Consider the following 72089-nt stretch of genomic DNA (forward strand, 5'->3'; position numbering starts at 1 on the left):
TGTTCTCAGGCAGAGAGATTCCATGAACCATATCACTGTCCCCTAATGAGACAAGGGTGATCTCAGCTGGCACCCACACTTCACTTGCAGGCTTCCTGGCAGGGTTCCATGGTTTCTAATCATCTGGGGGATGGGAATCATTAACCCGGGAACTAGATTAAGGCCCTTTTGAGAACTCCTTCTGTTTACCCTTGTCCCCTCTCACTCTTCTGCTGGAGAACCTGCCCACCCTTAGGGGAGTCTCCCACATTCCCCTCATGGACCCTGGTGCTGACCCAGCGGTCAGCCTCCACAAAAAGCTTCCTGGGGTCAGTAAGCCTACTGTCAATCACGTGCTGGCGCTGGTCTGGAAAACAACTATTAGACAAGTGCTCCCGTGCAATTAAATTATAAAGCTGTTGATAGTCAGTTACCTTGCTGCCATCCATTGCCCTGAAGAATAAAGCAACATACTCAACCCATGTCTGTGACTCAGTTTTCATGAAGGCTCTGAACTTCTGTCTGTACGTATCTTTAGGTTATACCATACCTCCCGACCAGAGCCGTCTTCCTAGTGGAACACTTCATCTTGTCCTCTTTAGGCAAAGCTAACAAAGGGTTTCTCCCCTCTGCGGTGAAGTGGCTCCACTACCCTGCTGCCTAATCTCTCTCAGGGATCCTGTGGGACAAAATGTTGAATCATCAAATTGTCAGGATTGGAACGATGCTCAAAAACGATGCTAAAATCTACTTGCTATTATAGCACAGATCAGTGAAGCAATCAGGCTAGGGAAGGAATGGGTGGGGACAGCAGGGAAGGAGACCGAAAACGACAAGAAGAAAAAGAAACAGAGAGACTGTGAGTACCTTAGTTATAACCTCTCTATACTGTATTCCCCATTGCTATACTTAGGATAACTACCTGTAAAGAAAGAAAATAAGGACTGTTCAGTTGAGCCCACAAGGAGTATCTTGTCCCTTGTAGATCAAGTCAGTATGGAATCCGTAGACACTCTTGACAGAGCATAAATATTAATAACACAATAAGAAACAAGAAAACAAAAAGAAATAAGAGACTTTAAACGTATAAGAATCTATTGGTAAAGTAAGAATCACTCCAGTTAGATATTTCTATGGTTTTTTACCCTACCCAGATGGGATTGCGCCACACTTCAGAGAGGTTTCCAGAGGCTGAGGAAAATCGCTCTTCCACAATCCCCTGTTATTAGGGCAAAATAATTGAAATAGTTTCATTAAATAAATGCCTAATGGTTCCAAATGATAACACATATGAGCTAAAACCCCTCTTTCATCTCAGGGAGGCATATGTAACAGAGACTTTCAGTTAACCTACCGCATTATCTTCACCTTGCTTTGGAAATGTTTTGTCTCTCCCATAGAAACATACTTGTCGTCCATAAGTCCAGCCAAAAAACTGGACAAGGATGAACACAAAGGACGTACACACAGAATGTTAACGTGAAACTCACATATCGTAAGTATCTTAGTCTTGAATCAGCAAATGACTGTTTCGCTTTGAGTTAACTCTCCTTAAGTAATTATACAGCCTGTCACTCCTCTCCGCACGAATTTGCAGAAGGCAAATTCGGCAATGGAGGGAGTAATGAGTATGAGAAATTTAGGTGCTTGCCCCGCATGAGCCCCTCCCTGGCCAGGGAGACTTGCCAGAAGGACAAGTGTTTAAGCAAACAGTCAATATTCTATAAGCAAGCTCCAGTATCCCTACCACCCGCATGAGACCACAAAGGTGTGTCTCATCAACAGGGAGGGACACCACATGCTAGGATGTATCTGGGCAGGAGATGGCTACCAACAAGAGCGTTCACTACCCAGAAGGAGTCGTTCTGACTCTCTGGTTGCATCAGCAAAAGCAATCGATCCGTCTAGGAAATAGCGGTGCAACCGAACCCGTACCGACCCCAAGAATCAGCCAAATGATGCGTCTCCATCAGCTCCCGCACTGCAACTCAGAATAATCGATGGTGCCATGGGGAAGTGGATGTGCTTTTATTTGTTTCCGCTCTCCCACTGATAGCAACCTGCCACCACCGAGGCTCATGGGAATAGCAGTTTTCCGAGCCTCGACAAATAGTCACTGGCTATGAGCGATCGAAGCAGGTGGTATGACAGGGTTCAAGTTGGGGAACATGACACAACAATGCTACCTATATGCTTTAAACCATTGACTAATATCACCCCCTTAAATATTTTAAAATTTCCTTGTGTATATGCACACTTCCCTCTGTGGGCACTGAAGATATGCTGTCACCATTTGAGCTGGACTATGCACTCTTAACCTTTATGCCTAACTCCTTCAACCCTCTCTTATGCTCTAACAGCATTTTCTTTTCCTCCATTGATAGTTTCTGCCTTTCCAATTCTAACCTGAGCTTCTCAAACTCCAACTCATGCATGCTGCTCCTTTCTCTATCTTCCAGCTCCTCTGGAGACAACCCATTTGAAGAGACACTGCTGCCTGCCCCAGAGGGCACCCTTCCCCCGGCAGGTCCTGGCCCAACAGCCCATCATGCTGCATGTTTAAATCCTCAGACTCCTCCCCAGGCTCTACTGAGTGCCCACTTGCATTCCTAGCTTCTGATCAGGCCCCCAGCACCTATTGAAGCTCATCCTGCCAGGTGAGGCCTCTCATTGGGACGTTAAACTTTTTGTAGATCTTTTTCAACTGTGGCACAGTGTTGGAATCCACCCTATCCTCCTCAAATTCGAAATCCATTGAAGCAACTGAAGCTGCCTTAGACATGATGAAATTGGAAGTTCAACACTTGGTAAAAAATACCCCAAAAGGCAAAAACAACCAAAGAAGAAAACAAGTATGCAGTCACGTAGTGGTCTGCACACTGGAGTAGTGTACACCAATAAATGTGGATCAATTGAAAAGCAAGCCCTATCCTCACCTCTAGCCACTAATGTTAGACATTAGGGTCTCTAGTTTGCAATGGTATACACCCTGTTCAAGTAGGGACCCTTCTTTCTAGTCAGGATGAGTAAAGTACACACCTAAGTTTGCCTCTGCTCACCATCTGGTAGCTTGGCACAGAGCAGTCAGGCTAAACTACATAGGCAATGTGTAAAGCACTTGTATATACCCCATAGTAACACAGTGAAACCACCACAAATGGATGCCTAACCAGTTTAAGAAAATAAAGTATATTAATTTAAACAAAACAAGACCAAAACCTCAAAAATCCAACATACACAATTCAAAATATCACTTGTAAATGATTTCTTGCAAAAATATAGCTCTCAGAAGGCAATAGCTCCAACTGGGTCTATCTCAAAGTCATGACAGGTACAAATCCAAGGTACGGCGCCGACCACGAAGTTTGTGGGCCGGCCACAGAGTAACACGGACCCCCAGAGAAACAGTATATTTTGTGATGATCCAAATAACAATGTAAAAACTGCCTTCCCTAAAAGGTGTTAATAAATTTTGAGTTCAGAGAACCTAAACTCCAAATTTCTAGCTGTTCCCAATAGAAAGTTACTCTTGGAAAAATGTCACAAGGCAGCTCCCATGTTAGCCTATAGGAGAGCAAGTCCTTGCAATAGTGAAGAATGAAATTGGCAGTATTTCACTATCAGGACATGTAAAACACATCAGTGCATGTTCTACCTTTCACACACACTGCACCCTGCCCGTGGGGTATCTTGGGCCTACCTTAGGGGTGCCTTACATGTAGAAAAAGGGAAGGTTGGGCCTGGCAAGTGGGTGCCATTGTTAGGTGGACATGGTAGTTAAAACTGCGCACGCACACGCTGCAGTGGCAGATCTGAGACACACTGGAAAGGCTACTTGTGTGGGTGGCATAAGAAGTGCTGCAGACCCACAAGTAGCATTTGATTTAAAGGACCTGGGCACACACAGTGCACTTTACTAGGGGCTTACCAGTAAATCAAAGATGCCAATCATGGAGAACCGATCAGGTTGACCGACCTCCTGTGTGAGCTACAGGGACACAACAAGCTTCCAGAGGCCTCCCTGCAACTGCCCAGCTGACCAGGACCAACTGTTTCTGTCGGTGACTGTCTGAGCCGTGCTGCCGGCCTCTGGTGGAGTAAGCCTGATCCCAAGGAGGTGCCCCTGAGGTCCTGCACCCTTGGCTGGTATCAGTGTGAACTCTCCTCAAGAAAAGTTGAAAATCATGAAGATTGAGCTCCTTACGACAGCAAAGTGACCTCCTCGCACCGATAAATTACCATCCTCGGTGACCACCAACATGAAGCTCCAGGGGGACCTGCTCTTCATGGCAACAGTGATTGTCCACAATGACTTTTAATGCTAGACCTGCAGTTTGCGCAGACAACGACCATCTGCGAAGATCATTCTTGGTTAAGCTCTAGCAACGAATGGATCTTCATGCTACAGTAACGACCTACCTTGACTCGCGCCCGTCTCCTCACCCCAAAAGCCTCCTCCTCTGGCCCCCTCCAATGTGAATGGAACTCTTCACGTGATAGTTGAGAAGGTAACTCTTCAGCTATACTAACCTGGTCCCTGGATCCGTCCCCCACCAAGGTCAGCCTGATCTTGTGATTTTCCTCTGGACTAGCGCAACCAGATAACCGAAAGTGGCATTTTGTGCTTCTTACTAATAGTCCATCTGGCACTCTTATTTCAATATTATTGCTTGAGTTTTCCTCTTCACTTTTTTTGCGTGCTGCTCCAACCTAGTGTTTTGTCTGGAAACACTGTTCTGGTACTTTGGTTAATAAATAAACACTATGGTTTGAAACTACTTCAAGTTGGAGAAATCTTTATTGAAAAAGAACAAAATGGAGTAAGACCTCCAAGGTCTATGTATTACAGTGCACACCACCTTTGAAAGCGGTAACACCGCTTTCCCCTAACCGAAGTACCAGAACAGTGTTTCCAGACAAAACACTAGGTAAGCCCAGCAGCAAACAATGCTCTGTCAACTTCCACAACACCAGTAGAACCCCAAAAATCAGGAGGAGGCAAAGAAAAAACAAAAGAAACAGAGACAGAAAGAGAACTGAGGTCGGCGAGAAAGAAAACAACCTTGTCATAAACATATCTGATAAACAGTTAACTCAGGCTCGACTGAATTTACTTAACAAAGGTTTGACATTTGTGCCGGTCTACAAATCCAATGCCCAAGAGACGGAAATATCTATCTTCAAATTTTTACGTATATTACGATCGAGGAATTTCTTTAACAATCTTCCACCTTCAGATAAACCTGAGAGTGACATAAAGGAGTTCAAAACAAAAAGCACCTTCTGTGCCCCTACGTCTCACAAAACAATAGACGCATATGAAAGAGTTATCAATACTGAGATGAAAAAAATCAATTACCAAGGTGGCACCAAAAGTAACTTTTCTAAAAATGAATGGAATACCTTATGATCTTTGATGGAATCAAATGACATCACAATTCAGAAAGCGGATAAAGGGGGAGCAATTGTGGTGATGAACACTGATTACTATATGGAACACGTACGTTTACATCTACAGGACACCAACACGTATCATAAGTTAGACCATGATCCCACAGAAGCCTTTGCAGTGGTACTGAAAATTATCCTTGACAAAGCTTTGGATATGAAATGGATTACGCCCAAAACCTACCAGTTCCTCAACATCAAATACCCACGGAGACCCAAATTTTACATGCTCCCAAAAATCCACAAAAACGCCACAAAACCGCCCTTCAGGCCTATCGTGTCAGCATGTGGCTCACTGTCTGAACCGTTAGGACAATATTTGGATTGGTTCATGCAACCATTAGTGCAGAATTGGAGCACCCACATTAAGGACACTTCCTCATTTCTGAATATGCTTGAAACTATTGTTATCCCAGTGAATGAAGAATTATGGTTATGCTCTATTGATGTAACAGCATTGTACACTTCTATCCCTCACAATGAGGGCATAGAAGCAATGGAATGGAGCTTATTGGAGAATAACATCAATGGTACAGATAAAATATTTTTGCTCGAATTGTTACAGTTTGCACTTTTCCATAGTTACTTACAATGGGAAGATTAGTTTTATGAGCAGTGCAGCGGAACTTCGATGGGTTTTGCGGGGGCAACGTCCTACGCAAACAACTTTATGGCAAAATTTGAGTATGACCACATCATTAACAATCCTGAACGGCTAACTGGACTCCTGGTATTCAAAAGATATATAGACAATATCTTTATCATTTGGAGAGGCAAGCAAGAAAAACTGGTTGAAAACATTCATATTTTGAACTCACAGCATGAACGGATAAAATTCACCCACATTATGGATAAACAAGAGCTGGCATTCCTAGATGTAAAGATTACCATTGACAATGCAAAAATATGCTCAAGGTGCATATTAAAGAGACAGATAGAAACAGCGGTCTTCACTATAACAGCTTTCATCATCACTCTCTGAAAAATCACTTGCCCCTATCTCAATTTATCAGACAAAAAGGAATCACTTCTGATCCCAATGATCTTCCTACTACATTCAACAATCAGATTCAGAAATATTTAAAACGTGGTTATCCCAAGGTCCTACTGGAAGAATCCAAGAATAGAGTCATGACAATGAGTAGAGAATCGCTGTTGAAGAAAAAAGAAAAAAACACTTCACAAAAGACAGTATGTGTGTTAAAATACTCCATGCAAACAAAACAAATAACTAACATCATGAGAAAACATTAGCCCTTAATTACTCAAGAACCTGAACTGCAACCGTTATTCGCTGATAAAATAACATTTGCTTACAGCAGATCTAAAAATCTGAAAGAACTATTAAAAAAGCAACAGTTAAAAAGCACAGTCACAAAACATAAAGGAATGCGAAAATGTGAAAACACATTGCAATCATGTAATGGTAGGTCAAATTTTCACTCATCCTATGACAGGGAAAAATATTCCACTACAACACACCAGCACTTGTGATACCAAAGGTGTTATTTATGGATTAAAGTGTCCATGTGGTAAATTATATGTGGGACAGACTGAGCGAAAGATTAAAGTAAGAATAATGGAACACAAGAGCAATATTCGTCAAAAAAACCAAAAATCAATAATAGCAACACACTGGACAGAAGCGGGCCATAACATCTCACAGTTAAGATTCACTATACTAGAAGTAATCAAACCACAACTGGACAGTGACTCGCATAAACAGAGATTAAGAGCTGAATATTTTTGGATCCGCAAAATGGACAGTTTGCAACCACAGGGTTTAAATGATAGGATTAAATTATCATGTTTCCTATAATTAATGTTTAGGATAGTGGACTTTGGTTTCCTGTGTTCAACTGTGGCCCCTTTAACCAATTCCAAGATGGCCGACCAAAACTGTAATTCATAATATCTATATGTGACCAGAAGTATTGTTGATTTGTTAATTTGTTTATTTTTTGGTTTGTACAAACTTCAGAACGTTTAATTGTGAATTAACAGCATTTAAGCTTCAACTGATTCATGCCAACTCGAAAACATTATTTTGCCAGTGAGGATGTGTTCAATAGAATCCAGCGTGATTTTATCTAGATTTTATCTAGATAAATGGTTTTGAATGAAGAAATACACTTGTGAGGGACAATATGAGCATTTAATACATTCAATGCTGTCCGAATTTTATTTTTCACCGCGATCACGTGATCACAATCTAAGACAATCAGAGCGCGTATTTAAGTTCCAGGGCTCTAGGGCCAGTTAGCCGAGCATCTATTGGTTAACGAACGCGACACGTTGGAATTTTGCATTTTCGTAAGTAAAATGTCCTCGCGTTAACTTGATATTTAGCGTTATGTGCCAAAAACCCAGCGTGCTGCAATCATGCCTCTTTACATGAGCAAAATGTTAGCTTTTTTTGAATTAAGCCTCAGAGTTTAGACATTAGAGTTGGTATTCACAAGTGTCGGAGTGATTCGTACTGGACAGTCATTTGTAACCTCAGCAGCTTAACATAATGTCATGCAAAAATGAATGAGCTTTTATATTTAAGTTTTTCGCTCAACCATGAGTTTCATAGTACTGGTCATGTTTGATTCATGTTTTAATAATTTGGCAGAGATCTCAGTTGGTCATGAATGTGAGATATCACGTATACAGTTATATTAGTTTTGTATCAGCAGTAGTATTGGGTTGAGTATGTTAATAATTTTAAATGCAACTGCCCTTGTGTTATATTATCAGGCCGGACGGCTCATAATACTTCCTTGTTTGTTTTCATTTAGACCCCTGAGGAAGGGTCCATTATGACCCGAAATGCATTGGGTGGATATAAAGTGTGAATTATGATGATGTGAGAATCAGAAAACGAATGTTTCGAAGAATGAAAAGAGATAAAATCAATAAATTAACGCTATGGTTTGAAACTACTTCACGTTGGATACATCTTTATTGAAAAAGAACAAAATGGAGTAAGACCTTCAAGGTCTATGTATTACAGTGCACACCACCTTTGAAAGCGGTAACACCGCTTTCCCCTAACCAAAATTGTGTGCTTCTTGGCACAATTTTCACTAAATATTTTAAAATGAATATCTCAGATTCCACTGATAGGGTTCTTGCTGTTTTGGTGTCATTTTATTTATTAAAATGTACTCTATTTTTCCAAATTAAAATAAGTTTGTTGCCTTCAGATTTTATATTGAGGCTAGTCCCACTGTGATTTGTTGGTTATTGTAGGGTGACACTGACAGATGCACTGTGATTGGTAAAACTTAGAAGTGGGTGCGCTGCAATTGATTGTGCTGTGAGTCATGCTATGGTTTGCTGATTACGCCATTTGGTGTTGCACTAGGATTGGTTAGTTATAGGTGAGCGCTGTTTTAGATTGGTAGATGTGATTGAATAGAGTGAGTTCAGCACAGGAAAATGGGAATTGTTCTAGAAACATACCTTTTGGAAGAGTCCTAATACCAACATTCTAACAGTCTGTTCATGATGTGTCACGTGGAGGGTGTTATGAAAGGGAAGGGGTGGTGGATTCTCATTTGACTGTTAGTTCTAGACGTGAAATACTTTCGAAATGTCCATTAAATTGTTTTTTTTTAATTTTTATTTTATTTTTTTATTGAGAATATTCTGGTACAAAAAAGATCAAATACATAAATAGCTCATATCGATCACAACTCGAGTAAATAAAATCTTCATGCATTCATACAATGTAAGAGAAAAAAAAAAGAATTCATTATATAATAAACCAATCTACGGTACACTATTTGTGCCTATATATATACAATGATTAAAGTAATTAAAATCTGTTTTTAGATTATATTTGTAGGTCCCTCCAGTTCTTTAATGGGGCCCAGATCTTAAAGCCCATCTCACGCATTCCCCAGCCCTTACCCTCATACAAGGAGGATTCGATGTTATATATCCCCAGAAGCCTAGTCAACCATACCTGCAGGACGGAGCAGATGTGTCCTTCCAGCCCGAAGATATAAGGATACGTAGGACTGAAGTACATATAAACACAAAAGCTTCAATATCTTTCTGAAGCTTCAGCTTACTGTCGAAACCTAGTGCCATTAGTATAGGGGATATTTTAATCTTCAGAGCTAGTATTTCTTCCAGAAATATCTAAATTTCCCTAAAAACTGGGTTTAATGTTTCACAATCATAAAACATATGTAGTAGATTGGCTGGTCCTTGCATACACCTTGGGCAATTGTTGTCATCCCTTTTGCCCCATTTAAACAGTTTATCTGGCGTATAATAAAGATTAAATAACGTTTTATAGTGTTGGGCCCTTAGATTCCAGGATCGGAGTACTTTTTTATCTAGGTGCAGCGCTTTATCCAGATTCACATCTCGGTTGCCCAGTTTCTGGGGCCAGGAAACCTCGCTTTTCTCAATATCATCCTGTATACCACTCATTAAAATCCTATAGATCTCTCTGACCCTTCTGCCTCCCTTTAATAGGTAGTCCAATAGGCTGCTTCTGTTCCCAAGAAATATCCGAGGTCTCGTGGCCTTTAGTGTCTGAGATACCTGTGTATATTTAAACCTCTGATTATCTGATATGCCAAAATATCTGTTGCATTATCTCAAAGCTGAGTACTACACTATCCTCCATAATGTCTCCTACAGTTCTAATGCCCAACTGCTCCCAGTGTCTCCACATACCATCACTACTAATTTGTGAAAAGGTCCCAGATTGCCAAAGTGGTGTATAGTGATTAATTTTAGGAACTACCCATAGCTTTTGCACCATTTTTCAAACCTCCCAAGCACTGCGTATGACCTTATATCTGGTCTTCTTGAAATAGCGCCGCTCTGTTTTCTTAAGTAATACCCCAAAGGCCTCCCTGCCCAGCAATAGTTCATATATAGAGGGGGGGGTTGATTCCTTATGTCGGACCCTCCAGTAGATGAGTCATATAATACTGCCATCTGGGAAAGCAAGCAAGCCCAATGGTAATATCTAAGATTAGGGATTCCCAGCCCACCCTGTTCCTGGGGTAGAGACATAAATTTCATAGCCCGCCTAGTCTTGCCGTATTGCCATAGGAAATTCATAAAAATTGTTTCCATTGATTTTATCACAGCTTCCTCAATACAGAACGGTATAGCTCGGAGGATATATAAAATCTTTGGAAACATCGTCATTTTTAAAACACTTGATCTACCCAGGAGGGACAGATGTAATACCTCAATTATTTTGAGATCAGCTGCAATTGTTTTTAGCAGTGGTGTAAAGTTGTCTCCTATAATTGATTCAGTGGCTGTATTAATTATAACTCCAAGATAGACCGCAGACTCGACATATCTGATATCGGTTTAACAATATTGTTGGTGCAAATTATCTGGGTTTTACCACATTCAAGCGGTATCCTGAAAATCCACCATACGCTCTAGTAATCTCGACAATTGCTCGCATTGCTGCGGCGGACTCAGGGGTAATCACTGCTAAATCATCCACATAGGCCAAAAGTTTGGTGTCAAACCCATTAATAGTCACCGGCTTGATGTCCCTACATCCCAATAGCTGCCGCACCAGTGGATCTATGTACAGTGCAAACAGTATGGGGAAGCAGGGACACCCCTGATGTGTCCCCCTTGTGATAGCTATCTTTTCCGAACTCTCAACCATTAGCTGCACCCTAGCCGTTGGATACCTATACATAGCTTTAAGGGCATTCAGAATTTTTGGGCCAAACCCCCTCCGGGCCAACACTCCCCACAGATATTCCTACCTTACGCGGTCGAATGACTTTTCCGCGTCGAGGAGGATCATGGCCATCCACCCTCCGTGGCAGCATGGGAATCAAACAAAGTGATGGCACGTCTTATGTGGTCAGTTGCTCCGTGGCCTGGAATGAATCCATGCTGCCAAGGGGAGACCAGACCGCCAATGACCCTCCCCATCCTCTTGGCTAGGATCTTGGCATAGACCTTAGTGTCCGCGTTTATAAGAGATATCGGTCTGTATGACCCAGGATTTTCTTTGGGTTTGCCTTTTTTGTGGAATACAACTATATTAGTCTCTTTCCATGTATCGGGGATTTGAGCTGTACATATTATTCCATTAAATAAGTCTAGAAGTATTGGGGCTAGTTCATTTGAGAGATTCTTATAGACTTCCAGTGGTATGCTATCTGGTCCTGCTGCCTTACAATTTGCTAGCTCTTGCAATGCCTCATAGATCTCATTCATGGACACGTCATGCTCCAAGAACTCCTTATCAACATCATCGAGTTCGGGACCTACTTCCTCGCATTCTCCAGTTGACTCGTCTAACACCCCCTCTTCCTGATACAGTACCTGATAAAAGTTTTTAAATACTTTCAGGATATCTGTTGGTTCCCCATAGTCGCAGCCGTTCTCCTGTATATTCACTATTATGTTTTTATTGGCTCTTTGCCTAATACACAATGCCAAAGCTCTTCCTGCTTGCTCTCCCGTTTCGTACATATTACACCATTGGGCACGATATTCACTGGCAGCCTTCTTTGCCATTTATTTATTAATCTCTGCCTTAATAGAGCTAACTTTCTGTTGACTCCCTCTAACATCCCTTCCGTGCAAGATATTGCTCCCATGTTCCTCCTCTGCAGCTACCAATAGACCCAACATCCTATCGTTCTCTGGTGTTTCTTGTTTCCTGAGCCGGGCAGCATAGCTCACTGTTTCGCCTCTAGGGGCAGCCTTAAAGGCATCCCATACATTATTTCTCGATGTACTATAGCGATTTACGTTAAAGAATGCCACAGTCCATTTACTCATATGATCTAAGTACCCATTGTCCACTAACAATTTTCTATTGAAGGTCCATCTAGGTTGCTTTATCGCCGTTGTGCCCTTATTATAATTCAGTATAAGAGGACTATGATCTGAGATTACTTTAGGTAGTTTCCTTATACTGACTTTCCTCAGCTCTGATAGAGATATTAAAAAATAGTCCAATTTTGCATACCTTTTATAAGGACATGAAAAATAAGTGAACCCTGGGTTATTAGGTATTTTATTTCCCCAGATGTCACCTAATCCATGTGAACCGATCAAGGAGCTCAAAGCTTTAAAATCCAGAGGTTTCCGACCTGTGTACAGAGCTTTGTTGGTAAGATCAGCGGAGATATTTAGATCCCCACAAATAACAGTGGGAGTGGGCCAGTTGGTTAGTTCATTCTCTAATGTATTGAATACCTCAGGGTCATCTTGGTTGGAACCATAGATCCCACAAATAGTGACACCACAGGAAAGCTCTGCAAGCGCCCATCTTCCTAGTGAGTCAGCCTTGCTCCGCTTTATACCTCCTAGTGAATTTTTGCCCAGGATTGCCACCCCTCTGGTTGTCGAAGTCTGAGAGGAGCAGGCCAGAATCTCAAACCCTTTAATATTCAACCACTGCCTTTTCCCCCAAGGCAAGTGTGTCTCCTGTAGACATAGAATGTCTAACCGTGTTGACCTTACAAACTGTGCCAATCTTTGCCCTTTTTTCCAATTGTTTAATCCCCCAACGTTAAGGGAACATATATTAAGATTTGCCATTATTCATTATATATTTTCTGGTTTGATTGCACCTTACCACCACCAAGTATGCACGCTTAAAAAATCTCGCACTGAGTAAAACACAAAACATAGTACCATATATTCTCCTTTTCTTCTGATTTTCTCCCCCATGCACTCTCCCTCACCCCCGCCCCACTCCCCCCCTCCCAACAACCTCTGAGAAATGTACATTAAATTGAATGTATTGACAAAACCAAAGGTGGAATGGTGCACCTGTAAACAAATAGATCAATGAGTCTTTGGGTCCATTAGATAAATTCCTGCTTTATTCAAATCCAATATTCAAAGTTGTAAAATCCAAAGGTTTAAAAACATCCAGCCAAAGCGTTTCGTTCAAGCTCCCTTTAACTTCATCAGGGCTTATATTTATATGTCGTTGATTAACAGTTTACATTTTTATTTAATCCATATATTTTTCATATTTTTCCACTTTACATTGTAACGGTCTGCCGTATTGATTACAAGTTCAGTATGGGAATATTTGTTCCCCATGTCCAATACCTGAATCAGTATTGTGTAGTGAAAAAGCTGCGTCGAGTCGTTCAAACTCAAAGGAATGAAGAATCAGATTAGATATTCTGTTAGTAAATGGTTGAGTGCACAATGTAAATCAAGACAGCAAGAATGGCGTGAAGGCATGACTGAAGATGTGAATGTGTGTCCTGTGATTGTAAGAGAGGACGAAAAGGAGACAGCAGACGAGAAAGATAGTCAGGTTAAAGAACAGAGAGAGAGAGGGACAGAGGGTCAAGCAATGATAAAGTAGTTGGGTTCTTAGGTGTTTTATTACATTCAAGACCACCACCATATCAGGTTATGCTCCCTCCTGTGGGGTCAGCCCCACATGAGCTTTGGTCAGGAGAATCAAGATCTGAGGTGACTGAGGGTGCAAGTGTATCCATTGCCCAGTGTGCACCAGAAGTAGAAATCTCTTCTGTTGTATCAGTTGCATCTACCACTGCAACTGTCACACCTGCTGTCACCACTGTTGCAGTCATAGAAACACAGTGGCAACCCAGAGAGACAGTGGACACAGAAATAAAGGTATTGTAATTAGAAACAAAACTCGAGATATTTCGAAGTATTGAACACCTATGATGAAGTTGAGTTGAGATATTTGAGCAAAGACGCTGCTAGGCTTGCTTAAGAAGAACATGAAATATTGGAAAGTTTGGTTGAAGATTATGAGATTAACTTCACTCAGAAGCAAATTTTTGCAGAAGATTTTGAAATGGTGATGAATAGTGAAGAGATGAAAGAAATGAGAACCTTGAGCTCTAGAGTGAATATTAAGGAGTTAATAAATAACACCAAATATTGGAGAGAAATAAAGAAATGTAAGGATAGATGAGCAAACAAAGAAGGAGCTAAGGTGAAAAAGGTAGCAAATGAAGCAGAGAGCTAAACCAGTGTGATTGAATCTGAGACTAGATTGACCACTGAGTTCCCCTAGACGTCAATGGAGGAACATGTGTGCATGTGCCTTGAAGTCGAACAAATCACTTCACCAAGCTTAGAGCTGGTGCAGGGTAATGGTATGAGGAAATAGAAAGGAATGAAACTGTGTCAAAGGTACCTTGGGAAGATTTGAATACTTTATTTTAGATTGTTCTTCCCATGGATTTACAGATGGAGTGAGGAGGGGTTGTGAATTGGCTCACGCAAGAGCGCACAAAAACAACCCAAAATGGTTCATCTCTGATGTCAGCATTTAAACCTGAAAGTCTCCCAGAAGGAGGTGACTTGATCCACAATTATGAGAGCACCACAAGTACCCAAGGAATCAGTACCTGTTTATTAAGAAAGTTAATGAAGAATTACAGACAAAACAGCGGAATAGAGGACACAGCTCAGGAAGGCCTTAGTGGTTTTGTTTCAGCGCTTGTCTTTGGGCTGCTCCCGGAGCTTAGTTCTCAAATACGACAGAATTTGACCTGTTGGCAGACAAAATCTGTGGACGAGATCCTGAAGTCTGCAAAGTATTGTAGAGATACTCAAGAGCCCAAGCAATGAAAGATTTAAGAAAGTTATGTATGGTGGCACAGACAATGCGCTCAGAATGTGGGCAAAGAGGTTCATTACAGACCTAGGTTTGGATTCTCTTTCAGGTATGCTTATGGGTATCCAAGGAATAGGTGTGTGAACAGGAAATGTTGTTATTCATGGAGGTTGAGGTTTTGTTGACAATTCAAAAGCAAATGTGAACATTAGCGCCTTGAAAAAGGAAACACAATGCCATATTTGTGTAGACAGCATCCTAAAAGAGTCCAAAATGATGCTCAGATGAATTCCAAATGTCAGAACATGAATGTCATGTCTCAGAAGGAGGTTAGGCAGCTAGCAACCCCAGCCATACTAGACCTTGTGCAGAAACAGAACTTGAATGCAAGACTTGCAAAATCAGAAGCCACACAATATGAAAATGCTACAAGCCTCAATGTTGCAGCAAAACATGCAAAGAAAAGGGGTTAATTTACAACAAAAATCCAGAATTCAGCCATATTCTTTAATAACCAAGAACAGTTCCTTCCAGTTTTTAGTAGTTTCTGAAAGTTCTTCTGGACTTGGCCCTAATCAATCACATTGACACTGAGATGGGAGGAGGATTGCTTGTTTGGTGCAGTCCTAGAGGTAGGCCAGAGTTACCCATATATAGAAGATGGTGTGAATAGCAATCCAGTATCATTTTTGATTGTTATAGGTGCTACCCGCTCCACAGTTCATCAGATGGAGTTTGGACTATCATTCTTGTTAAAAGAAATCTATTTTGTACGCATTTCGAATAGACAAATAATCAATCAATTTTCAGCACATGTCCCTGCAAAAGATTGGCCTATTGAACATACCCATGAGTTCATAATATGTGGCACTAATCCTGTTAATTTAGTGGAAAGGGACTTTTGTGCAATATGAATGCTTAATTTTCTGTACACAAGATGGATTGGCAATTGAGACATATGATGAAGATGCTGAATTTAAAATGAAGTCACAAAAGTCAGAAGTCCGTTTGTACCCTCTTTAGACTAGGGGCAATTTATCATCTGAATTAAAAGGTGTGGTATAGAAGGAAGTTTGTGATTTTGCAGGCCAAGGTATTGGACAAATAAAAAGATTTAGAGACAGTAAAAATAAAAGTTAAACTAAATGTAGTTTATCCTAAACACCCCAATATAATCTCATTCCAGAGGCAGTGGCCGGAATGACACCTGTCATAGAGAAGATACTAGAGGGAGCATTCTAAAAGAAGTGCAAGGGAGTCTCTGTAACTCACCTGTTATGGTACTTCAAAAGCCAAGCAAAGATGTATAAGGGAGCAGGACCTTAGAAAAATTGACCAGATTGGAACTGCATTGGAACTTCCAAGAAGATGTCAAGAGGTGGAGGAAACTCCCTCTGACGATCAAGGGAAAGGCCGCTAAGTATAAGATGGTCACACTCCCGCAGTTGCTGCACATCCTGCAAAAGACTTATTGTAAAATCCTAGAGACAGTGTGCACAACCCTCAGTAGCGAATTTCACTTACTACTGTGGAATGGGGCCCATCCGTGAATAGCGTGAACACCGCAGCGAAATCCATATAATGGAGGTCTAGCCCTGCTGGATATCAGTGCCTAATACAGAGCAACCCATCTCATTGTAATCAATGAATGGAACCATGCTCCAGGAGACCATCCCACCTACAGGTTGGAAAGGCCACAATTTAGACAACATACCCAATTACACTTTCTGTACCGTGGCACAGGTTGCACTCAACTCCCATCAGCCACCCAATGAGTGCTGGAGGCATGGAAAAGTGTTGAGAAGCAGATGAAATGGGACATGAAGCAACAAGGGAGACCCTGTTATGGGAAGGAACTAGATTGACTGAAATCAGAAAATTAAAAGACTTTAAGCAGTGGGATTTAATAGGGATCTCAAAAATAGGGGATGTAATACAGTCAGGCACATTGGCCCCATTCCCCTCGCTTCAAGCCACAAATCAGTTGCACGACACTCAAGCTTACACCTATCTCAGATTACAACAGGCCGGTCAGGCGGCGGGACTAGACACAGAGATGCTGCCAGAATATGTACTGTTAGAAGGCAGACTCTTATAGGAAGAGATCCAGACTTAAGCCATCTCGTTGACCTACAAAACATTGATTAATAATATGCCTGGTAAGCTAGGTCCTCTCCGAACTAAATGGGAACTTACTACAGGCCCACTAGAGGACATTGACTGTGAAGCCGCCCTTATGCGCCCACGTGAAGTAGCGATTAAACTACGATTATGGCTTATTCAATATAAAATACTCCATAGGACATACTTTGACAGAGCACGACTTCACTCCATAGGGAAGGCTGATACTCCAGATTGCCTCAGGTACCAAACACAGTGCGGTACATTCATAGGCACCCTCTGGGAGTGCTGTAGGATTCAAACTTATTGGAACAAGATAATGCAGGAACTAAACAACATACTAGAGGCCCAACTTGAATTTGATGCAATGTTCTTTATACTGGAAATCCCCACAGATGTGGAACTGACTAGACATAAACTCATGTTGGCTAATTTGGGATTGGTGGCAGCCAACAGAGATATAGCTAGGTATTGGGGTGATCACCGACTCCCTATACTAAAGGAATGGAGAGCAAGTTTGGATCTCTATATGGTCGCGGAGAAAGTGACATATAAGGCGTGGGGTTGCCCCCGGAAGGTCCGAAAGATATGGGCGCCATGGATAAATTATTATGGTCTGGAACCGGGCGAGGAAGAGGAGGGATTGCTATTGCCACTGGAAGGATCGGGGAATGAGTCTTGATGATTGTGAGACTAGACCCATCACTCATAAGGGGGGTTAAGTTGGATTTGACCATCAATGTATGTACATGTATTAAGTTGCACTCTAACTGTATGCCCTCTTTCAGAGGAATTGTCACTATACTTTTTGTTCTATGCCAATTGCGATTGCCCAGCTACAGGTCCATATCATGTATTCATGATTACCTTAGTTGTAAATTCAAACTATTAAAAATAAATAAAAATATATATTTTTTAAAAAGAACACATTCTGCCACCACTACCCATGATAAATTTGGTCTACTGAGGATTTGACAAAATATTATTCTCATCCACCTATCTACTCAGATTTGGCCACCCATTCACTCATCTATTTATTCTTGCATCCTTCCACCACAAACCCATGCATCCATCTACTCAAAAACGTCTTTCCACCCACTAATGCATTCACCCATTTCCTCCATTTCTTCTTGCATTCATAATTCATACACTCTCATGTAATAATTCACCTACTCCAGAGTACTCATTCATTCACTATACTTGCATCCATCTACTTATGGGCCCACATCAATCCATCTAACCTCCCATTGATTATTGTAAGTACCTATAGCCATTCATTCATTCATCTATAAGTACATCCACTCAGCCAACAAATAATATACTGAATATCAGGTTTTAAATATCTTGCTGAAAAAATTTCAGGTGCAAAAACAACAGTTGATGGACAGAATGCAGAACAATGTCATACATTCACCCCAGTACAGAGATTTGGGCCTAAATCCATCGTTGTTTTGCTCACCATGCCATTCCAGTTTGAACCCAGCCATATGCAAATCAGTCTTGACCCTGTGCCCAATGGGAACAGTCCAGCCTGAACTGCCAGGCCAGGTCCTCCCTGGACTGGAAACAAGCATCCTAGGACCGGTTTTGGGGTTTCACCCCTCATCAGCCAGGATAACTTGACTCCAGTGGCATGTAGATCACGGGACTCACGTCTGAGCATACCCGTCCCACTCGGGGTGACAAATGCAAAAACAGCAGTTGATGGACAGAATGCAGAACAATGTCATACATTCACCCCAGTACAGAGATCTGGGCCTAAATCCATTGTTTTTTTGCTCACCATGTCAGTCCAGTTTCAACCCAGCCATATGCAAATCAGTCTTGACCCTGGGCCCCATGGGAACAGTCCAGCTCGAACTGCCAAGCCAGGTCCTCCCTGGACTGGAAACAAGCATCCTAGGACCGGTTTCGGGCTTTCAGCCCTCATCAGCCAGGATAGCTTGATTCCAGTGGCATGGAGAGCAGGGACAGAATATTGACTGCTAAAATCTCATGATGAGAAGTATTTATAGGTAACTATAGATTTACTGTACATAACTCCACATATAGATACATACCCTTAAAATTACCTAAATACACAAATATATATATTTACCTCATGATGTATTGGTATTCAGTAGTATAGCTAGGATATGTTGATATGTTTGGCTTGGGCCTTTAACGATGGAGCGGGCCTTTAATAGCCGGTATAGCCCTCTACAGCTGGCTATAAGGCTATATTACAGGTCCCAACTACAAGGGAGCAAAGGAGCAACCTTCTCCTTTCAATCCTTTCTCCTACAACTGCCCGACTTCCCACCAACATTCCAGCTTACATTACAGTACCCACTGGTGACATAGACTATAAGTGCCCACTAGGGACAATCTAATTCTACATCACAACACATCCCCATCACAATAAAATAATTTTTAAATAGAGATGAACAAATCATTAGATACCTAAAAAATTATAAGAGATAAAAAAATAAAACGCAACTAAAATACAAATAACAAAATAGTACAATTTAATAATATCTTGTGCACCATGTAGATTACGCTATTTGCATACATAATCTTGAAACCAGACTGCTTTATTAATTCTTCTACCGGATCTGTCCACTCTACTACCATCCTTGCACACCGCAGTCTTGCCTTCACCAGGGATGTCAGTGTCTGAACCAGGAATAACCTTCTGCAATGTGGGAGCCAATTCTGCTTGGAAACCTGTGGAGCTTCCATCCACAGAAAGTTTTGCGTTCCCGTCATCATTCCTATGTTCTTCAACCATCCATTCATTACTCCTGTTGGAACCTTGGACGTTTAGAGTTTTCTACTCCTTTTCTCCCTTTATCCAAAGAAATGCGACTTAAATGCCACACTCTACCATCACTCAACATAACGGAGTTGCACAATGCTTTACACCTGTAATGGTTGAGAAAAATGTCCATCCACTTTTCTGTGTAAACCTGGTTTCTTAACTCTGACCCAATCTCCGTTGGTATACTAACTTGTCTGCATTGGTACTTCTCATCAAAATAATCCTTACTCTTCCTCCTCGCCTTAACTAAATTCTGCCTTACTGAATCAGGTGTTCACTCTCTCCTTCTAAACTTCAACTTCCAACCCACATTATCCTTCATGAATGGTATTTTGCTAGCTTGGTAGTACAGTATTTTTGTGCTCAATATTCTGACATACAAACTCTGTGCAACTATCATTATCCAGTACAGGGGAGGCTTTGGCGTGGGCGAACGAGGTCCAAGATGCCAATTTTCTGAGGGGCTGAAGTAACTGTCTGCACTAAGGTCATACAGACAGCAGAGACCTTGTCCATTTGGCTCCAGTGATTCACATGAAAGTGATTTGACTCTTTTTTTACATTATTTTTGACATGCAGCAGGCTCTCACACTCTTCTGCAAGGAGCTAATCTGTGAGTGATTCAGGTGAGTTGGGGGAGGTGCAGAGGTGTCATTTTTCAGAGACCAGTCACAACTCTGATGTAATCAGCTAGGGATTGACCTCTGAACATAAAACTGGCTCCCTGCTACCTCATTTTATTCTCAAGCAGCAGAGAGGGCGGCAAAGTTATTTTCACCTAAGACCAGCAAAGACCGACCCTGCTCCGGTCTGCTTCTGCGCTACCTGTGTGACTGTATGTTCAGTGTCCATGTGCTCAACTTTGTCTTTGTGCTGTATTGTGGGTGTGTGTATGGAGCTGTGAATGAGCAAAATTCACAACAATATACTTGCCTTACAATAAAAGAAAACAAAGATCACAGACCTCAAATTTGTCAGATCTATTGACTTTGCTAATGCTTGTTTGTTTAGGCAGCAATGGCAAACTGGCTGTCGCTGGTGAGTGAAACGGGAGACGGAATGTAACAATAAGCTGTGGGCCTCGCAGGAAGTGTGTGCAACATGAGCACAACAACCAGCATAGCGACTAACAACACAAGATTATTTAGCCCTAGAACATCCATCTTTTGTTTTGTTCACACATTCTCTGCTCTCTTCAACTTGAGTAGAGGTGCGGTGTTAAAGTCTTGGCGATCACTATCTGCTCCCCGATGTGTTCCCAAATGGGAATCATATTTTTAAAGCCGCACCTGTCCCTTTAAAGAGAAGGTTGCCAATCCGAGGACACAAATGCAAGAATTTTGATCTGCTGCCCCTTAGAAGCCAACATTCCTATTTAAGCAGGCATTCCGTGGCGGCAAATTGTGACCTGCCTAATTAATGTTCGGTACACATGTCGTTTTGTGAACCCTGTGTATGTACCATCCGCAGGGAGACCTTTTAGAACTTCAGTAGCATTGCAAATCTCATGGCTATTGACATACCGGTGAGTATGGAAATTGCATATTAACATTTGTGAATGACTCTTACATTGGACCCCTTAGTACAGAGCCCGCTGCAAACTGCTGGAATACTTTGTAGTGAATTGGTGCCACTGACATTTTTAGGACCCAACTGGCCAATAGGTCGATCTGACATTTTCCTAGTAGGCTGCAGGCTAAAGAGCTACTTTCAGAGCTGAAAAGGGGTGTGAGGACTTAAAGGCCCCATTCTAGACGAGGCCTCCTGCTGGTTTCAGCAATTTCGCTATGTCTAATTATGATTTCCATAACGACCCTAGAAATTGTCTTTACTTTCCCCACCAGCCAACTGTTTTAGCTTTCAGTTGGATGAGCCATAGCTCGTAGAAATGATAGGCCCCATTCACACAGGTAAACTGAAATGAAAGTCTAACTTTACCACTTTCATTATTCACAAAGGGCATTTACGAGTAGTTAGACTTTTGTCTCAGTTTTGGTCTCATGGAAAATTAAGACTAAAACTTAAGTTTAACTGAGACAAAAGTCTAACTTTACCACTCGTAAATGCCATTTGTGAATACCGAAAGTCGTAAATTTAGACTTTCGCCTCAGTTTACCTTTGTGAATCGGGCCCCTTCAGTGTAAAGTGGCTGCCATAGTTTGTATCAACTCAGATGCAGGGTCTCTGACTTTCTTCCCCTTTATCTCACTCCTGCAGGTTCATTCTTTCTCCCCTTTATGATGTTTCTTCCATCTTTGTCTTTCTCCGCCTTTCTGCTTTTAAAAAAATTCTTCTATCTCAGCGTAACTGTCGGCTGTAGAACAATAAGGATCAAATTAAGCACTGTTATCAAAATACTCATTGTGCCCTTATTTTGAATTCTTTCCACTGTGACGTTTCTTTCTTGCTGGGTTTCTGTTTAGCCAATTTCTTGCAATACGTTTCTCTATCTCCTTTTATTCCCTGGACCGCCCCTTGTATTCAGGGAATTTAGCCAACTGTTACCTCCCATCTCAACTCAGTCTTTGACCATGGTGTGAAAAAGTCTTATTATTCACTTATTTGACAGGCGCAGTCTCTTAGGCGGGTGCTTGGGGGTGGGTTTGCTCTCACCGCATACCTGGTCGCCCCTCTGCTGATCGGGGGTATGGGGGCTGGTGTCCCGGGGCAGGGACCATGCCTGGGTTGGCCTCGTTGACTCCTGGACTCTCTGGCACGGCGAGTTCATTGGATTGTCGATCATCGGCTCTGGGGGGGCTGTCCGGACGCTCTCCAGTCTCCTCAGTGTGGTTCTCGATGATAGGCAGGGGGACCAGTGGGTCTACTTGCTTGAACCAGAAGATGTTGCGGGTCACTCTTTCTCCGGCTTTCTCAATGGTCACCATCATCCCTTGCCGGACGACCACAGTCCAGTGTCCTTGTTCGTAGCTTGTATGGAATTTGCCTCCTGTCCCTCAGGATGACAGTGTCCCCTGGCTGGAGTGGGTGGACTGCTACTCTCCGGGCCCGACTGGCCTAGTTGTTTTTGCGATTTTCTCTTCTTCTGAGTGCCCCTTCCTCTTCAAAAGGAGGGGGGAACACCCAGTGGCAACGGGGATGCCATCCCGGCGTGTGCCGGAGAACATGAGCGCCCATGGAGCTTGGTGCGTTGAACAGTGTGGCGTGCTCCGGTGTTCTCATAGGAACTTCTGGAGTTCTTGCTCGGGGTCATTCTGTTCCGCCACCTCGATGCAAATGGACTTGTTTATCGTCCGCATGAACCGATCAATCTCCCCGTTGGCTTGTGGCCTTTAGGGAGGCTGATGCGCCGATGTTGGGTTCCGTGGTGGTACATGAATTTGTGAAATTTGTGCCCTTGGAACGGGGGTCCGTTGTCACTGCGGAGTTCTTTTGGACATCCGAACATTCCAAATATTTTCTCCAAAACTGGGCTCACATGCAGAAAGGCTGTTGAGGTTACTACTTCTACTATCGGGTATTTGGAGTAACTGTCAATGAGGGCTAACGTGACTCGCCCATCAGGAAAACTCCTGAAGTTCACACTCACTTTCTCCCAGGGGCTCTGCCTATGTTCTTTCGTGTGGACTGGTGCTGGTCTCACGGGTCCGCTTGTGATTTGGCATGACGGGCACTTGGGGACCAGTTCCTCGATCCGGGCATCCATCTCTAGAAACCAGACCTTCTCTCTCATGCGGGCTTTCATCCGTTCCGTTCCCTGGTGTCCACCATGGGCCAGTTGTGTTGCCCTCACTTGCCGGGACGCTGGGATGACAATCCGAGTCCCTCTGAGGAGGAGTCCCCCTTGGGTGAGTCTCAGTTTGTTTCTTACTTGCCCCATGTGCACCAGGCTTTCCTTTTCTGGGCTAGACCACGTGTTTGCTGATTGAAGGAATTGTCCCCACAGCCCTCCTTCGATGGTGTTTTGGACTTTGATCATCACCGGGTCTTCTTTGGCCGCAGTGGTTATTTCTTCCAGTGTCTGCGCCCGGGGGCACGTCAGGGCTGCCAGCATGTCCAGGTGTGTCTCTGTGTCATCACTGTTCTGTTCTTTCTTCTCCTCTTTGGTCATGTCTGGGTGCCTTGATAGGAAGTCGTCCGGGTTCTTGGCGCCAGGCCGGTAGATCACATCCATGTCATAGTGCTGGAGCCCTATGGCCCACCTCTCGATGCGTGGGGGAGGGTGGGGCGCCGACCCTTTGAAGTGCGGCACTAGATGTTGATGGTCTGTGACAACGGTAAATGGGTGTCCGCAGACGTATAAGTAGAAGTGTCTGCATCCCCATCGGATCGCCAGAGCTTCGCTTTCAATGTGTGAGTATTGCTTCTCTGTTGGTGTGAGCACTTTGCTAGCATAGGCTAGGGCAGCCCATCTCCCTGGTTCTAGTTCTTGTGTGAGGACCGCTCCTAGGCCGACTGGGCTGGCGTCTACACGTATCTCAGTTCTCTTTGCAGGGTCAAAGTACACCAGCGTGGTGTGGTCAAGGAGCGCTTTTTTGACTGCTTGAAATGCTGTCTCTTCAGCCTGACCTCATCTCCACATGGCGTCAGCTCAGGTGAGGCTCCTGAGGGGCTCCGCAAGGCTGGCCAGGTCGGGGATAAAGCGGCCATAGTATGTGGCCATTCTCAAGAAGCTGCGGACCTCTGCGACTGTGATCGGTGTGGCTGCAGTCTTGATCGCTTGGGATTTCCGTGGGTCGACTTGTATGACCTCTTCGTAAATGTGTATCCAAAGAACTCAATTGTCTGTTGGAACAGTAGGCACTTCTCCTTGTGTAGTGTGACCCCTTGTTCTGTCAGTCGCTTCAGCGTCGCTCTCACGTGTTGGTAGTGCTCTTCGACCATCTTTGAGTGGATGAGGATGTCGTCACTCACGTTTAAGACACCAGGGAGTCCGACCAGGATTTCTTTCACTGCGTTTTTGGAAGATCTCTGCGGCTGATGATATGCTGAAATTCAGTCTTTTATACTTGCTGAGGCCTAGGTGGGTGCTGAAGATGGTTATGTACCGGCTGTCTTTGTCAAGTGTCAGTTGGTGGTATCCAGCATTTAGATCTAGTATTGAGAACAATCTGGAGCCATTTAGATCAGCCACAATGTCATCCTTGGTTGTTGTTATGTGACGTTTGCGCCGAATGGCCTTGTTCGGGAGGCACATATCTATGCAAAGCCTGATATTTCCTGGCTGACGGGGTTTTCCAGCTATTACCATGGGCGACACCCATGGTGTGGGCCCTGACACCTTTTCGATAACTCCCTGGTCTTTGAGCTTTTGTAGCTCCTCTTCTACCAGCGGGCCGAGGTGAAATGGGATCCTCCTGTGTCTCAGGGTTGTCGGTGGGGCGGAGGTGTCTATATGTAGCTTGATTGGAGCCCTCTTTATCTTGCCTAGCCCTTTGAATAGGTCTTTGAACTGACTCAGCAGTTCTGCCGTCTGGTCCATCTGTACCTTCTTGGCGAACATTATCAGCCCCAGTTCTTCGGTTGCGTGGCTGCTGAGTAGCGTGTCCACCTCCTGGTTGATCACGTGGATGTCGATTGTGATCTCAACACTCCCTGACTGCACTGGCACGGTCATCTTGCCTTTAAGTGGTATTGGCTTCTCACTGCCATATGCAAATATTTTGACTTTTGACGGCCTGAGTGCTGGTTGGGGCCTTAGCTTGTTGTACTGCTGGATTCCCATTACTGTTACAGAGGCGCCGGTGTCGATAACAGGCGCAATAACATAGGCATTCTCGGAGTGCCCAAGAGATCAGAGGGTTCGGCGCCAGATTTGTTTGTGGAAGATATTGTCCTTCAACATCTCAAGCCGAAGGGTCTCAGTAACTTTTTTTACAATTGAGAGGGCTTACAGAGTGCCGGGAGGGAGACCAAGACCCGGGGCGCCCACCTGCCTGATGATTGCCAGAGTGCTTCATTTCCGAGACCGTGATGCCATCCTACAGGCGGCGCGGGCGGGGGCCCCCCTGAGATACAAAAACACAACGCTTTCCCTCTTCCCAGACTTCACCCAGACAGTGCAGAAACTAAGGCAAAGTTTCCTCCCAGTGAAGAAGAAACTCAGGGACAAGGGACTGCGGTATGCAATGATGTATCCGGCTCGGCTGCGAGTGGAAATCGAGGGAAAGGCCTGGTTTTTCGATTATCCGGACTGGATTGATAGCAGGCCCCCGGTTGGGGCGGAGGAGCACAAACACGGTGATGAGGAGGAACGACTTGAACAGAAATGCTGGCGCCCACAGAACTGTTTGCACGGTTGGAGAGACTCGGATGTCGGGGCGGCTCTGCAGCTGTTTCTTCCTGGATCTGGTTGACTGCACTACAGCTGCGAACTAATTCAGGGCACAAGATGTTACTTTGGGGTTGGGGGGGGGGCGGGGCAATGGTTACCTCCTCGTTACTTCCTTTAGTTAACTGACTAGGGGGGTATTGTGCGACAGGCACACTGTGAGTTGGGGATGGGCGTTTGACATATGCAGTGGTGCAGGGAGGGGGGGTGGAATGTGGGTTGGATGAAGAGGTTCGGTTTGGAGATCCTATCGTATGTAGTAATGTTTAGATTGATGGGTTTTTCTTTAATATTTTTATTTTATGCATCGGGTGGCAAATTTTACAGTTAGACAATACCCATATTGGTCAAATGCCATATGTTAACCAGGGATCGGGATAAAGGTGCTGAGCTGGAATGTGAATGGCCTGGGGGACAGGATCAAGAGAGGAATGGTTAATCAATTGGTGAGAAGCCACTCTCCAGATGTAGTATTATTGCAAGAGACACATCTCATCGGCAACCGCTGCATGGCTCTCTAAAAAGGGGGATGCAAATTGGTGGCTCATGCTGGGTTTACCACGGGGTCCAGGGGAGTTGGAATTTTGATGAAGAACTCCTTTCCCTTAACAATCCAGGCTAAGTGGTCTGACCAGAGGGGCCGGTATATTGGTATCTCTGGACAATGGGGGGGTGGACGGTTACCTTCTTGTCAATATATGTCCCGCCTGGCCTCCAATCTGACACTTTCCGCGACCTGGGTACTGTCTTTCTCACCTTGCCTCTTGGTGTTAGGGGGTGACTTTAATGTAGTGCTTGACGGGGAGATTGACAAGACACCCGGCAAGAATACTTAGACCAGCTCATAGGTGGCTCTCAGACTTCCTTGAAACGGTGGGGCTTGTAGATAGCTGGCGGATACGTAATCTGACACAGACACACTTCACACATGTGTCCGCCGCGCACCACAGCATGTCCAGACTAGATTACGTGTTGATACCGGTGGCCCTGGCAGCTGCAGTCAGAGAGGCACTATACCTTGGAAGGGGTATTTCCGACCATTCTCCTATGTGGTTGCGGGTGGAGCTTGGGCAGCCTGTGGTAGGCAGAGTTGCTCCTATTAGTGCGTGGCACTTAAAAGACCCCCACTGAGAGGAGGAGCTACGCGTCGAGCAACATGTCCGCCTAGGACCTCAGCTCCGCGTAGCTAGCCTCCCAGCTCTACAATCCTGTATTTGATTCTGGTATCGGAGCCTGCCACCCAATGGATGAGGTGACGCTGCGGCTCCGGCTGTGCTTTGGGACCCCCTGAGTTGAAGGGGGCCAGAGATACGCCGAGAAGAAGTTGCAGCCTGGGGAGCAGCTGAAGCCGGGGATTCGCGTGAGAAGTGAGACAACATCGGGGCCGGTAACCGTAAGCCACCGGTCCAGCCCGATGGAGGAAAACGGCGGAGCGGTGCGGCCGGGACCCGGTGGGTGCGGCCAAGCACGTGTGGTGTAGATTTACTGTTGAGATTGGAGGTGCCCGGGATGCTCGCCCCCCGTCCCCCCGCCCGTGAGGCTGGCTGGAAGATAGTCGTGATCTGGATTCGGCGAGACGAGAGGTGGGGGCCGCTTGATCGTGGAGGGAGGCGGACTGAGTTCTCCCTTCGTCGAGCCCCCCCCGCATTGAACATTGCCTGAAATCTCTGAAAATTGGGGGCTCAGTGGAGCCAATTATGAACGGCGGGGGTGTGGGCTGTTCAGCATCGCTCTGAGGGGAGCATTGGGAGATCCAGTGGAGATTGGGGATCCCCCCTCCCCCCTTGCTTGACAGACTGGCTGGATGGACTGGGCAGAAGGGGGTGAAGTGAAGTTAACAGGATCTGCCGCGGAGTCGGCTGCGCTGATACTGCTATCTGGGAAGTCCCGGGTGGCCCAGTGGGCCCGGCCGGGATATCGGCCTGCACAATACCCTTCTGCAGGCCCGTGGATCCTCGTCCCGCCTGGGGGATCTTAAGGGGAATTCCCTGGGGTGACGGCCCCCGGGCTGACATAACACCTGTTCACTGTTGCCGCCCTAGACCTTGTGTCACTGCAATTGTCTAGTGTCTGGAGACTGGCCAAGGGTGCCCGAGCCACTCTGCGCAATCGGGGGGCTTTGTGTACACCCAGGTACATGGAGGCCGTGACCTGATCGGCCTGGATTTAAGCAGTGCCTCCAACACCCCGCTCCTGGGCCACAAACAGTCGCATCTCGCAGGAAAATCATTCTGAACTTAACGGTCCCAGACAGTGATCTGGTACAGCAGAGGGGGCTTGGTCCACTTGAGGGGCTTGACTTGGTTGGAAGCCTACATGTCCATACGGAGGCCGGGGGCGGGGGGGGGGATGCTGGGGAGTGATCAACATGGCGGCCAAGGGAGATGCAGACAAGAATCTGCCCAGATCCTCCAGAGGAACTAAGCAGGTCCAGTCCAATAAACTGAACCAATACACCATGCCAAGAGGTTCACCTGTGGAGGCAAAAAGGGCCCAATCGACGAGTGGTGATTCTTTGGGAACGCCAACGGAACTGACCATTGAAGGTGTCCAGGCATTGTTAGGGCAGAAAATGGAATCATTGGACAGCAACCTGGACACGGTAGCGATAGAAGTCAATCTTATCCGCGCAGACCTCACGAAAGCGAGCGAGAAGGTCAAATCATTAGACATGAAGACGGCCAGCCTGAGGTACGTCATCCTAAGGCCTTCCGTGCCCTGACCGACAAGAAGCTTGATGATTTTGAGGGGAGGGCCAGACGGATCAACATTAGCATCCTTGGGGTCCCGGAGAAAGCAGAGAACCCAGCCTGACCTGTTTGTTGAGGACATCATCCTCAACCACCTTAAACCCAAGGGACTGGGAAACTTTTTCACATTTGAATGGGCGCACAGGGTGCCCGGGGATCAGCCTAGACACGGAGCTCCGCCCCGCCAAATGATTGCGAGGGTCCTGAATTTCAGGGACCGGGATGTAATATTGCAGGCGGCCCGCTCGGAGGAGGCCCCTCCGGTACGAAAATGCCTACCTCTTCTTCTTTCCAGACTTCACGCAACTTGTGCAGAAACAGCGCCAAAGCTTCCTACAGGTGAAAAAGAAATTGAGAGACAAGGGCATTCGATACGGAATGATGTTCCCGGCGAGATTGAGAGTGGAGGCCGAAGGGAGGACTTGGTTCTTCGACAACCCAGAGGTTGCAGCAGACTGGATAGACAGCTTCCATCCGGTTGAGACAGAGAGACGCAGACAAGAGGGAGAAGGAAAACAACAGGAATGGGAGTGAAGGTGGAGGGCGTGATCGTGGAACTGTGACTATGTAAAACTGGGGGGTCTGGGCCCGTTGCAGTGCTTTGCTCGTAGGCGCAGAGCTGTTGAGAGTGGGCGGGCGAATCCGAAACAGTGGACCAATGTTTAAAGTTGAGCTGGGGGGGGGAAGCGTAGGTCATCGATTCTCCTCCTCATTACTACCTTTAGTTCAGAGGTTTTCAAACCTTTGGATGCCGAGACCCCCCTGTCAACATTTTGAGGCGTAAGGACCCCCTCCTGACAAAAAGTTCTAAACCTGTAGGCAGGTCTACTAGAATTATGAGGCAGGTGAGGACCAAATTACTCGACAGGCTTGACTAAATTGTGTGGGAAGAAAATGTAACTGATGTTATGTGATGCCACGTATTTTGGGATAGCATTGCTTCATTATTTTGACATTTTTTACACACAGTAACACTGAGGAAAGATTTCACCCCATCAGTACCCATTTATAACCAAAATACAGTAATTAACATCAGAAAGATTTCTAGTCAACTTTTGAGAAGGGTCTTCCACTCCGCAGGAATACGTGCTGACACATTAGAAGCTCACCTGGCCCTGGCCAGGAGAAGCAGGAGTCCCTTAAAAACCTGGTGATTTTGTGCAGAGTTAAGCAGTTTACCCAAGCAGTTTTCCTCACACCCCCTCCCTTCCATCCCTCTCTTCTCACCTAACCCCGGATCCCTCACTCACTTTGCAGGCCATTTTCTTTCACCCCTTTTTACAACTTCTGAACTCTCCCCATTCAACCTCTCACTTCACCTTTAATCACCTCTTGCCATTCTGTCTTTTCACTGCCCTCATCTCCTACACAAAGGGGTGCTGTCTGTGTCTGGACTCCACTGTGGGACGCATGAACACTGTACCTCTCCAAGGTGATGCACCCTCTGTTGGCTTCTTTGCCTGTGCGTCTAAGTCTGTAATATGGTGCAGGCTCATGAACAAAGGCATCACTTCTTTGGTATGAGACCACACCACTGTGGAAATTAAGAAGCACCTCTGCATATTATGTGGGTCCAAAACATACACCTATGGATTGTGTATTACACAGGTGGACGTACAAGCTTCTGCAATATTTTCATTAATAAAGAAGTGTCCCATGAGCATGAAAAACTGACGCAAATACTTACCTGTGCTCCCAGGGCACTTTGGTCATCCAACTTCTTAGCACAAGCCCTCTCTGAGGTGTCCAACATTGAAACCAAGAACGGTGAGAAACTATGGCAGAGGGCAGATGTGTCAAAGCCAGCCTGATTGCCAACTTGATACATTGTTGCATTCTGTCTAACACCTCTCTTTCATTGAGAGAGCATTGTATTTTCATCAGTCTACCAGACATACGGGAATATTAAAAAAATAAAAACACAATTCTTTGAACTGGATGTTGGTTATTATAAGTACAGTTAAACTGGGCTTTAGGAGGGAGGACCTCGAGAACAGTAAAGACAAAAGTAGAGCAATATTGCGTATTTGATTTCAATACTGAAAAAGAAGGGGTGATAAAATAAATTACATTTTTATAAATGAATCAAGAAAAGGATACAATGATAACAAATAATCCTAGGTTTAATCACTTGATTTGAGCTTCAGAAGAGTAGGTCTTATTGACACCTTTCTCTCACACTGAAACAAACATTGGCATAGTCAACCTGCCTTGTTTTGCCAATCTTCTCCGCTCACCGTGATTGGCTTTACCAATGCTTTTAAAACTGTGCCTGCGAGGGGCGTGGCCAAGATGGCGAGCTAGGCGGACGTGGCTTGCCTCGGCTCCCCGGCCCGAATCCCGAAATCGCCCTTTACTAATAGCGGCGGCCACCCACTTGGGCGAGAACTGCCCAGCAGCACGGAGAGGTGACCGCAGCCGGAGTGAGAGACTCCCGGCGGCGGAGTACAGCGGGAGAACGGAGAGACGGCCCCGGCCCGGAGCGGGAGACGGCCGCCATTGCTGAGGGCCTAGGGAGAGACCAGCGTCGTCGGCAGCGGAAGGCAGCCTCGAGGTCTGCCGCAAAAGCAAGGAGTGAGGGGGCGGCTGGCCCGACTGAGGACCGGAGAGGAGGAGAGGCCCGCGGAACGGCGGAGCACGGCGGCTGGCGGGCTCCCGGTGAGCGGACCGCTACTTACAGGCCCCGGCCCTGGGCCTGGTCGGCCCTGAAGCAGCCCGACAGGCGGGACGCCGGAGACGCAGAGGGAGAGCCGGCCGGCCAGCCCCTTGCAGAAGTGAGCGGCGGGAGCGGACCTTGGAGAGGACCCGGCGGCTGCACGGAGTGAGGGCGGCGGCCGGGTGAGGAGAGCGGCTGACCGGCCCTCTGGCTGGCAGGTGCACAAATTGAGGCCCCGGCTTCGGGCCTAGTTGAACCGGAGGGGCAGAGAGGCTGAGGAGGCACAGCGGGGCACAGCGACGCCCAAGCGGACCCTGGGAAAAGAGGGGCGACCCCCACAATCTACGGGGCCCCTACACGAGGGCTGACCTTCGGCCACCAGGGAGGTGAGACTGCGCACCACAGGGGAGTGACAGAGGGAGCAGTCAGTGGCAGAGCGCTTTGTAGCAGGCCCGGGGGCAGGCCAGGAGCTTCGCGGCGGGCGTGGGGACTGCCCGCTATACAAGGGGCCCCAGAGACCGCGGCAGGACACGGCACGGAGTGCCAGGGGGCGAACTGGGGCCTGCACGTCTGGACTAGCGAGAGAGGAGTAACGTGGTGAGCGGAGGCCGGAACTAAGTAAGCCAGCGAGGCGGATTGACCCCCACAGGTGCTGCAGAACGGGGACCCCCCGCCCACGCTGTGCACTGGGGAGTTCAGGACTATAGGAAGGCCCTAACTGGAACGGGAGCTGGGTTCCTCACCTTAGGAGACGGGGAGCAGGAGTCGCCGGCAAGAAGTGGAGTGACCAGCTGGTGGGCCGGACGGGACGGGGCTCGCTCCCTCACGGAAGGGAGGAGGGCCGCAAGCGGACGAGGCACAGTATTGAGGTGCAGATTGAGAGAGGCGGCCGGAGGCTGCGGCTGGTGTGGACGGTCCGGGCAGCCGTCGGGAGGCCGGCGTAGACCTCCCCTGAGGCGGAGTGCAACGAGTACTGGGCCCTGGTGGCGGCATGGCCAACACAAATCGCAGGACAAATCGAACAATTCCAGATATGCTTCACAAGCCTACTACTAAAGGGGGGAAGACTCTCACACCCCCCTCCACGCCGACTGATACTGGGTCGCAATCTCTGGAAGAGCATGAAGCCCCCATCACCCGCACGTTTCTGGAGTCACTCTTCAACACTCTCATGGAGGATTTCCAGGCTCTTAAGCAGGACATTGCAGGAGAGCAGCGAGAACTTCGACGTGATCAGGATGGCCTGGGGGAAAGGGTGGCAGCGGTGGAAGAGACTAACCACGCTCGCAGCGAGGAGCTTGCACAACTGCAGCAGGAGGTCCTCCGCTTCCAAGAACAACAAGTGGGCCTGCCGGCGCATGCGGAAGACTTAGAAAACCGCTCCCGGAGAAATAATATACGGGTCAGGCACGTCCCACAGAATGCGGAAGGGAATAGCGTCACAGGCTATCTGCAAGACCTCTTCCGGGAGGTTCTGGGGGAGGCGGCGGACTTCCCTGTTCGTATAGACCGGGCCCAAAGGGTGGGCCTGCCGAGACGGGCTCCGGCCCCTCCACCGGACATCCTAGCTTACCTCCCTGACTTCCCGTTGAAGGAGAGAATCCTCCAGGAGGCCCGACGGAAGCAACCAATACAATTCTGAGGGGTGCAAGTGGCGCTATACCAGGACCTATCGGCTATCACGCTGCAGAAGAGGCGCAAATTTAAAGTTGTGACGGCCTTTCTACGCGAGAAGGAAGTCCCGTACTCCTGGGGGCACCCGTTTAGGATCATCTTTAAATGGCAGGGGAAGCTGCACCAACTTTGCTCCCTCAGGGACACCTGCGCCCTCTTGGGCATCGACCTGCCGAACCCCTCGGACTCGGAGGAGGGGTCGCCCCATGACTCCCAAAGTGGGGCGGCACATCGCAATCGAGATGACTGGCAGAGAGTGCGCCGACGGCGCAATCGGGGGACACGTCTGAGGCCAGACCCCACGACTATTGCCCAGGAACAAGCAACTGCGGTCCAGGAAGTGGAGAGGGACACCGCCATTCCGCCTTGAGCAGTAAGCTGGGGGCAGTGCATCACACATCGCCTTGATGGGAGGAGGGTCGGGGGGCCGGAGTGGGGCCGCCACTGCCACGTCCCTGCAGAGACCTTCCACGGACTGGTATGATTACCGGGACAATGGTTGCTCTTCATTAGTTTCAAGTTTTGATTCTGTTGGGGAGGGGGGGGGGGGAAGGGTGGTTCCAGGCGGGTTGGGCTGAGTGGGTCATGATGGTTGGGGTTAGGGTTGGTCTCTATTTTGGGGGGTTGGGAAGGGGAGGGGTGGGGGGGGCACCTTCTTGTCCGTCGAATCTGAAGACTTCATAGCACCTATACCTCCCGAGCCTCAGATGCGCATTGTGCGAGTAACAGCTGGCTCCCGGCACCCGGTAGTATGCCTACACTAACTATCCTGTCCCTGAATGTCAGGGGTCTCAATAGCCCCAATAGGCGCAGGGCAATCCTCTCTCTGTTAGAGCGCTCAGAGGCGGACATCTGCCTCCTTCAGGAGACACACTTGCTATCCAGGGACCGGATTGGTGTCGTTACAACACAGGCTATTACAATGCCTGCTGTTACAACGCGGTTTTTACATCGCATACCACTACAACGCATAGTGCTTTTAAGCGCTGGATAGTGATTTATTTAATTTACTATTCCAACTCCAGTCCCCGTGGATAGTAGGGAAGGTGTTAGATAGTAAATTAAATATATTCCCTATCCTAGAGCGCCCCCCAGCGCAATGCGTTGTAATGGTTTGCGTTGTAATGGTTGCGTTGTAATGGTAGTGCGTTGTAATAAATGCGTTGTAAGTGATGTTTCCCCCAGGGACCATCACAGGCTTAAGTCCCGCGCCTTCCCGGTGCAACACTTCTCCTCCGCGTCCAAGAAAGTGGCTGGGGTGGCTATACTGGTTGCACGATCCTTCAAGGGGCGAGTGCTGCAGAGGGAGGCGGAGGTCAAAGGCAGACTGCTGCTCCTTAGCTTTCAGGTAGCGGGTCAGACACTGCTCATAGGGTCCATTTATGCCCCTAATGAAGGACAGGAAGGGTTTCTCCACTCTGCACTTGAAACTGCCACAGCCAACACATGCCAACACCTGCGATTGGGGGAAGACCTGAATCTGGTGTTTCACAATGTCGCTGATCGCTCCAACCAGAGAGTGGGACAGGTAGGGGCGCTATCAGCGGAGGGCCATGCACAGCTAGCGGATCTAGGTCTCACAGACCTGTGGAGACACATGCACCCACATGACACAGCATATACACACTACTCGGCGGCCCATAAGTCCTACGCGCGGCTGGACTACCTACTTTGCTCTGCTCAGCTGGTGTCCCGCGTGCGCGATGTAGAGAAACACCCAGCCTCACTCTCCGATCACTCGCCGGTATCGGTGTCCTTCCTTGCGCCCGACACCCCCATCCCGCAGCGTCACTGGCGCCTACGCGACGGTCTGCTGCGGAGCCCTTCTGCGGTGGAGAAGATCAAAGCAGCAATTAGTCAATTCCTTGTCCATAATGTCAATGGTGACACCTCCAAAGCTACACAGTGGGCCACGCTAAAAGCAGTCCTTAGGGGCGAGTTTATTTCTCTAGCGACGGCCAATAATAGGGAGCGCGCGCAGAAAAGGGCTGAACTCACACAGCGCGTACGGGAACTCGAGCAGCTACACCAACGCACCGGAGCGGCTAGGGCGTGGCGCCAATTGTGCGTAGAACGGAAGATGCTCGCGGCCCTCGACCAAGACGTCGCCGAATTCGCGGCTATACGTCTAAAGCATGCCTACTATACCGGAGGGGATCGTTGCGGGAGGCTGTTGGCCAGTAAGCTGCGAGAACAACGGCAGCAGAGGCATGTCCACGCCATCCAGAATGCACGGGGTGATTTGCTGATCGAGGACACTGCCATTGCGACATCGTTCGGGTCCTTCTACGCTGAACTGTACGAAGCGGACGGGCAGTATGCGGAAGGTAGCGGTGAATACTTGGACGGGGCACTTCTCCCGTCATTGACCCATTGGTCTCGAGGAAGTCATCTCCGCGATCTCCCGTCTCAAACTTGGGAAATCTCCGGGCCCGGATGGTTTCACGGCGGCCTTTTACAAGACCTTCTGCCATCAGGTGGCCCCCCTGCTGAGGGACCTTTTCAACACCTTTGACCAGGCCGGAGCGATTCACCCAGACCTGCTAGAGGCAGCGATATCGGTGATTCACAAGGCCGGTAAAGACCCCACTCAGTGCGGATCTTATAGACCGATATCGCTGCTGAATGTAGACCTAAAGCTCTACACAGGTATTCTCGCAAGCCGCCTGGCGCCGTATATGCAACAGCTTGTCGAACCGGACCAGGCGGGCTTCATCCCTCAGCGGCAGATGAGTGACAACACCAGACGCGTCCTCCACCTCCTTGAGGCAGGCTCCCGCACGAGGCCGGGATGCATGCTCCTGGCGATAGATGCTGAAAAAGCATTCAACAGGGTGCACTGGCCCTACCTTGAACTGACACTCCGCAGATTCGGCCTCGGTGAAATTACCCGAAATAGGATTTTCAATTGCTACCGTCAGCCCACCGCGACGGTGCGGGTTAATGGCCACACCTCCCCGCGCTTCTTGATAGGAAGAGGGACTAGGCAGGGATGCCCACTCTCCCCTCTCCTGTTCGCGCTCTATATGGAGCCGCTGGCGCAGAGAGTCAGACATCACCAGCGTATCAAGGGCATCCCTTTTGGGGGCGATACGCACAAGATAAGCCTGTATGCGGATGATATTCTGCTCTCCCTGATGGACCCTATGCAGTCGCTGCGAGCGCTCTTTGTGGAATTACACTCCTTCGCGCAGGCCTCGGGCTTTAAAATAAACGTTGGGAAATCGGTGGCTCTGAACGTGTCCCTGCCCCCCAACGTATTCGCAGATGCCAAAGCCGAGTTCGCTCTGCAGTGGTCCGCCTCCACAGTCCCCTACTTAGGGGTTCTACTGGCACCTACGGTCCGGGGAACGGCGGAGGCCAATTATACCAGGTTGGGCGCACAAATCACGGAGACGCTGAGGAAAGGGAACCGTCTTGCGCTCTCCTGGCTGGGATGTATCGCAGCGGTTAAGATGACCCTTCTGCCGCAAATTTTATACATCTTCCAGACCCTGCCCCTACGCCCCCTGACGGGCTGGCTCCAGAAGACGCAAGCGGACCTGACACGCTTTATCTGGAACGGGCGCCACCCCCGCTTCAAGCAGCGGATAGCGACTCTCCCACCGGCACATGGCGGTGTGGGTATGCCGGATCTCACACTGTATTTTCAGGCGGCACAGCTGCGCACCCTGGTCGAATGGTACCAGCTGGAGTCTAGCAAACACTGGCTCTTCCAGGACCAGGCGGTAGCCGGCCGACCGCTCCAGGGAGTACCCTTCCTACGGCGATGCCATAGGCCCCCCAATCTCTACGCTTCCTATGTCACAAGCACAGTCATGAAGGTTTGGGACCGAGTGGAAGTCCAGAGTGAACTCACCTCGTTTCCGTCGCCGCTGACGCCTATTTTCTTTACCCCAGGCCTTGATACACAGCGCTATAGAGCGTGGAGGTCCACTCCCTGTAAAGAGGTAGGACATATGTTCAATTTGGAAGGCGTCCTCTCTTTCCAGAAAGTGAAAGAGGACTATGGGATCCAAGAGGCGGACAGGCTCCAGTACCTACAGGTGCGTCACTGGGTTCTTCAGCCTTCCGTCCGGCCAGGGGCGCAGCGCCTCCTTACCCCCTATGAGAAGTGGCTCCTCACGCGCAAGTCAGAGAAGAATCTCCTTTCCGATCTGTACCAACACTTGCTCCTCACTCATATACACACATACCATCCGGGGAAAGCCAGGTGGGAGGAGGACCTGGGGAGGCAACTTACGCGGAAGGAGTGGGAGGGGATTTACCACAGGGCCAGGCACTCGGCCTATCACATTGGCCTCACCGAAACCCTGACTAAAGTGGCCATGTACTGGTACCATACACCAGCGCGCCTCCATCGCTGAGATCCCAAGTCCAGCGATCGCTGTTGGAGGGGCTGTGGGGGACAGGGAACACTCGTACACCTACTCTGGGACTGCGCGAAGCTGAGGCAGTACTGGGACACCATATTAGATCTTGTGGATGCGCATCTGGACACCCAGCTACCTAGATTCCCGGCCTATGTCCTCCTTGGTCTGCCGAACGCACTAATGTACCCCTTAAAATCCATGCGGGGGAGGTTGATTGCTATAGCGCTGGGTGCCGCAGTACAGAACATTGTTGCACGGTGGAGAGATCCCCTGCCCCCCATGCATCTGGGTTGGCTACACAGACTTTGGACAGTTTTGGGGATGGAGAAGCTGTTCCTGACGGCGGCAGGACGGGGCGAGGAGTTTGCAGATATCTGGAAGCCATTCTTGTTGTTGCTCACCGGGGAATTTAGGGAACTGAGCTGTCCCCGATACCTAAGACTGTTGCATTTAGCGGACACCCCGATACCAGAGCGAAAGAAGGAACCTTGCCGGCGCAAAGCTCAGAATGTACAAATTTGAGAACTATACATTGTGGAGGAAGGGGCTGGTGGGAGGTTTGGGTGAATCACTGGACGGACAAGAAGGGAGGGGGAGGGGGAGGGACCGGGGGGGGGGGTGCGGTTTGGTTGGGTTGTTTGGGGATTGAATTGAAGACTTAGCTACTCTTAGCTCCCGACACGTTGCACTACCTTTTGACGCGGCCGGCCCTTCTGGGTTGTAGGCGGCTTGCTGTGTTTAATAATCCTGACTGTCCGCTGAGCCGATTATGTTTTCCATCTAAGTATTGTTATGGAGTGGCCGGTGCGCCTCTGCGCTCTAGTTGGTAGACACTTTGCTCTGAATAAACAGATTTAATACTAAAACTGTGCCTGCATTGCAAAAGACAACAGCGGCAGCTCGTCATCTTGGTACTTTCCATACTTCCAAATCAGCTGCCACGTTGCCTGTAAATGTAATCTTGATAGTGTTCAAACTAATGCCATTCTAGACAGTTCCAATATTGCTAAACAATATATTCCTTTCTTCCAAGTTGGCCACCATTTTGCATCTACAGTTCCGCAATGGCCAGCCACTCTATTGGTTGACACAAAATAATTTGCATAGCACTAGCAGTAAGCTGAGGGGACGAAATGTAGTGGTAAGAAGGTGAGAGCGGTGGAAGGAGGGGAGAGAGGGAAAGAAAGCTTCATGAAAGAATATCAAGCCCTAAGAGGCAGGGAGGCCCTTGCAAGGAACCAGCAGTTTGCGCCCGGTAGAGCTCCTGGTGCCATTGTGGGCACCGGGGGCTTACATGCCTCGCCTACATTTCAGCTTCAAACTCCCAAGCAGGGATGACCTCACTTTGCGACGGTAATTGGGGCGCTCTAGGGCTACCGATAACGTAATCGAAACCTGGGGCTCGCGCGTACACACAGCTTAATTTCAATATCAAGAATCAATTAACACAACATGTGATTATCACCTTAGCAAATAGTTTTTAGAAAAAGGAAAGGTTTACTCACCCTCTTTGATGCCTCTGCCCTTGCGCCTAATTAGTCAGTGAAAGTTCGAGTTTCTTCCCCTGGGGCCACCGTACACGCATCAGGCGACGCAAAGGCCATCTTGGATTGGTTTCATATGAGAATTTAGAATTTAGATATAGACAGCCATCTTTTGGGTTGTCAAAGAAGGATGTGAACAGTTTATTTACCTGTCAGGTACTCTTGAGGTCACAAGTGCAACCCGGCTTCACTAATTACTCGTGTTAATGTTGTGAGGAGGTTTATCTTAGTATCAATTTGGTTGTTTTGACAGGGAAAAGAAGGGTTTTTATTGTGTTTTTGTTTATCTTATGAGACACGGAGAAGGATAGAGCTGTTGATGGTAACGTTGAGGGGCAGAGTTCAGGAGTGAATTGACAAGGCAGTCTCTGTGTTGGCTACACAGTTGGGGGGGGGGAATTGGATGACTGCTTTGATAAGTTGGAAGGTAGGTTTGGAAGGAAGGCAGAGGAGGAACAATTTTAGACAGTAGAGGAGGTGGCATGTGAGGCCACAATAAGTTGTAGTGGCAGGAAAGCTTATTAACTTGCTTCACCTTATTACTGTTCTAGGCACAAGCAGTTAAAAAAGCCTCTTTCTTAAATTCACAGCGCTGTTGACGCTGTCGCGCTATCACATCGACAAAGCGGCCGCCATTGCACCTGGCGCGCTCGCCGACCACACCCACTAGAGGCCACGCCCCCTTTTTAACATATATAAACGCTGACCTTTCAGGGCAACGTTCCTACTCCTGACCCAGTCCTGAGGCGGAAGCCGGGAGCTGGAGGTACTAAAACAAACTCGGTTTGCATCGTATTTTAACTCGTGTGGTGTCACTTATTAACTTGCTTCACCTTATTACTGTTCTAGGCACAAGCAGTTAAAAAAGCCTCTTTCTTAAATTCACAGCGCTGTTGACGCTGTCGCGCTATCACATCGACAAAGCGGCCGCCATTGCACCTGGCGCGCTCGCCGGCCACGCCCCCTTTTTAACATATATAAACGCTGACCTTTCAGGGCAACGTTCCTACTCCTGACCCAGTCCTGAGGCGGAAGCCGGGAGCTGGAGGTACTAAAACAAACTCGGTTTGCATTGTATTTTAACTCATGTGGTGTCACTTATTAACTTGCTTCACCTTATTACTGTTCTAGGCACAAGCAGTTAAAAAAGCCTCTTTCTTAAATTCACAGCGCTGTTGACGCTGTCGCGCTATCACATCGACAAAGCGGCCGCCATTGCACCTGGCGCGCTCGCCGACCACGCCCACTAGAGGCCACGCCTGCTCCCCCTAGAAATGTGCTTGCATAGGAAGCGCAGCGGACGAGCGCAGCGGGAGCGCCTAAGGCAAGCCCGTCTGCGCCTGTCCGCGCTAAGACCGCGCCAGGCGCCAGAACCCCTGCCCAAATTCCATCAGTCCTCAGGTACGCCTCTAGCGACCTCCACCAACTCCGAGGTAAGCTCGACTGCCCCTGCAAATTTGATCTATCTACGGTACTTGTCTCCTCCAGTTGCTCCAAATGCCACTGGACCCTCAACCTAGAAGCCGAACGGACAACATCCTCCAAAAACTTGCGACCTCTCTTTACAGGTGCCCTGATAAATGCCAGGTCAATGTGTAAACACAGTCAGGACATCCACGACCTCATCATTGACCACGATCTGGACTGTCTCATGATCACTGAGACCTGGCTCACTGAAGATAGTAACCCAGACATTGCCACCGCCCTCCCCTCGGGCTACTCCTTCCATAGACAGGATAGACAGAAAGGCAGAGGAGGAGGTGTCGCAATTATCCTTAGGAACACCTTTAACTGTCACACCTTCTGCCTTGATCCCCTCACCGACGCAGAAGGCATAGGATTTTGCATAAACCTTAGCCAAATGCTCTCCTTCACCGGTGGCCTTATCTATCGTCCACCTGGTAACGCGACAACATTTTTGGACTCGTTAGACGACGCGCTTGGAAGCTTCCTTCTCCGCTACCCTCACTTTACCCTCCTGGGAGACTTCAACATACATCTCGAATCCACAGCAGACCCGCACACCAGAAACTTTCTGCAGTCGATGGACATCTTCAAACTACAACAAAGTGTCAAACTTCCCACACACTCCCTTGGTCACACATTGGACGGTATTTGTTCTAACTTTCCGTCCCTCTCCTCCCTATCCCCCATACCTCAAATCTGGACTGACCATTGTCTAATCCCCTTTCATATTTCCAGCTGCCACACCCCTATTTGCAATAAACGTATGCGCCATATCGCCCACCCCATCAACTGGAATACTGTCCAGAAAAATCTCATTCTTCATCCTCTTTCCCCATCTAATGCCCCTTCCCCCTCGGGTGACATAGATAGTGACGCTACAGGTCTCAACAATTGGCTCACTCACGAAATTTCGAGTCGATGCCCTCCCCACAAACTGGACAGGGCCTCGAAAACAGCTAAATACAAGGCCCCTTGGTACACGCCGGACCTAACTGCCGCTCACCTCCTTTGCAGAAAAGCAGAACGAAGCTGGCGTAGAACCTACGACAACGGCGATCGCAGGAATTACATCCTACAGAGAAAAATCTATCTTGCATCCATTAAATCAGCTAAAAAAACTTACTACGTCAACGCCATTAAGGATGCTAGTCAAAAGCAAAAAACCCTTTTTGCAATAGTTAAGTCCTTTACCAAACCTAAAGCTCTTCAACCGGAAATTCCTCCATTTCAAGAATTTTGTGATAAAATCTCCGACTACTTTGATGACAAAATCACTTCCATTCACAAAAATTTCCCCCCCCCCCTCCCCCAGTTCCTTCACCCCTGGACCCGGACCAATTCAACCTGCCTACCAATAATCTCAAAAGCTTTACTCCTGTCACCCTGTCCCAGACCAGAGAAGCGATCCTCGCCTGCAAATCTGGCTCCCCCTCTGACCCCTGTCCACCTAAGATTCTTCACCTCATCATCGATGATGTCAACCCCTCCATCAATGCTATAATTAACCAATCCCTCTCATCCGGTTCTGTTCCCCGCTCTTGGAAAAAAGGGGTGGTCAAGCCGCTCATGAAAAAGCCGAACAAACCCCCCTCCGACCTGACTAACCTCCGCCCGATCACCCTCCTACCCGCACTAGGTAAAATAACGGAACAGCTGGTCCACAAGGAGCTTAAGACCTTCCTGGATTCACATAACCTACTTCACCCCCAGCAATCCGGTTTTCGGTCGAAACATTCCACTGAGACGGCCCTGATCGAACTGACCGATACCATCAAAATCCTTCAAGATCAAAGGAAGAAGGCTATCTTGATCCTTCTTGACCTCACGGCAGCCTTCGACACCATTTCCCATTCCATTCTGATCAATAGACTCTCAGATATCGGTGTCACAAACTCTGCCCTAGCCTGGATTAGTTCTTTCCTCAGTGACAGGTACCAAACCGTCACCCTTGGCCCCTATCATTCCAAGGAGAAAAAGGTGTTCTGTGGTGTCCCTCAAGGTTCCATTCTGAGTCCCCTCCTCTTCAATATCTATCTTATCCCTCTCCTTACCCTCATAGAATCGTTCGGCATAACCGTCACCTCTTATGCCGACGATACTCAGTTGATCATTCCTCTGGATGACAATTCCAACACGGCTGAGCTCAACCTGAAACACTGCCTTACAGCAGTCTTCCAATGGATGGACACTAATCATCTGCGCTGTAACTCGAATAAAACCGAGATTCTTCCCATCGGAAAAAACGCTTCCTTCTGCCCTGCCCTGTGGTGGCCGGACAACTCTGTTGCCCCACCACAAACTGTTTCATCAGCCTGGAACCTCGGGGTTCTCTTCGACTCCGAGCTCTCCTTTGATCTCCATGCTTCAACCACAGCAGGAAAGTGCTTCGGCATAATAAAGTCCTTAAGGAAATTCTTTGACTTCCTCCCGCTTGACTCAAGAAAAACGGTGGCGGTAGCCCTCATTCTCTCCCGTGTGGACTACTGCAATGGACTCATGGCAGGGACTAAAAAGTCCACTCTTGCCAAACTACAAAGTGTCTTGCACACTGCCGCCCGGCTTGTCTTAAAACTTCCACGAAAATCTTCCATCTCCGCAGCCCTCAAGGCCTTACACTGGCTCCCCCTGCACAAGAGAATCCTCTTCAAAAATTCTCATTGTAGCCTTCCGAGCCTTCTACAAATCCGGTCCTTCTTACCTGACTAAACGCTTCCCCCATTACACTCCGGGCCGCGCCCTGAGATCTTCACATGATAACCTCATGACCCTACCTATATTCAACCTGAAATCCAAAGGCGGCAAAACTCTAAGCACCCTAGCCATTAAAGCCTGGAATACTATGCCCAGGCATCTCAGGCTTCAAACAGTCGAGAAGCCATTCCGGAAGTTTCTTAAAACCTGGATCTTCAAGCTTCCCGACGACTGGTCCAAAGCTGCCATCTAGCCTCCCCCACTTCACTCTGTGACTTGGAATCAGGACTCATAGCGCCATGATGCTCCTTCCGGAGCGACCGTTTGCGCTTTAGAAATACCTTTCCAAATTCCAAATTCCAAATTCCAAAGGTAGTATTACTTCGTGTTGGAGGGAGTGGAACCTAGAAATACTGAGGCAGGAGAGTGCTAAATAAAAAAAGTATGTAAAAAAAATATAGAAAGAAACGTACACTGACATCAGAAGTGGAAGGCTGCAACGCAATCAATCAAAGACCAGGGTAAAGCAGAAATACTCCAGCAGTGGGTGTAGGAGAGTAGGGTCTGCAATCCTATGATCACCCAGATTTTTCGCTTTTGTTTCACTGGTTTACGACTTTCTCTGGCTGTGGGCCTGCCAATCAGACCCACAGCCTGGCTGTTCTCTTTCTAAATTACGAGATGTACCCTAGGTGCATTTACCAATTGGTACTGGGCCACCTTATCAGACCCTGTAACTCAGGGCGTAGGTGTACCCAGGGCCGCCAGGGGCTGCAGCATGTATTATGCCACCCCTGGCTGGCCTCCTAAATTTGACACAACTGGCTGCATGACAGCTGGGGCGAAGTCGTGTAATCACCCTTTGCTTTAGATATAGTAGCTCTATATCTAACCCTCCAATGGACACCCGAGTCCCTATCAGTCACTCCTATGGCAGGCCTTGACAATCCTGAAGGCAGAGTGCATGGGCTCGTGTGAACTAAGCTCTGGCCCGAGCCGAGCCCGGTTGCAGCTTGCGGAATCAAGACCCAATGGCTGTTCCATGATAACGCGTACCATAACGGTAACTTCGGTGTCGCGTTATCAAGACATGTCGAGTAAGGTGTCATACGAATCGGGATGCTGCCCTCTCACCAACTCTGGCGACGAGGTTAGCATTCCGCCCTTCTAGAGGGACACGACATGTACGTAACTGTGAACCCCGGTTAAAGTTAACGAAAGCCTCAGCTCCACAAAATGGATGCTGCCACCACAGACACAAGTCTGACCTCCTGCTGCTGGGAGTCCTTCCAGCGAGGAGCACTTGGACAAAGGGTTTCCTGTCGAGGGCGGTGTTCGCACCGTCCCAGACAGGGTTTGTGTATTCTGGGTAGGTAGGGCTTTTGCGAGAAGGTGACTGCGGAGTGGCACCCCGGTGCTCACTACGCATCTGCCGGTTAGAACCAGTTCCAGGGGCGACAGCCCTGGCCTGGGGAAAGTCCGGCAGGGGAGAGGGGTGTAACTACCCCCCTTCCTGGTCCCACCCTTAGGGCAGGACCTAGTCATGTACCCACCCCTTTCTTTAGGATAAAGGCCGGAGCGGGGACCCTTCCAAATTAGATCATCTTTGAATCAAGAATACTTTCTACGAAAGGACTTCAAGACTCTTCTTAAGATTTCTCCCTTGTGACTAAGGAGTAGTCACCCTGCATCAGCGGGCACCATCTAAGAACTCTGCGGTTTGCTGTAAGTCCTTCCTCAAGGAATCCGACGGCCCAGCTCGACGAGAAACCGGCTTCCCTGGCACCTCTGACCTCTACCCACGTCATCAGCTCAGCTGTGATCTGTGGGTGCGACGAGACCTCGAGGGACCGGCCATCATCAGAACCTGCACGCTCTTAAAAACCAGCACGACCATCGAGGTAACTCTCTGGTGAGTGCTCTGGGGTCCGAGAAGCCCCGACCCTGAGCCGCTCTAGCACCGAAGTGCAGTCTCCCAGCATCTCCACGATCTGCGTGGGGCCCTTCTGCTCGCTGCTCAGCACGTTGTCTGGTCACTAGCCGCTGGCTTGTGCCCTTCTGTGACGACGACCAAGAATCAACACTGCCGGTCTGGTTGCTCCAGACTGGCCCCTGCTTCCATCTTTTGAGAAGCACCCCGGACCCTCCTGGTCCACCCAAGACGCCGACAGCGACATCCGTCGTGGGACAGCTCGCACCTCCACCGTGGTCGCCGACAACGCCTCCTGGTCCGTGAGACTGCAGAGCCTAGCGTCGCCCACTCACCTGGTCGAGGTGACGGCCAACTGGTGCCTTCCTGGTACCCTCTGACTACTGGCTAGTAGTACGAACTTGGTCCCCTCTGCTTTCAGGTTTCATCAATCTCTACGAACTATACACCACTGGTTACCGGCCAGCAACTCCTTTTCTTCCGGCTCCTGGCTCGTCAGCGAAGACCCCGACGCCTGTAAGACTTGTGCAGCCGCAGCCCTCGTGGCTAGGTAACTCGGCATTTCGGTGCCTGCATAGCCTCCTTACTCTAGGGTCCCGAGTCCCTCGCTTCCGACTTGCCTTAACCTTTCCGTGTCCTCGGACACTTGTCTTTAAACTGTGCACTTGAAGTATTTGCTAAAGAGATTTGGTTTGTGCTTAGTACCCTGTCCTCATAAAGAGAACAGGGCTGTTGTGATTCTTAATAAATATACTGTTTATTTTCATAACACTTGTGTGGTGTCCTTTCACTGGGTGTTCAAGGGGTACATGTGTGGTAAACAGCTGGCTTAACGCGCCCTCTCGAGTCTTTAGCCTTAGACTGCTCGTATCCACGCTACTAGGATAGCTGGTCTATAGGTTGACTTACAACCAAACACCATAAGGGTCGTTGGAACGATACATAGCGGTCGCTAGAATAGCGAACGTTGCATATCGGGCCAACTTCTCACATTGGTGAGCAGCGGTTGGGATTTGAGCTTGCTGTTGTTTTACCACACGTATCCTAAGAATATCTTGTTGAAAGATCGCACAAGTACTGTTAGTACATATAACTAAAGCTTAGAATACTCTGAGTTCTACTGAACCAGCTGTTGTAGCTCCTCAAGGCTTAGCACACCTTGGCTACAACTCTTAGCAAGGGAAAAGTAGGTAAACACATAGTGTAGGTAGGTGCATCACTTACACCACACTAGAAGCAGTATGTCGGTCACAGGAGGAAACATCGAGTCTCCCCTGGTGTCAGTTGACCCTCCACAGGTCATCCCGTCAAGATATACTGCGCTTAACTTCCATGAGTTACGACAAGTATGTACCTCTAGGAAAATTAAGCAAGGGGCTAACCCCACCACCTCCTTTCTGATTGGTCTCCTAGAGACTTATGATGCCAGGAAGGCTGAGAAGCTTCTTAGCCCTTCTAATCCAGAAGGAGACATGCCTCCCCTCGAGGGAACCCGGGACGATCCTGACCTCATTCACCTCGCAACCGAGAACGGGGATGTGGAGGAGGATGAGGATGAGGATCTCTCTGGGGACGAGGCAGATAAGGGACAGGTAGAAGTCGTCAGACTAACACGGTCCAACTTAAGCAGACACGATAGTAGTACTGGGGGAACCCCGGCGCTACTGTCGGTTCCGCTTAACATGGGGAATGGACGAGCCAGATCTCTATCAAGAGGCTCTGGCAGATCCCTTCATACCAACGGCTCTCACAACTCTTCTCAAAGAGGGATGACGTCCCCTCAGAGGAGAGTGTACGAAGCGAAGGAAAGGGCAGCTAATCTGCGGATCGAAAGGGAAGAACTTGCCCTGGCCAAGGAAAAGCTTGCTTTTGCTAGAGAGCAACAGTTAAGTGGGGCAGTCCCCACTGGTGGCAGCAATGTACCTAGTAATAGGGAAAAGAGTTTCGATACGAAGCACCTTGGGAAGATAGTGCCCCCCTTTAAACAAGGGGACGACATCCACAAATGGATTACTGCTTTGGAGAGGGCCTGCACTGTGCAAGGCGTTCCCCAGAGTCAGTGGGCAGCTATCTTGTGGCTCTCCTTTGAAGGTAAAGGAAGAGACAAGCTCCTCACCACAAGGGTAGAGGACGCTAACAATTACCAAGTCTTGAAGAACACACTCGTTGAAGGGTTCGGCCTAACCACTGAGCAGTACAGGGTGCTGTTCAGGGATACCCAGAAAACGCAGTCTCAAGATTGGTCTGATTTTGTCGATTGTGCCACTAAGGCTTTTGAGGGCTGGTTGCTGGGCAGTAAGGTTACTGATTACAAAGGATTGTATAATTTGATGATGAGAGAACAAATTTTAAACAATTGTCAGAACCAGTTGTTGCATCAGCATCTTGTCGACTCGGATCTGACCTCTCCTCAAGAATTGGGGCAGAAGGCAGACAAATGGGTTCGTACGAGAGTTAAACAGAACCAGGGCCAGAATCAAGGTGGTCAGAAGAAAGCAGACCAGAAGGGTAAAGATTCTAAGGGGGAACAAAATGACCAGAAGTCTTCGACAGGTCCCCAACAACCCAAAGAGGGTGGGGGTCAGGCTCCCCAAAAGAAGAAAGAAGGCCAATCCAAACGATGGTGCCAGTACTGTAAAAGTAAATCTCACTGGTTTAGTGAGTGCACCAAGAAAGGAGGAGGGCAGACTCCTGCCACTGCAGCCCCTAAGGCACCTGTGCCCCCTAGTACAGTCAGCAGTGGTAGTGCGCCTCCCAAGGGTTTAGTAGGGTTAACCCTGGGTTCTGAGGGGCGTGACAACTTAGTTGGCACACTCACTCAGGCTGTCCTTGTCAGTACAGGGGACGTGGACGTGTCCCCTGACGTAAGCCCCAATACTTTGGGCAAATACCGACAGACGCCTTTTATCAATGGAAAGATGGCTCAGGCCTATAGGGACACTTGTGCCAGCGTCACCATGGTGACGCCTAACTTCGTGGACCCTGGACAGATCATGCCAGGTACAGAATTCCTGGTGACCAATGCAAGCAATGTCACTACCAATCACAGTATGGCAATTGTAGCTTTCTCCTGGGGAGGGGTAACTGGCCAAAAGAAGGTTGTAGTTAGTCCAGACCTCCCAGTGGATTGTTTGTTGGGCAATGATTTGGAGTCGTCACAATGGTCAGAAGTGGAGCACCGGACTCACATGGAAATGTTAGGTTTGCCAGCACATGTGTTCGCTGTGACTAGGTCACAGGTCAGGAAATGCCCCACTGAACAGGTGCTGGATCCTGGAACAACGGACCAGACACCTCCCAAGAAAAAGAGCAGTAGGGTTAAGGCTGCGCCTTCCCCCTTGCCCCAGGTCGAGGATCAAGTCTCAGAGGAGGCTGACCTACAGGAATTGAGGGAAACTGAGCCGAGAGAGTTCGAACTTGATCAAGTTGAATTCTTGGGCTCAGGGGGACCCTCAAGGGAAGACCTGGGGAAGGACCAGTTAGACTGCCCTTCTCTTGAACCCCTCAGACAGCAGGCTGCTGCTGAGGCTGCTGGGAACGCCACAGGTACCCACAAAGTATACTGGGAAGATGGACTCCTGTACACTGAGTCAAGAGACCCCAAGCCTGGCATGACCAGGAGGCTGGTCGTCCCCTTGTCTCAGCGTGGTTTCCTACTTACCTTGGCCCACGAGATTCCCTTAGCAGGTCACTTAGGCCAGACGAAAACGTGGGACAGGCTTGTCTCACACTTTCACTGGCCTCACATGAACGAAGATACCAAGGAGTTTTGCCGCTCCTGTGTCACTTGCCAAGCCAGTGGTAAGTCAGGTGGCACGACAAAGGCCCCCCTTATACCAATGCCTGTGGTGGGGGTGCCCTTTGAACGGGTGGGGATCGACATCGTCGGTCCCATGGAACCACCGACAGCATCAGGGCACAAGTTTATACTGGTGGTAGTGGATCATGCCACCAGGTATCCTGAAGCTATTCCCCTTAGGACCACTACAGCACCTGTCGTGGCAAGAGCCCTAGTTGGAGTGTTCTCCAGAGTGGGCTTTCCTAAGGAGGTCGTCTCTGACAGAGGTGCAAACTTTATGTCGAGCTACTTAACTGCTATGTGGAAGGAATGTGGTGTCAACTACAAATTCACTACACCCTATCATCCACAATGCAATGGGCTTGTTGAGAGATTCAACAGGACCCTAAAAGGGATGATTCATGGACTACCGGAAAAGCTTCGGCGTAGATGGGACGTCCTGATCCCCTGCCTCTTGTTCGCCTACAGAGAAGTCCCACAAAAGGGGGTTGGCTACAGCCCTTTTGAACTTTTGTACGGGCATCCTGTAAGAGGACCCCTGTGTTTGGTGAAGGAAGGATGGGAGAGACCTCTCAAAAAGCCGGCAACCAACATAGTGGACTATGTGCTCGGTCTCCGCTCGCGGATGGCTGAGTACATGGAAAAGGCATCCGAAAACCTTAAGGCCAGCCAAGAACTCCAAAAAGCTTGGCATGACCAAAAGGCTGTCTTGACTGTTTACCAGCCCGGACAGAAGGTGTGGGTGTTGGAGCCAGTGGCCCCAGCAGCACTCAAGGACAAATGGTCCGGGCCCCACACCATCCTGGAGAAAAAGGGAGAGGTCACCTACCTGGTCGACCTGGGAACTCCCCGGAGCCCCCACAGGGTGCTTCATGTCAACAGGTTAAAAGCATATGTCGACAGGAAGGACATGAGTTTGCTCATGGCCATAGATGAAGGACAGGAGGAGGAGAGTGACCCTCTCCCCGACCTGCTCTCTCAGAATCCTGACGATGGCTCGGTAGATGGTGTTGTCTTTTGCGGCAGCCTCTCCGACCATCAGCAGAGCGACTGTAAACAGGTTCTTCAGTCGTTCCGACATCTGTTTTCTCTGACACCCAGTCAGACCGATTGGTGCACCCATGAGGTCGACACTGGTGACAGCTTGCCCGTAAAGAGTAAAATCTACAGGCAGCCTGATCACGTCAGAGACTGCATCAAAAGTGAAGTGCAGAAAATGTTGGAGCTGGGAGTCATTGAACCCTCGGATAGCCCTTGGGCTAGTCCCGTAGTTCTAGTGCCGAAACCTCACACCCAGGGTGGTAAGAGAGAGATGAGGTTTTGCGTAGACTACAGGGGTCTCAATGCAGTCACTAAGACTGACGCCCACCCAATACCAAGGGCAGACGAGCTTATCGATAGATTGGCTTCGGCCAACTACTTAAGTACGTTTGACCTGACAGCTGGGTATTGGCAAATCAGGTTAGCTGAGGACGCCAAGCCTAAGACAGCATTTTCAACCCCTGGTGGGCATTACCAGTTCGTGGTGATGCCCTTTGGTCTGAAAAATGCACCTGCCACCTTCCAACGGTTGGTGAATCATGTCCTTACTGGGCTGGATGACTTCTGTGCGGCATATCTTGACGATATTGCTGTCTTTAGCTCCACCTGGGAGGATCACCTGGTCCACCTGCGGAAGACGTTAGAGGCACTGCAAGCAGCAGGTCTCACTATCAAGGCCACCAAGTGCCAGATAGGGCAGACACAGGTTGTATACCTGGGCCACCTTGTCGGTGGAGGTCAGGTTCAGCCACTGGAGAGCAAGATACAGTCAATCAGGGACTGGGCTCCTCCAACCACCCAGACTCAGGTTCGAGCTTTCTTGGGCCTGACTGGTTACTACAGGAAGTTTGTCAGGAACTATGGTTCCATCGTGACACCATTAAACGAACTGACAAGTAAGAAAATGCCAAAAAAGGTTCAGTGGACAGCGAGCTGTCAAAAAGCATTCGATGACCTAAAGCAGGCCATGTGCACGGCACCTATCCTCAAGAGTCCGGACTACTCCAAACCATTCATTGTCCAAACAGATGCTTCTGAGTTGGGTGTGGGAGCTGTTCTTTCTCAACTGAATTTTGATGGTCAAGACCAGCCCATTGCTTTTATAAGCAGACGGCTGACCCCTAGAGAGAAGAATTGGTCAGCTATTGAGAGGGAGGCCTTTGCTGTGGTTTGGGCCCTGAAGAAGCTGAGGCCATACTTGTTTGGCACTCACTTCAAGATTCAGACCGACCATAAGCCCCTCTTGTGGCTAAATCAGATGAAGGGTGAAAACCCCAAACTGCTTAGGTGGTCCATTTCCCTACAGGGGATGGACTTCACAGTGGAACATAGACCTGGTACTGATCATGGCAATGCCGATGGGCTCTCCAGATATTTCCACTTAGAACAAGAAGACTTACCTGGTCAAGGTTAGTTAGTTGTTCCGACGTTTGGGGGGGGGTCATGTAGGAGAGTAGGGTCTGCAATCCTATGATCACCCAGATTTTTCGCTTTTGTTTCACTGGTTTACGACTTTCTCTGGCTGTGGGCCTGCCAATCAGACCCACAGCCTGGCTGTTCTCTTTCTAAATTACGAGATGTACCCTAGGTGCATTTACCAATTGGTACTGGGCCACCTTATCAGACCCTGTAACTCAGGGCGTAGGTGTACCCAGGGCCGCCAGGGGCTGCAGCATGTATTATGCCACCCCTGGCTGGCCTCCTAAATTTGACACAACTGGCTGCATGACAGCTGGGGCGAAGTCGTGTAATCACCCTTTGCTTTAGATATAGTAGCTCTATATCTAACCCTCCAATGGACACCCGAGTCCCTATCAGTCACTCCTATGGCAGGCCTTGACAATCCTGAAGGCAGAGTGCATGGGCTCGTGTGAACTAAGCTCTGGCCCGAGCCGAGCCCGGTTGCAGCTTGCGGAATCAAGACCCAATGGCTGTTCCATGATAACGCGTACCATAACGGTAACTTCGGTGTCGCGTTATCAAGACATGTCGAGTAAGGTGTCATACGAATCGGGATGCTGCCCTCTCACCAACTCTGGCGACGAGGTTAGCATTCCGCCCTTCTAGAGGGACACGACATGTACGTAACTGTGAACCCCGGTTAAAGTTAACGAAAGCCTCAGCTCCACAAAATGGATGCTGCCACCACAGACACAAGTCTGACCTCCTGCTGCTGGGAGTCCTTCCAGCGAGGAGCACTTGGACAAAGGGTTTCCTGTCGAGGGCGGTGTTCGCACCGTCCCAGACAGGGTTTGTGTATTCTGGGTAGGTAGGGCTTTTGCGAGAAGGTGACTGCGGAGTGGCACCCCGGTGCTCACTACGCATCTGCCGGTTAGAACCAGTTCCAGGGGCGACAGCCCTGGCCTGGGGAAAGTCCGGCAGGGGAGAGGGGTGTAACTACCCCCCTTCCTGGTCCCACCCTTAGGGCAGGACCTAGTCATGTACCCACCCCTTTCTTTAGGATAAAGGCCGGAGCGGGGACCCTTCCAAATTAGATCATCTTTGAATCAAGAATACTTTCTACGAAAGGACTTCAAGACTCTTCTTAAGATTTCTCCCTTGTGACTAAGGAGTAGTCACCCTGCATCAGCGGGCACCATCTAAGAACTCTGCGGTTTGCTGTAAGTCCTTCCTCAAGGAATCCGACGGCCCAGCTCGACGAGAAACCGGCTTCCCTGGCACCTCTGACCTCTACCCACGTCATCAGCTCAGCTGTGATCTGTGGGTGCGACGAGACCTCGAGGGACCGGCCATCATCAGAACCTGCACGCTCTTAAAAACCAGCACGACCATCGAGGTAACTCTCTGGTGAGTGCTCTGGGGTCCGAGAAGCCCCGACCCTGAGCCGCTCTAGCACCGAAGTGCAGTCTCCCAGCATCTCCACGATCTGCGTGGGGCCCTTCTGCTCGCTGCTCAGCACGTTGTCTGGTCACTAGCCGCTGGCTTGTGCCCTTCTGTGACGACGACCAAGAATCAACACTGCCGGTCTGGTTGCTCCAGACTGGCCCCTGCTTCCATCTTTTGAGAAGCACCCCGGACCCTCCTGGTCCACCCAAGACGCCGACAGCGACATCCGTCGTGGGACAGCTCGCACCTCCACCGTGGTCGCCGACAACGCCTCCTGGTCCGTGAGACTGCAGAGCCTAGCGTCGCCCACTCACCTGGTCGAGGTGACGGCCAACTGGTGCCTTCCTGGTACCCTCTGACTACTGGCTAGTAGTACGAACTTGGTCCCCTCTGCTTTCAGGTTTCATCAATCTCTACGAACTATACACCACTGGTTACCGGCCAGCAACTCCTTTTCTTCCGGCTCCTGGCTCGTCAGCGAAGACCCCGACGCCTGTAAGACTTGTGCAGCCGCAGCCCTCGTGGCTAGGTAACTCGGCATTTCGGTGCCTGCATAGCCTCCTTACTCTAGGGTCCCGAGTCCCTCGCTTCCGACTTGCCTTAACCTTTCCGTGTCCTCGGACACTTGTCTTTAAACTGTGCACTTGAAGTATTTGCTAAAGAGATTTGGTTTGTGCTTAGTACCCTGTCCTCATAAAGAGAACAGGGCTGTTGTGATTCTTAATAAATATACTGTTTATTTTCATAACACTTGTGTGGTGTCCTTTCACTGGGTGTTCAAGGGGTACATGTGTGGTAAACAGCTGGCTTAACGCGCCCTCTCGAGTCTTTAGCCTTAGACTGCTCGTATCCACGCTACTAGGATAGCTGGTCTATAGGTTGACTTACAACCAAACACCATAAGGGTCGTTGGAACGATACATAGCGGTCGCTAGAATAGCGAACGTTGCATATCGGGCCAACTTCTCACAGTGGGGACAAACACAAGATTAGGGAGAAAACCCATTGAATCAGACAAAGGGAACTGAAATCGACAAGAAAGCCATCTTGTATTGCACTAAGGGCTGACCCAAAGCCTGCTCTATGTAGTATTGTATACAATGTCTGCTGAATCTGTTTGTCTTGAGACAAAAAAAATAACTTACTTAAAACTTATACATTAAACTACTGATATAAAATACACAGGGAAAGCTTTATCTGTAATGGGAACAATTTATTCAGAATCTGCATTGCTACAGAATTGGTACAGTCACAAACACTTGGTTGTATGATGAAATATGAACCACAAAAATATAGTGGTAAAACATTGACCCCAAAAATGTCAACCATACATATTTATAACGTAAAGTACAAAAAATCTTGGTCAAAAATATGATGCCCGGGGGTGGAGTCTGGCGACGAATGGAGTGAGATGCACGCAGCGGGAGCTCTGGCCACTCGCTGCTTTCGAAAGCATTTAACGTGGAGCTGGAGGCTTATCGGCGCCGTTCCTCTGAGCGCAGTTGTGGAGGAGAGTGAGGGGCACCCTTGGACGAGCAGAAGGCGACTGGGATTCGACGGCTGCGGTGGCGCGGCCGCTTCACCTTGGCCTCCCGGCCCTGATCGAGGTGGCTGCCATTTTGAGACACCCGGGCCTGGGCCTTCTCTGTGGCCGGCGAGTGCTGCCCTGAGCCCCTTTAGACTTTTCCAGTGCTGTGCCACCATAGCTGGGGCCACGGTGCACGTCTGGGGTCGCCAACTCCCCTGTGGCATTGGCGATCTGAGGGGGACCCTCTCCTGTGGCTCCGACTGTCTGCCCTCTTGGGACCACCTGCTGTGTGGCTGGCAGAGAGAGAAGGAAGCAAACTGAGGCCTCGGATGAGGAGGGATCGGCTTTGACCCTGCTGTGGGGCGCGCTGATGGCCTGCTTGGAGAGGTACGAGGGCACTGGGGCCTGAACACTACTCCGGGAATGGATCTTTGCTGGGGTCCTGCACTCTGCCTTACTGCCTATCCACTTCCTGGGACGCACCTGTGCGGGGACCACCTGAGATCCACCCCAATTACGTCGACCATATTGGACCTTTCTGCACCGGACCACGTATTGAGGTAGAGGCCTACTTGAGACCGGGTTGTCCACTGCGCGCTCGCCCTGTGGGAGGGGTCTCACCTCAGCGCCGGCCCGTCCAGGCCTTCAATGATCTCCTGGCTGGGGGCTCTGGAGAGGCTGCGCTACATTACTGCAACCCTAGCACACTCAACCCACTCTTTAGTGACCTCTGAGACCCCATACTATTTCGCCTTTGAGGTGTGTTGCCGCACTTTGGACCAACGTACGGGCCCTGGGCGGGAGCCGGGGGTGGCCCCGTACACTCGAGGGTGCGCGCTAGGTGGGCACCATCTTTGAAACACTCCCCATAAGCCGGAGAGGAGGAGTGATCTCACTACGAACTGTGCCCACTCCTGTAACTGCGGACTGGTGCGTACAGACGGATTCCCCTCACGCCTCTTGAAGTGTGGCTGCTGGTGGCTTGGCTCTGAACCTTGGACCCGGTGGTCCCAAACGGGTTCTCGCCCCTGGGGACCACGCTTGACCTGTCTGTCCTACGCTGGAGGTGCGACCTGGAGCGGCCTGGGCTTGCACGACTCGATCAAAAGGGATTAGCCCATCTCAGGAGCAAGGACCTGGATTCAGTCCAGTGTTTCGTGCCACAGCCTGCCCTCTCCCCCGCAATACTGACTGTGGGGCCCTACCTGACCCATCCGGCTTTTCGCCCTCCGAGTTAAAGCAGGTACAACTGGTGTCCTCATCTATCACCAAGCGATCTCTTGACCACGCCTAGCCAACACGTCTGGAATTATTGGGCGCTGGGCTCAGCCGGGAGATGACACGCACCAAACCAGTGAAGGACACAGTGGCATCCCCAAAAAGAGAACACTGTTGCTGCGCTGTGGGGCAAATTGGGCATAGCGGCCCCTGAGGAGATGGCTACACAGATTGAGGGGGACTCGCCACCTGTCACCCAAGCTTTCATGGCCAACTTCATGACAGAACTTAAAACTGAAATAGGGCCCCTGTGTACGGATGTCCACTCACTGTCATTGTGGCCCGGTTGGCCAATGTTGGTTGTATATCCTCTGAATCTTTCTCCATACCCCTTTCTATGGTGGGCGGGGGCTCCCTTGCAGGTGATCTTTCCTCTTCAACAGGGGCGATGCGTGTCTGCCCTCCCTGCCTAAGCCAGACTTTGCTGATTACAGTGGCGGGATGGACTACCTCAGGCTTTGATAAAAACATGGCTGTCGCCCATCCCCTGAAGTTCCTGTCCCTCAATGTTAAGGGTCACAACTCTCCCAACAAACAACACCAAAAATGGAGCTACCTTTTACAACAGAACCCAGACATCATTCTCCTCCAGGAGACCCACCTCCTAAAAGCTGATATCCTCTGCATGGCCCATCCTAGATACCCCCATCAAATCTGGGCTACAGCCCCCACTAAAATGGCTGGAGTGGCGATAATCTGCAGATCTGGCATCAGGCAGCGGGAATCAAGGGTTTTCCATAGCCAGAATGGCCGCTTTGTCAGGGATGGGGTCCGGATTGGACAATGCCTCTTTACACTGTGCAATATATATGTGCTCAATCAGGCGCAAGATTCCTATCGCTGGGCGATCCTACGGGAGCATGCCCCACAGGCAAACCCCTTGCTAATCATAGGGGGAGACTTTAACATGGCGTGGGACCCCACAATGGACCGCAGTGACACCTCCTTTCATGAGGCAGGAGCTATGTCTTCGGCTCTCAGGAGGCAAATATCGGATCTTGGCCTCTTGGACTCTTGGCGTTATCATTCCCCTGACACGCGCGACTATTCGTATTACTCACACGTACGCTGCTCGCATTCGCGCATTGATTATATTTTTAGGCCTCACGCCTTGATCAGCGAATCACTCATGACATCCATGTCCGCCATTTCGGTCTCCGATCATGCTCATCTCGAACTCCTCCTGCAAGATCTGTCGACTTGTGTCTTTCGCACCCCCCGTTGGCGCTTGCCACCACACATTCTAAGGGACCCAGTATATCTGGCAAGCATGCAGACCGCCAATGACTCCTACTTCGCCACCAACAACATTCCCAAAATCCCCTAACCTATAGTGTGGGATGCATTCAAGGCCACGATCCGCGGTCACATCACGTCTCTTGCAATTGCGAAGGCGCGCGAGGCCCGCCTCCTAGAGAATAACCTCTCCAAAGTTATCAAGGACCTGGAGAAACAGGATCAGGAGCACCCTTCACTCACACACAAACGTCGCCTTGCAAACCTTTGGGGACAACTCCGCTCTCTTCGCACTAACAAGCCTGAGAAAGCCTTCTTAACGCTGAAACAGCGCTACTTCGAAGGGGGTGATAAGGTGGGTACAGTACTGATCAGACGCTTGCGAGAGCGTGCTGCTAAGGTGCACATAGCCAATATCCAGACTGCCGATGGTGCGAGGGTCACCACAGAAACGGCTAAACGTGAGGCCTTCCAAGCATATTATTCAGAACTCTATGCCGCGGACGAACCGCCCCCGGCCCGGGTAAAAGATATTCTAGACAAATGCCCCAGGACTCCAATCAGTCCATATCATGCACGGCAGCTGGAGGAACCCCTCACTCAAGAGGAACTGGCAAGCGCTTTGAAGGACTTGCCCCTTGGGAAATCATGGGCCTGGACGGCCTTCCGGTGGCCTTCTATCACTTGCTACTGCGGCAGCTCCAACCCTACCTCCTAAGACTGTTCATCTCCTTCTCCGACATGGAGGGACCGTCGTCCTCCATGGGTTTGGCAGAAATAGACCCCACCCTATGTTCTTCATTTCGTCCTATAGCCCTCTTGAACACCAACCTTAAAATTTTCACTAAAATATTGGCCAAGCGCCTTGCCCCATACCTGCCCGGACTCATAGAGCCGGACCAGGTCGGCTTTATCCGGTACCGCCAGGTAGCGGACAATGTACGTAGAATTGCCCATCATGTGGGGAAGGCTCAACAGTGGAACATACCGGCATAGTTACATTGTCTCTGCCCCTAGCTCTACACAGTGCATGCCCCGGTTGATGACCCGATTAGTGGACACCATTGCCCCCCTCCTTTATTTCTTGTCCCCCTCAGCCCGCCATCATCCTCCTCTTCGCAACTGTCTGGACCCCCACTATTTAGAACTACAATTCTTCTCCCTTGCCCCGCTCCATCTATCATTGCACCCTTGCACAGATCACTCTGTCCTACTTGACTTTCTGTCCTCTTCGCGTTCTCTATTCGTTAATTTCCCTCTGCCCTCTCTTGTAGGCTCTTTGCCTTCCTTTTTCCTCTTCTCCCTGTTAGGATAATATACGTGCCAAAACTCTCCCACATTGCAATCTAATGTTATGCCTCTTGTGAAACGGGGCTGGCCCACCAAAGGTTGTAGGTGACATGCTGTGTACTATTTACGTAGATGTGCATCACTGAAATCTTCCATGCCTCCCCTAAACAACACGGCCGGCCCTATGTAGGGTTGTGGGCCGTATGCTGTGTATACATGGACCCTTCCTATGATTTCCTTATGAAAAATAAAACAGATTTCAACAAAAAAAAAACATTATGGCCCAAAATATCAACAATATCATGGTAAGAAGAAAAGCATTACTTTTCTAAAACAATAAATTTAAAATATATACATAATAAAGAATAGCAAACAAACATTAATTTACTGGTATAAACATTAAAAATTCAAATAACTTTAAAAAAAGATTTATATTTAATTTGATCAATTTGAATATTAAATCATAAATTACAATACATTTGTTATACACATAGTTTGTAAATGCAATATATACTTGTATTTGTATTAAAGAACAAATCAACATGTGAATATACAATTATTAATAATAAAAAAATTAAAATACGTTTAGATGCATTCAACTATTAGAAATAATATATCGCACAATGAATATTCTTGAAATATTATTTTCCTCAAGTTTAAATTCGAAAATAAATTCCCACCTAAAGTGCAAAAAAAAAAAAAAAATATATATATATATATATATATATATATATATATATATATATATATATATATATATATATATATTCAAGTAGGTGGTAACCCATTCCCAAAGGGAAGGGCTCCTCAAAGGACTCCTTCCCCTTTATGAATGTTTGTAAAACCATTTTTAAGAGCAGGCAGTGATCCCACGGACCACTGCCTGCTCTTAAAAAATGAAAAGAAAACTCTAAATTTTTCGTTTTGTAAAGCATCTTGTTTTTCTTTAAGGAAAACAGGCTGCTTTACAAAAAAAAAGATTGCTTTATTGAAAATCAATCACAGACATGGTGGTCTGGTGATCTCAGCAGGCCACCACCCTATTGATTTTTGTGAGACCTAGGGGGTCGCAAATTGTGACCAACATCATTAATATTCATGAAGTAGGTCATTTGCAACCCCCTAGGAATAGCGAAAGGTGTACTATACAACTTCATAGATTGCATTTAGCGATTTTCTAATTGCGAATCCTTGTGATTCGCAATTATGTAATAAAAAAAAATGCTAGCTACATACATCTGGCCCATAATGTATTCGCTACTGTTAGTGCATATCTGTTTCTTTTCTGAATCATTCGGTCAAAGCCAAGTACACAGGCGGTGAATGAAATCTTCATATGATATAATTGGCTACAGATAAAAGAAATATTTTTTCGCAGAAAATAAATAATCTTATAGAAAGTCAACCAAACTTTATTCAGGGTAGCTTTACAGTTGAAAAACAAAAGGTAAATATCAATCACCCCAAAGCCATTTGGTCAATGAGCAATGTAGAATACTTTATATAGATTTACATTTAGACAACCAAGTATGGTTACATTGTTTCAAAATGATTTTTATTAGAGAAAGATTGCCAAAATCTTTGTGTAAGGAATGGTTAATAGTTCAAAAAGTAAGTTTATATACTTTAACGTTAAATACTTTGTGCATCTCTGATAAGGACTCTGGTTAACAAGTACTTTAGAAAACGTATATAAATAATGAAATGAAACATGTATTAGTACAATTAGGAAACATAACTTTCTCAAAGTTGTATGGGTTTACACATTTATATTATCTGACACCCATGCAGCCATCACAAAATCTTACTAGTAGATAATTCTACATGTGCCAACATACAAACAAACATTGTTATATCAATGTTCAATCCTAAACGAGCCAACATTCAGACGCCTTGCATGAAAATGTATAACTGCATATGGCGATTAGAATCAGATTCAGCAAAACCAATGCACTTGATGAACATGCTGTGCTGCCACTTTTATATAATTGAACTTTTTTACGATGTGTTGAGCAATCAAGTTTGAGGCAACACGTCATGCGATATCTAAAGATGTGCGATTGTGTCAAATAATCTAGTCTGCTCTTCGGTGGATAAGGCTATTAAAACATATCTATTCAGAAATTAAGCCCATCATTATAAAGTAAGTAATAATATTAATACATTCCCTCAATATCAGTCCATTTGATGCTCAGTCATAGATATGGTTAGAAAACAAATGATGTCCAGGATTCTACAGGCCTCTACCAGCAAGGCATACATTACAGTGTATGAGTTTGCAATTAGGAAAAGAGCGAACAACTACAGCTTCATCAAACGCATAGCCAGAAGAAAATCCCTTCTCCTAAAGGACATTGCTAAACAACTAAAGTTAGCAAAACAAGACTATAATACCTTAAGGAAAGATGAGACCAATAAACATACTCCTGTAGTTTTTTACAAGGCTGGTTATTGCCTAGTTTGCATCATCTTTAAGTATGTCATGGAAGGTACATGGTTACGGTTTTTCTGGCTGTAGTGTGTAAGTTAGTGTAGGATATTTACAAAACTGGGCCATGTTTAATGGGGAACTTTAAAAAAAAGGTTTGCGAGAGAGGTGTACTAACTAATACCAATACCAAGCCTATGTGGCTTTGTAAGGATAGGTACATCTGAATTCCTCTCAGGAGATGCAAGATACTGAAACATACATTAAATACATGGTGCACTTACTTTCATACAAGGTTCCTACAGTATTCTTTAATGTTACTTGCAATAGAAAGTAAACCAAAACTATATTCGCTAGGACCAATGATTCAAAATACTAGGTGCATTTCCAAGCCATTCATTTATACAGAAAGTTTGCAGGCTGATTTTTAATGTGAGCAAACTTTTCAACAGTTCTTTTGTTGAATTCTGGAACCTGAGTTATTAGTTTCTTTTCCATTGACAGTATGGCCAATGCATTTAGTCGAGCTTGGGCCATTGTGTTTCTTAAAAATGTTTTTCATCCTCTTCAATGTGGAAAAGCATCTTTCAGCCTCAGATGATGTCATAGTTGTTGTACTGACTATTCTCAATAATTTAGGAGTCTCAGAAAAATAATTCTGTAAGTTATTTTGATATAAAAATATATATAAAGCCATGGCACCACCTGAAGCCTGATGAAAATCCTGCCTTCCATCCAGGATTGATAGTTCAGTTGCAATCTTTACTTGTTTAGCATTGGATATGCTTCCACTGTTTCATTGAGAGCTGCTGTAGGAAAACATTTGCTATGTTTTTGAAACAGGTCACTATGCAGTAGTGTTGCACTGACTAGATCCCTTGTAAAGAGTTTAGTGTGTTCTAAAGAGACGCACACTCCCCTGCTCTTAGGAATACAAACCCCGATCTGCTCCAGTCATGGCAGTTGCATGTTATTACGCCTGCCTCCTGCAGGATATTGCTTACCCCCACAATCCCTCCTGAGGAATTTGTGGATTTTGAGGATATTTGTATAAGGATAATACATTTTTAATGGACCTACAAGGTCTTTGTCTTACTTTATATCCTGAGAGGCAGGTTTTCCAGGTTGGCCACACTGTCTGGGATCCACAAGGATAGCGAGCTCTAGAACTGATCTGTTGATGCTGCATTTAATACTCTTTGCAGCTTGTATAAGTTGTAACCAGTCCCCTGTTGAATAATTTACACTGAGTCTTTAGGAAACGTCTCTTATGATAAAGTACAAGGTCAGGACAAAAGCTGCCCACTGACAGTCTTGAATCACCAAATAGTTTGGCACGGGGTTACACAAGTCTCCATGAGAACATGAGAAGTACATTGTTTTTTTAATATATATTTCCCTTAGCCACACAGCCACCTTATTATTAATTATGTATGTAGGTCATGCGCCAGCCCTGCTTTTATCTTTATACATATATATATATATATATATATATATATATATATATATATATATATATATATATATGTGTGTGTGTGTGTATATATAAGTATATATATGTATGTGTGTATGTGTATATATATATATATATATATATATATATATATATATATATATATATTGCACAACACTTCAACTTGTCCAAGTCGAAAAAGGCGAGCACACTGGAATCCGGTTACAGAATGTTTATTGCAAAACCCCCCTTCACCCCTGACAGACGCGTTTCGCTACTCTAGCTTCGTCAGTGTCAGTTTGCTAGTGAAAAAAAGCCCTGTTTTAAACCTATAGGCCACTTCACAAATCATTGACATAGATGATGTTTGTAAATAGCCAACGTGGTGCCATCTTGTAGTATATGTTCTTTCTTAACACATGGTTTAAAAACGATGCGCAATTAAATACAAAGTGCTTAGTGCTAATTAAAAACATATCCAATTACAAACATTTCATAATATTATTTACATACCAATTAAATTGATGTTAATGGAGACATAGAAAGCAGTTTTAAGGTCAGATATTGTTCCATATCTTGTACAATTTATGTTGTTAACTATGGAGGGATGTATTCCCAATTGGCATTCTTTATAAATATAATCGACCTATGGTTTCTCCTGTTTTGTAGCCCTGTATGGGCATTTCTCCTCTTCTTAATCAATTTTCAAATTGTGGCGGGCTGGAGACAATACTGGGTGTTATGGGAGTAGTTAGATATCTTATGGCTACAGTTAGAGTATAGATATATACAGTTGGAAGATGCATGATCCCATGCATTTATGTTAAAGGTGGACCCACAGCTCCTCGTCATTATTCAGGCCCCATGGAGTCATGGTTTTTAGATCGATTATATACCTAGACTCCAAAATTCTTAGTGCCTTTTCTCTGCCCCCCCTTCGTTCTTGACGGTTTACTTGATCTATACAATAGAAGCTTAGCAGATCACTATTGCTCTGATGACATTCAGCAAAATGGCGAGCTACCGGATAGGATCTATCTTTATTGGCGATAGCCCGCATATGTTCTAGGATCCTAAGCTTCGTGGGGTTGATGGTACTCCCTATATACCTTCTCTTGCAGGGGCACTCTAGACAGTAGATAGTGAATTCTGAGTTGCAGTTTAACAATTTTGTGATCTTTCTGTTAGGTCTACCTTCTCCTGTTCTATCTGGATACTCTAAAGTTTTTCTACTCCCTTTACAGGCTTTACAGCGAAGACAGGGAAAAAACCCTTTTAGGTTGGACACATTGACTGGCTTCATCTTTGTAGAATAGTGACTACGGACCAGGTGATCTGACAATGACTGGCAGCGTCGATAAGTTATTAGAGGTTGCTGCGTGAGATGTTTCTTAAGAACGCTGTCGGTCATCAAAATGTGCCAGTATTTCCTTAAGATGTGGACAAGATCACCAGACCTGGTATTACATTTGGTGATCATTCTCACCTCGTCCTCCACCTTTGGCACAGCTTTAGGCATCAGGAGATCCCTCCTGTTGACTGTAGATTCCTTAGTTGAAGCCTGCTGTAGTAAACTATTGGAATAACCCCTATTAATGAACCTGTCTTTTGCCTCAAATTTGGCTTGTTGGAAATCAGTTTCCATTGAGCAGTTTCTTTTTAGACGTAACAGCTCACCATAGGGTACATTTCTTACGAGACTCTTCGGGTGATAGCTAGCTGCATGCAAAACTGCATTACAAGCAGTTGGTTTCCTATAGAGTTTCGTTTGGAGAGTATTGTTCTTTATATAAATCTCCAGGTCCAAATAGCAAATACTAGTGGCGCTAATAGTGCTAGTAAACTTCAAGTTCTTGGTATTATTGTTTAGCTTGGTGATGTAATCCTCAGCCGAGGTGCGGTCACCCCGCCAAATAATAAAAAGGTCATCTATGTACCTGGTCCACATTAAGATGTTGTCAGTCCATATCTCATTGCATTCTGCCCAGGCTTCGTGCTTCTCCCACCAGCCCACGAACAAGTTCGCGTAACTGGGGGAGAAGCACGAGCCCATAGAAGTACCCCTTGTTTGTTTGTAGAATTGGCTGGAGAAAAGGAAAATGTTGTGATACAAACAGAAACGTATCATGCTCAATAACATTTCTGGTTTCTTGTCCAGAAACCACTTGATTGCTATCAAGCCTTCTTCGTGATCTATACAGGTGTATAAATGAACCACATCTAATGTAATTGAAAGCATGTTTTCTTCCCAGGCAATATTGTCCATTATACGGAGAAAGTCTTGTGTATCTCTCACGTAAGATGGGAGATCTTTAACAATGGCGGCAAGATACAAGTCTATAAAACGAGACGTATTCTCCAAAAGACTCCCAATCGAAGATACGATCGGGCGTCCTGGTGGTCTTTTAGCATGCTTGTGGATTTTGGGAAGGTGGTAAAAAGTGGGTAAGATAGGTGATTCACATTGTAGATATCGGAACTCCTCATCATTAAGCATGCCTTCCTCTTTCCATCCTATCAGCATCCCTTGATATTCCATTTTGCTTTTAGCATACTCAGATTTTTGGATGGGAATGTAGCACTCTTTGTCTCTTAGTTGTTTTTGTGCCTCCTGTTCATAATGTTCCTTATTAAAAATCACAATGTTTCCCCCTTTATCAGAGGGCTTTATTTCAATGGTTTTGTCCTCCTTAAGGGATCTTATGGCTTCCCACTCTTTTCTTGAGATATTGGATGATTTCATGTTCATTTTTTCTCTTGATAGTTTCTCCAAGTCCGCAAGTACTGCCTCGTTAAAAACGTCTATTGTATCATGTGGTGCCACGGGCAGTTTCTTTGATTTATTTTTCATGTTGCTAGGATCTCGTGTTTGCCGTATAGGTACATCATCTTCTTGTGTGATATCTGATCCATTGTTTAAAACTTCTTGGGTTGGAGTCAGCAGAAGATTTTCCAGAGAGTTCGGGTTCCATTCTGCCTCTACTTCATTCTCTCTTTGTGTGTGTGTTCCCACTACCACATTATTTGGATGAAGGAGGAAGATTTTCCTAAACTTTAGCTTTCTGATGTACCTAAAAAAATCTATTCTTGTATCCACCAGGTTAAATTCGCTTGTAGGGCAGAAGCTCAGTCCTTTCCTTAGGACTTTAATTTCATCCACTGTCAGTTCTTTTTTAGACAGATTGATGACATAATTTTCTTCTGTCAGAGCTACTTTCTCCTGCGGTTTGAAGCACTGCGAGTCACCCTGGGTGAGGCAGTCGTTTGTGTACCGCCTCTTGCCCCTCTTGCCCCGCCTTGTCCTCCTCTTTGGCTTGGTTGTGAGGGGGGTGATTTCTTTGTTGTGGCCTCAGGCGCGTTTCTTTTATCACTTGATACTCGTCGAAAAAAGACTTTGCGCCTGATGTTCCTTTTGTTGCAGGAGCAGAGGTTTGTTCGCCTTCTGACACCTCGGACTCCTCGGTGTCTGCGTTATTTGTAGTCACTACCCCTTGGGCGAGTCGTTTGCTGGTGGCATCGAACTTCCTAGCAAAAGTCAATATTCTACCAGATAGGTAATCTTCTTCATCCCTCTGGAATTTTGTTTGTTTCCGTTTCCGAATGCCCAATTCATAGTCCTTAATTCTCTTAGTCATGGCACTTCTTAAGTCTTCACTGGCCTTTGAATCTTTTTCTTTTCCGATCAGCTCCTCCAATTCTGCAATTTCTTTTAAGCATTTATCATGGTCACTCCACGCATATTTGATTAATAGCCGTACCATCCCCTTTGAAGATTCGGCTGTGTATTCCGCCCAGTCTTTAAGTAATGCAGGGTCTGGATTTTCATACGACAAGACCCTAAAGATACGAAGACCTCTCGGTACTCTGTCGCAATCGATATATCGCTGTAATGAGGTGGCTTCCCACCATTTGCGGACTTCTCTCTCTTGTAGCTTCTCTAATTTTAGAAAGAGTGTTTTCAAATTGCTATGTATTGTCGATGTTGTGTTTACAATATTCGTTGTTGCTGGGCGATCATTGGAGGACCTGAACATCACATTCGCCGCGGATTCTCTCTCACCCGTTATGTCTTCAACTCCCACCATAACTGCTTTAGACTTGGGTATGTAAACAGTCTTTTACTATATCTATGGGGCGGTGATTACTCACTACGTTTCGGGGGTTTGCACTTTACTACGGTTCCTTCGGGACTGAGGCTTGAGCGAAAAAATATATCACAAGCACAGAATGTGAGAGCCGGTCCACTCACCGCGCCTGGTGCTTGCGTTTGGTCCCCGTCAGCCGACGTCTTCCTCACACCCGCTCACAGGCGTACGGTAAGCAGTCCGGTATCAGCAATAATTTTCTCACAGTCCGTTGCCCACAACTCCGAACTTTTTCTTGCTCAGCAATGCCTCGGGGCTAACGGCCATATCAATTTGAGACACCGGTTCCTTCACCGCCGTCGCTCCTCGAACTCCCGGGTGCTTCTACGCCAGCGCTGGTGAGGCGCTTAGAAACTGCACAACACTTCAACTTGTCCAAGTCGAAAAAGGCGAGCACACTGGAATCCGGTTACAGAATGTTTATTGCAAAACCCCCCTTCACCCCTGACAGACGCGTTTCGCTACTCTAGCTTCGTCAGTGTCAGTTTGCAAGTGAAAAAAAGCGCTGTTTTAAACCTATAGGCCACTTCACAAATCATTGACATAGATGATGTTTGTAAATAGCCAACGTGGCGGCCATCTTGTAGTATATGTTCTTTCTTAACACATGGTTTAAAAACAACGCGCAATTAAAATACAAAGTGCTTAGTGCTCATTAAAAACATATCCAATAGCAAACATTTCATAATATTATTTCGATACCAATTAAATTGATGTTAATGGAGACAAAGAAAGCAGTTTTAAGGTCAGATATTGTTCCATATCTTGTACAATTTATGTTGTTAACTATGGAGGGATGTATTCCCAATTGGCATTCTTTATAAATAAAATCGACCTCAGTACAACTGCCTATGGCATATATATATATATATATATATATATATATATATCAATTCGAGGGCGGTTACCAGGTTTGTATTAGAGCCACGAGAAGGCTGTTCGGTTTCACTTTAAGTTTTAATGGCAGCTCACACACAGAACAAACAGCAGTCCGTTTCAGTAATTCAGTCTGCCTGACGCGTTTCAGGAATCACACTTCCTTTCTTCAGAGGCAATAGTTCAGTGTTCTGATAGCGCGTGTGCACACGAACTCTCTTATACTTTGCACCTGCCCAAAGGGGCGTGGTTCACCTGAAGTCCATCGCTGTCTGCAGCCTTCTGGGTGCTGTAGCTCGCATGCAAATTGTTTCCACAGTGGGATGTGCTTCTCAGTCCTGGCTTCATAACTTTATTCTTTCCCAAATCAATTTGAGACACAGGTTCCTTCACCGCCGTCGCTCCTCGAACTCCCGGGTGCTTCTACGCCAGCGCTGGTGAGGCGCTTAGAAACTGCACAACACTTCAACTTGTCCAAGTCGAAAAAGGCGAGCACACTGGAATCCGGTTACAGAATGTTTATTGCAAAACCCCCCTTCACCCCTGACAGACGCGTTTCGCTACTCTAGCTTCGTCAGTGTCAGTTTGCAAGTGAAAAAAAGCGCTGTTTTAAACCTATAGGCCACTTCACAAATCATTGACATAGATGATGTTTGTAAATAGCCAACGTGGCGGCCATCTTGTAGTATATGTTCTTTCTTAACACATGGTTTAAAAACAACGCGCAATTAAAATACAAAGTGCTTAGTGCTCATTAAAAACATATCCAATAGCAAACATTTCATAATATTATTTCGATACCAATTAAATTGATGTTAATGGAGACAAAGAAAGCAGTTTTAAGGTCAGATATTGTTCCATATCTTGTACAATTTATGTTGTTAACTATGGAGGGATGTATTCCCAATTGGCATTCTTTATAAATAAAATCGACCTCAGTACAACTGCCTATGGCATATATATATATATATATATATATATATATATATATATATATATATATATATATATATATATATATATCTACAACAAATCCTCGAACCTCCACGCCGGCGGCGTGGCGAAAGAAGAAGCAGAACCCCACGTTTCAGGCAAGATGTAAAATTTATTGCAACCTTTCAATGACGCGTTTCGAGTACGATGTACTCTTGTTCACACACCGATAGAATAGTCAGCCTGTTTTTTATATGCTTTTCCCTGACCCTTCCCAAGGGCCACACCTCCAGTTGTACATCACATGACCAGATACATAAACACGGAAAAGGGTGCAATTGACTTTGATTTTGAAAACAGACGACTTTTCTTGGTGCAATTATCAAAAATGCAAATTACATCCAAAATTTGTGTACAATATAAATAACAATTTGAATTTGTTCATTTAAATTATATTGCGTCCATTGTATTAACTCTAAAAATGAATAATTAAACATTTTTACAATTACCATTTCATACCCTGAGGCATTGCACACATTTTTTTTTTTTTTTATTTATAAATCATGGCTCTGACACATATCGTGACTGCTTGAATGCAGATTACCCGAATGCCGTGTTGTTAAAGAGACTAGTGCCTGGATCTTACTGCTTGAATGCAGTTATCACAAAAGATATTGAATGCCCAGTAAAAATTTGTATCAACCGATCACCAGGATGATATATACTGACGAAGCCTTGATTTCCCCTAGTCATATAATGTACATGTACTACTAGCAACTCACATTGTGATACCCACGAGCTAAAATCTAAAATATTTATTAAAATTCAAAATTGATGAATTTACATATTTCATAAATACCAAGACTTTTGTGCTTCTATATACAAAACAATCTAGTGTAAAATAACCACCGTTGATTTGTGCTCCTATTTAAAAGTGTAAAAAGAAAAATGTGAATAAAGCTAATAAACAATAAAGTTTGTAGGAAATAAAACACTATGTACAATACTGTAAAAGCGAAAAGTAGCAAACTCCATGCGCACATCTGTGATCAAAATATCTCCAAAAGATGTTCAAACTCATACATATTATTCATGTGCAGTGGAGTTTTTAACTCAGTGGGTAAATCAATTACGGAATTAAAATAATGCCAGTATCAAAAAAAAAACATACTAAGGTGGTCAAGACATGAAAATTCCAACACCCTGTACAGCACCTCTCGCCACAGCGAAAACGGGGGGAGATATTTATATAAAATTATGTAAATCCTCTGTGGCATTGAGCCCGTACGGCTGTTTGCTGTCCAATGCCACAATATATTGTGTTTCCAATTTTCTAAGGAGTTTGTCCCTGTCGCCACCCCGTCTCAACGGGGGCACTGCATCGATAACAAAATAACTCAAACACGACAGATCCCTGGCATGAACTGCGTCAAAATGCCGTGCCACGGGGTACGCTGAATCATGATTCACAATGGCACGGAGATGCTGCAATATCCTCACGTGCACCTGCGACCTGGTGCTACCCACATAGTTCAGGCCGCAGGTGCAGGCCAGGACATACACAGCAAACTCCGTGCGGCAATTGAAATTGCCCCTTATTGCTATTTTGGTGCCTGAGAATGGATCATCATAATGCGTGGTGTTTTGCCCGAACTTGCATGCACGGCATGAGGTACATTTGAAAAAACCTTTCCTGACGAGCCAATCACTGCCACTGACTGGCTCCGGACTTGATTTAACTAACTTACTGTGCATGCTGTAGGCTTTTTTGAAGGTGATAATGGGTTTGTCTGGCACTCTTGAATTCAGTACACCATCCGTTTTTATGATGGGCCAATGCCTGTTAATGATGGACTTGATTTTTCTTTGCTGACGGCTGTAGGTGATAATAAGCCTGGGTGACTGATCAGAATTTGTCACGTCACATATATATATATATATATATATATATATATATATATATATATATATATATATATATATATATATTCACTGAAAAAACCATAGGTTATAGACCATATATAGTTAGGAATTCGCATTTACAAAACCTTATTTTACTCACACAAAACCATTGAAATTCCATATATAGTTAGTTGCACTAACTATATATCGCGCACCCGCAATCCACTGCTGATGATGTCACATATTACATCATTCATGACATGGTCAGTGACATCACTGATGACATCACTGATGACATCTCAAATGACATCACTGATGACATCTCAAATGACATCACTGATGACATCACTGATGACATCTCATTTGACATTACTGATCACATCACTGATGATATCATTCATGTGATAATACGATGAACCTCTTCAGACTCTAATATAACCGTAGATACAATCAGTGTAAACAGACACTCACAGACTGTCACTCATCCATGGAGTTACTCACACACCTAGTCAGTCATGCAAAGAATCAATCACACCTCCATTTCCTCAACTATACAGTTATACAAACTTTACTTATTCAAACATATACTAACACATATTTACTCTCTTATACAATCCCTGATACAAGTTCACAATGATCCATACAGCCACTCACACATTCACTGGCTCTTATGCACAGTTATTTATATATGTCAACTCTCACATGTACTGTGTTTTACATATGTACTTACTTTGACATGTAGCACTGAGATATCCATTCACTCACCAATACACTCATGCACACAGTCAACCGCCCATACAGCTGTTTCCACATGCACTTTTGAAACCATACATCTAGTGAATCGACTGCTCACACATCTATGCACAGAGTCATACACCTCCCAGCCACCCACACACACACTCAGTCTCCCATACAAATACTTGGGCAACCAATCAATAACCCATATAGTTACTCATATAGCTACTTATCAACACATGCAACAGTTTACAGAACAACAGACATAATGATGCACAAATTAAGACAGTTTAGTCACTAACCCATGCACTCAGTGAGACACATTTAATCACTCACTCATACAGTCAGTCATGCACCTACTAAATCCTTCATCCAGACACTTATACATCCACTCATTCTTCAATATGTAAGACATATTTTAACTTTACAGAAACATACAGTCACTGGATGTTGTCATCAGTGATGTCATTTGAGATGTCATCAGTGATGTCATCAGTGATGTCACTGACCATGTCATGAATGATGTAATATGTGACATCATCAGCAGTGGATTGCGGGTGCGCGATATATAGTTAGTGCAACTAACTATATATGGAATTTCAATGGTTTTGTGTGAGTAAAATAAGGTTTTGTAAATGCGAATTCCTAACTATATATGGTCTATAACCTATGGTTTTTTCAGTGAATTTTCAAGGTTTTGTAAATGCTAATTCCTAACTATATATGGTCTATAACCTATGGTTTTTTCAGTGAATTTTCAAGGTTTTGTAAATGCTAATTCCTAACTATATATGGTCTATAACCTATGTTTTTTTCAGTGAATATATATATATACATACATATATAAACATATATCATCTATATATCTATATAAATACAAACATAAATGCATGCATACATATACTTATATGCATACAGATGCATGTTATTTACATGAAAGTTGAAAAAACACTAATAAAAGCAAAGCTAAAAAGCCACCTCATTACAAACAGAATGGCTTTAACTTAAACGAGGGCGAGATCTATTGCATTTTCGATGCTTGTTTACTTTGGTTCCATCAAGAAGGCATTCAGATGTGTCACACATTTGCCATAAATTCTGAATATTAGCACTCTGGTTGCACATTAGATCACTGTAGTAAAGCTACTGCTCACCAGGGACGTCTGCTGCTGGTATTCAAAGTGCATGTTTCAGTCTGCATGTCAGAATTGTTTTAATGAAATTGAAGAGGGTTTGAGAAGTCACTCAAAATGTGCCCTAATTTTTCTTTCTGCAGCACTAATCATAATTCATATGTCAAAATATACCCCC

This window comes from Lissotriton vulgaris, chromosome 8 (genome assembly GCF_964263255.1).
Source record: "Lissotriton vulgaris chromosome 8, aLisVul1.2, whole genome shotgun sequence".
Classification (NCBI taxonomy): domain Eukaryota; kingdom Metazoa; phylum Chordata; class Amphibia; order Caudata; family Salamandridae; genus Lissotriton; species Lissotriton vulgaris.